Genomic DNA, 72,089 nt, shown 5'->3' with positions numbered 1-72,089 from the left:
TTGTCTTCAAAACCAAGTTTATTATTTCTGTAAAATGTATATTTTTGCAAGTTATATTATATTAAATTATTATACATAGAAAACGAGTTAATTAGAAACAAACAAAGTTTATAGACCGAATAGCCGACTATTTCAAACCCATGACGGTTTATCATCAGCGATGCACACATTGAAAATTGTGACGTTTAGCATATCAGGCCATCAATGCACCTTGCAAGTTTCTATTTATAACTCGCTTTCTACTGTTTGTTGTTTTTACTCTTTACCACAGTCGATTGAGTCCGCCAATCAGGAGCTATTATCTCATTAGACGAGGATTTTTTTTGGCCTTGAAGACAACAAATTAATATAATCATTAATTATTCACAGACCAGTAAACCAAACATAACATAAAATAGTTGTGGTTTGTCGTTAGTGAAGGTAGATGTTGAGGCGGTTTGCTTTACGCAGTCGACTGTATGCGGGTAGCGGCTTACAAATTCCAATGAATAAACAATGCTGGACACACTTGCTGTATATTTAATTGTACTCCTTAACATTTATTCAGTTTTTCGATTATTTAGTAGAGCACAGAATATTTGTGGCGGTAGTTGCACGGAAAAATTAATAAGCAACTAAAAAGTATAACAACGAACAAAGATATAAGCAACTGTCAAACATATGTTTCGTGCTTGCGCATTAACCCCTGTAGGAACTAACTTATAACATTATAGATATGCAATTATGAACTCAACATACTGCCGCCCTTGAACTATCTATGAAATATGATAAGTTCAAAATTAATCTTATCTTAGTTTACAAAAAGCATTAGAAATTCAGTTAAACTAATAAACAGCGAAATTGCAAATTCATCATCTCGGCTTCCCTTTAGCGTGTCATCGTGGGTATCCTATTTGCTTGGTTCTTCCTTGAAAGGTAAAGTTATTATTAGTTTAAAATTTTTTTTTTGGTAGCTTTCAAATGCCAAATACATATATATGTATACGTTTATGAAGAGATGTGAAAACCACTCTGTGAGCAGTTGTACTGTATAAAAACAAAATTTGTTGCAGAATTTGTATGTTATTGTTGATGTGTTGCAACAGGCTTGTCGCAAAATAGGTCTCCCTTGGCAGGTAGCAAGCATAGCTTAGCGATCGGCCGCACTATTTATCCATTTGCTGTCTTCAGAGTAACTACTCGAACTTGACTGTCAGCACCGGGATGGCACTGTGTTACTCGACCAAGTGTCCACTAACTAGGAGTGGTGGACTCGTTGCACACAGTTACGATGTCTCCTTGTTGTAGGTTAGGTGAAGACCGAAACCATTTCGTGCGCCGTTGCAAGCTGATAAGACATTCGTTGTGCCAGCGCCGCCAGAAGTGTTGCCTCATTGCAGAGATAACCTGCCATCTTTGGTGTACACTTCCAGAGAACCCTTGACCCTCCGGCTCTGCAAGTGATTTTAGTGGTTCCCCCACAAGGAAGTGTCCGGGCGTAAGGACTTCCAAGTCGCTAGAATGAGTAGAGATTTCGCAAAGAGGGCGAGAATTTACGCATGCCTCGACTTCTGTTAAAAGTGTACTGAATTCTTCAGACGATAATAAATTGTCACCCAAAACGCGCTTCAAGTGATATTTTATCCGTTTGATCCCAGTCTCCCAGTAGCCACCCATATATGGAGCAGTGGGTGGATTGAATCGCCATTCAATCGCTGAACTTGCAAAAAATGTTTATATCTTGTCGTCTTTCATGCACGACTCGTATTGTTTACGTAACTCCTTTTCGGCACCGACAAAATTCGTACCGTTGTCGGAGAGCATAACTTTACAAAGCCCTCGGCGGTTGACAAATCTCTTTAGAGCGTTGAGAAAAGAGGAACTGGAAAGATCCCCGACGAGCTCGAGGTGCATTGCGCCAGTTGCCATAGAAATAAATGAGGAGATATACCCCTTGGTGGAGTTTGCCCCTCTCCCATGCGTAAATTTGAGCAAATAAGGGCCTGCGTATCTACAGCGGTATGCGTAAAACAGCGGACATACGTCGTGCGCACCGAAGGAAGGTCGCCCATTGATTGGGTAGCGAGACTTCGGTTTAGGCGAGTGCATTTGACGCACTTGTGGTAAATATTGCGTATTAAGCTACGAGCACCGACAACCCTATATCGGCGTTGTAACACTGTTTGGATTATGCGAGGCCCCGCATGCAATGTAAAATGATGTATATCGGAGATAATTAATTTTGCCAACGGAGAATCTTTAGGTAGTATGCAAGGGTGTTTTGTGTCGTAAGTAACGTTTGCCGATTTAAGTCGACCCCCTACCCGAAGAATACCACGTTGATCGAGAAAAGGCTGCAACCGTACCAGGCTACTTCGCAGCGGGATAGGTTTATTTTTTGCACACAGGGCGATTTCATTCCCAAAATAGAGTTGTTGCGTATATTTGATTAAGCGATGTTCTGCCTCTGATACTTCGTGGCAAGTCAGGGGCCCACTCAGTTTCATGACGTGTAGCTTATTTGCATGTGAATTGCCAATAAATCTCAAAACATGAGCTATGATTCTGCGAAGCTTCGAAAACGATGAATATTTCGTGAGTATTGTCCATTGAGTACTGGGGTTTAAAACGTGAGAGTGCACCTTCTTTCGTTAACCTATGTCGGTCGTATGCAGCTTCGAAGAAGTTTGGGTTTGAAACGGTTCTGCCACCTTCAAAAAGTCTGGTCCGGACCACCAAAGCTCGTGGCCCAAGAGATCGACCGGTGAGATGCCTCTTGAAGCGCAATCCGCGGGATTTCGTTCCGAGCGCACATGATTCCAACAATCAGGTGCGAGAGTGTCTTGTATATCTGCGACGCGATTGGCAACAAACGTTTCCCACCGACTCGGATGAGATTGCAACCACGCTAGCGTTATCGTCGAATCGGTCCACGCAAAGAGGGGATATGATATGTTGTTCCAAATACTCAACACGCTTCTTACTAACTTCGCCGCGAGGTGAGCACCACTCAATTCCAATCGCGGTAACGTGGTCGTTTTGATAGGCGCCACCTTAGTCTTTGAGGATATTAGTGCCACAGTGACTCGACCATCGTTGTATACAGTTCGCGCGTTCAATACAGTGGCATATGCTCGTTCAGATGCATCAGAAAATACGTGCAGTTCGGTAAAGGATTCATTGACCCCAGAGTCGATCCAGCGGTCAACTATCACATCGGCTAGCGATTCTAATTGTGTACGATGTTCCGTCCAAGGTCTTGCTATTTCATATGGTACTAAGTCATCCCAACCAACTTCAGCGCGCCATATGTTTTGGAACCACATCTTCGATTTGACTATCACCGGAGCGAGTAACCCGAGAGGGTCGAATAATGTGCTAGCGTCAGCAAGGAATGCTCTCTTTGTTAAAGCGATAGGAGGGTTTTGTAAATTTACTGCGAACGTAATGTAGTCTTCCTCAGTATTCCAAATGATTCCCAATGCATTGACGTTTTTGTCATCGACGATATAATGCGAAATAGACTGAGATATGTTTAAAATATTCTCCCTAAGCACCGCGCTGTTCGTGGCACACTTCCGCAGCTCGAAACCACCCTCTTGAAGAATTGTAGATACGTTCTGATGTATGGCCTTTAAGTTATCTCTGTAGGATGCACCTGTCAGCAGATCATCCATGTAGAAATCCTGCGTAATTGCAGAAATGCCTGGGTTGCATGGGTTGGCGGAATCCTTAGCTGTCTGCTGTAACGATCTAGCGGCTAAGTGAGATGCAGCCGCAACACCATATGTTACACGCAGCATCCGATAATACCTTATGGGCGAGTTGGAATCGCCGCGCCACACAATGCGCTGAAGGTCTACGTGCTTCTTATCGACGCAAACTTGGCGGAACATTTTTGCTATGTCCGCAGTAATTGAATAACGGTGCGTTCTAAATCGCATCAATATCGAAACTAGATCTTGCTGAAGTTGTGGCCCGACATACAATTCATCATTCAAAGAATTGCCAGATGAAGTCTTGGCAGACGCGTTGAAAACAACCCTAAATTTCGTGGTGATGCTAGATTCCTTTAAGACGGGATGGTGCGGCATGTAGTACGCATCCTTGGCGGGTTCGGGCGCAACTTCCATATGATTCATTTCAAGCAACTCGGTCATAAATTCGTTGTAGCGCAGTCGTAAAAAGTTATCCTTGGAAAACCTAAGCTCGATTCGCAACAGATTGCGAATGGCGAATTCACGCGATTCGCCCAGTATAACGTTGGGTTTAAGCGGTAGTTCAACTACAAACCTCCCATCAGGTGTGCGGTGGTGCGTGGTTTCAAAATGCTCTTCACAGATGCGTTCTTTGTACGTGAAATACGATTTGCGTGGCGATTCTTCAAGCTCCCACAACCTAGTGAGCGCTCTTTCTATTTGCACGTCGTAGTGCAGCGACTGTAGATTTATCGCGCGTGTCCTTTCTAGGCTACCGAAAAACGCCCATCCAAAGACCGTTTTCTGTGCCATTGGTGTACCGCGTGAACCCTTGCGAAGCTCCTCGCAAATCAATTCATCCATAAAATCCATCCCAATTAACACGTCGATGCGGCCAGGCTTCATATATTGGGGATCAGCTAAGAATAGATCTTGAACGTGCGACCAATTGGTGATATTAATTGGATGTGTTGGCAGCTCAGATGTAATTTTGGGTAAAATTAAAGCGTTAATAACATAACATTCATTGGAATAATGAGGAGCAAGGGATAAAGCAGTTCCGCCTCTGCAGCGACCACTTTGAGCTGAACCGATACCAGTTACCGTTACGTTCGAAGATATGCGTGGTAACCCCAAGCGTTGTACGCATGACTCTGTAACAAAGGATGCGTGCGATCCGGTATCAAACAAAAGACGAGCGGTTTGCTAACGATCGGCGCTGTCCAGAACTCTAACTAGAGCGGTAGCTAAGTGGACTGTTTTTGGCGGAGCGGGTAGCGGGTGAGAACTCATGCAGGACGAGACACAAGGAGCAACAGTATTATTAGCTATTTCTGTGTCGAGAGATTCGCGTACAGGAGTGTTGACGAGAGCGGTATTTTCGGCGATACGGTTAGCTTCGGGCGAACCTAGAGCATTATGAAGCAAGGTGTGGTGACGTTGATGGCATACGCGATATGTGGACGAGCTATTACAATTGTTTTTGTAATGTCCCGTACTAAGGCAGTTTGTGCATGCTTTAGTGTCTTCGATAAACCTGGATTTAGCTGATGAGTCCAAATTCCGAAACGTTTCGCAAGCGTAAATTTTGTGTGAAGCGTTGCAATACGTACAACGCGCGTTATGTGGCTTTGATAGCGTGTGGAGCGACTTGGTCGCTTTGCAGACAGTTTTTGGCTTGGCTGCCGACGATTGAGTTGCTGGTGTGATGAGCATCGATAAAGAATAAAACCTCACTTCTAGAAATGTCGTAAGCTGCTCGAACGTAGGAAGCTCATCGCTGATGAGCGACAACTCCCATTGATTGCGCGTCTCAAACGCGAGTTTGCTTACAACTTCGTAAACTAACAAATCATCCCAAAAGTCTATAGGACGCCCTAATGCCTTGAGTCCTCGTATATGCTGCTGAAGTGCGTTGAGAACGCTCTTGATGGAGTCGGCGGTGTCGTTTGTAGCTTTGGGAATCTGTGATATTGCCCTGAGATGTGCGTCGACCATAACTCGCATTACTTTATAACGCGACTTAAGAAGTTCCCACGCCTCTGTGTAATTTGCATCGCTTATCTTAAACCCACTGACTACACTAAGAGCATCCCCCTTTAAGCAGGTACGTAGATAATGGAGTTTTTGAGCGCCCGACAAGGAAGCGTTGGCATCCACCAACGAGGTAAAGGCATCATAAAAACCGACCCATTCTGTGGAATCACCCGCGAAAGTTGGGAGATCCATTTTTGGCAAACGAATCGATGCTGATACATGAGCATTTTCTGGTGCATGTGTAGGTTGATTTGGTGAGCTAACGCGGAATTTCTGAACTCTCCTAAAGTTGCCAAGGCTGTAGCATAATAAGCCTCTGCCTATATGCGTAATTCTTCTTCTACCGCGATATTTTCAACTCCACAAGAGTTTTCAACTTCGTCTTGCTCTGAATTGAAGCGCACCCATTGTTGTTAAGGAGCACCAAATAGCTTTCGACATTATCAATGTCCATCAAAAATGCCTCGTCGTTGCTCTTTACAATGTACCATTTAAGTGCATTAAGTGCAGAGTCACGGGGTTTTACATGTGTCGACATGTTGCAGGTTATTTTTTCAAGGCTATGCAAGGTCGAGTTAGTTTAAAAATTGTAAGTATATATGTATGAAAATTACAGCGAAGAATTAAAATATGTAGCAATAGTTTTATTGGTTGCAATAAATTCGTAGTATTATAAGAAAATATGTTTTAATACATACGGTTTGTTGTTGTTGTAATATCAGGTACCAGCAGCGTAGCTAGTTTGCGAAATATTCTGGCAAAAATGCGGTGTCTCAAATTTGCAGGTTATGTTGCTATGATTTCTTCAGATAAATGCGGGCAATGCGGTGCTTCAAATTTGAAGGCTATGATGAGAAATAGTTTCTTCAGCTTTTGAAGCAAATGTAATATAATGTGGTGCGAGATATCCGGCGAGGAAGGATCAAAAAATGTTGAGGCGGTTTGCTTTACGCAGTGGACTATATGCGGGGAGCGGCTTACCAAATTCCAATGAATAAACAATGCTGGACACACTTGCTGTATATTTAATTGTACTACTTAACATTTATTCAGTTTTTCGATTATTTAGTAGAGCACAGAATATTTGTGGCGGTAGTTGCACGGAAAAATTAATAAGCAAGTAAAAAGTATAACAACGAACAAAGATATAAGCAACTGTCAAACATATGTTCCGTGCTTGCGCATTAACCCCTGTAGGAACTAACTTATAACATTATAGATATGCAATTATGAACTCAACAGTAGATAAATTAAATAAAAATAAAATAAAAAAATTTTAAGCACTTCCTTTATATAAATGGACAAAAATCAGCGAAAAATATCTCCTTACATAAAGACATATTCTCGCTAAACTTTGACTTTTAAATTTTGACATAGAAATTGCAAAAATATTTATGAGAAGTAAAAATATAAAAGAGGAGCGCACATTACTTGTATTGGAGAGTTGTTTCCTACCAATTATTTTTATTTGTCAATAAAATGAGCTCCACCTTTATATTTTTACTTCTCATAAATATTTTTGCAATGTTTATGTTCAAAAAAAATATTCAAAACACCACATTTCCAAATTCTTATCTAAATATTTCGATCCAAGCGCCACCGACGGAATTTTTTTCTCCTTTTCTTAAATTTTCCCGGATTCTTATCCCAACTGTGAAGTTTTACAGTTGTAGCTCAATGAGAACTTAAATAAAAATCAATCCCAAAATTCCCTCCGTTTCGTAGGATTTTTCTAAATATCTCATCCCGTGCACCCCTTAGCGAATCCTTTTGTATCGTGTCATCGGCTGTCATCGAACTCTGAATCAAATTTGAAATTTCAAGTCTCTAGTTCATCTAGAAGTTACTTAAAAGCTGGTTTGAAAATGTTCAAATTCTTATCTAATTATTTCGATCAAGGCGAAACCTAGCAGATTTTTTCCTTATGTTGCATTGTCACGGTGTTCTAACCTACGTGTGAAGTTTCATGTTTGTAGCTCAATGAGAAGTTACTTAAAAATCGATAAAAACGGACACACATTCAACCCACGTGATACAAAGGAAGTAAAAATGCGTATGATTTCTCCCGTACTAATAATTTTAAAGCATTCATACCAAAAACACCGGTGTCATGCTAATTCAAAAAGGCCTTATTAACATGCAGCGATATGAAGATGAAATGTTAAGGCCTTTGTGCATTTAGGTAATGGTATGTACCATCGTTCCATCTGCCTACGTGATTCCCCCCGCCTTGCTGCAAAGAAAGCTAGTAATTTATTTTTAAGGGTAACAGGTGTCAGTTGGAAGCACCGAAAGAAATTAAGCCATGCATAACTGCTCAGCTCCTCCAACATAATCGCCAGTATCACCACCGACGCCAACCGACTCCTCTTACAAACAATTCTTATTTCTATGGAAAAACTTCTTGCCCCGGGGCTTATTTATACGCCCAAAACGATCTGGCGCGCAATATTTTGTATCTGCGAAACATAGAAAAATTTGTATCGTTTCTTTACACAACTTGAATATTAAAATTTATCTTGACCAAAAAATGAAAAGTAATATCTTTTATTTACCAAGGATGTCTAAATTAACAACCTTTTATTCAGTTAACTGAGAAAAGTAATTTAAAACAAGTAAGGAAGGCTAAGTTCGAGTGTAACCGAACATTACATACTCAGTTGAGAGCTGTGGAGACAAAGTAAGGGAAAATCACCATGTTGTAAAAAAAACATAGGGTAACCCTGGAATGTGTTTGTATGACATGTGTATCAAATGGAAGGTATTAAAGAGTATTTTAAGAGGAAGAGGGCCACAGTTCTATAGATGGACGCCATTGAGGGATATCGCCATAAAGGTGGACCAGGCCTGACTCTAAAATTTATTTGTACGATATGGGAATCAAATGAAATGTGTTAATGATAATTTTAAAAGGGAGTGGGCCTAAGTTCTATAGGTGGACGCCTTTTCGAGATATCGCCATAAAGGTGGACTAGTGGTGAATCTAGAATTTATTTTGTACGATATGGGTATCAAAGGAAAGGTATTAATAAGTGTTTTAAAAAGGAGTGGGCTTTACTTGTATGGGTGGACGCCTTTTCGGGATATCGCCATAAACGTGGACCAGGGGTGACTCTAGAATGCGTTTGTACAATATGGGTATCAAATGAAAGGTGTTAATGAGTATTTTAAAAGGGCGTGGGCTTAAGTTCTATAGGTGGACGCCTTTTCGGAATATCGTTATAAAAGTGGACCAGAGGTAACTCTAGAATTTGTTTGTACGATATGTGTATCAAACGAAAGGTGTTAATAAGTATTTTAAGAGGACGTGGGCCTTAGTTCTATATATGGACGCCTTTTCGAGATATCGCCATAAAGGTGGACCAGGGGTGACTCTAGAATTTGTTTGTACTATAATGGTATCAAATTAAAGGTGCTAATGAGTATTTTAAAAGGGAGTGGGCCTTAGTTCTATAGGTGGACGCCTTTTCGGGATACCGCCATATACGTGGACCAGGGGTGACTCTAGAATGCGTTTGTACAATATGGGTATCAAATGAAAGGTGTTAATAAGTATTTTAAAAGGGCGTGGGCCTTAGTTCTATAGATGGACGCCTTTTCGAGATATCGCCATAAAGGTGGACCAGGGGTGACTCTAGAATTTGTTTGTACGGTATGGGTATCAAATGAAAGGTGTTAATGAGTGTTTTAAAAAGGAGTGGGCCTTAGTTCTATATGTGGACGCCTTTTTGAGATATCGCCATAAACGTTGACCAGGGGTGATTCTAGAATGTGTTTGTACGATATGGGTATCAAATTAAAGGTATTAATGAGGGTTTTAAAAGGGAGTGGCCCTTAGTTTTATAAGTGAAGGCGTTTTCGAGATATCGACCAAAATGTGGACCAGGGTGATCCAGAACATCATCTGTCGGGTGCCGCTAATTTATTTATATATGTAATACCAGGAAAAGTATTCCTTCCAATATTCCAAGGGCTTTTGATTTCGCCTTGCAAAACTTTTTCATTTTTTCTACTTAATATGGTAGGTGTCATACCCATTTTACCAAGTTTTTTTCTAAAGTTATATTTTGCGTCAATAAACCAATCCAATTACCATGTTTCATCCCTTTTTTCGTATTTGGTATATAATTATGGCATTTTTTTCATTTTTCGTAATTTTCGATATCGAAAAAGTGGTCGTGGTCATAGTCGGATTTCGGCCATTTTTTACACCAATACAAAGTGAGTTCAGATAAGTACGTGAACTGAGTTTAGTAAAGATATATCGATTTTTGGTCAAGTTATCGTGTTAACGTCCGAGCGGAAGGACAGACGGTCGACTGTGTATAAAGACTGGGCGTGGCTTCAACCAATTTCGCCCTTTTTAACAGAAAACAGTTACTCTACCAAATTTCACAAGGATTCGTAAATTTTTGTTCGACTTATGGCATTAAAAGTATCCTAGACAAATTAAATGAAAAAGGGCGGAGCCACGCCCATTTTGAAATTTTCTTTTATTTTTGTATTTTGTTGCAACATGTCATTACTGGAGTTGAATGTTGACATAATTTACTTATATACTGTAAAGATATTAACTTTTCTTTTAAAATTTGAATTAAAAAAAAAATTTTTTTAAAAAGTGGTCGTTCTCCGATTTTGCTAATTTTTATTAAGCAGACATATAGTAACAAGAGTAACGTTCCTGCCAAATTTCATCATGATATCTTCAACGGCTGCCAAATTACAGCTTGCAAAACTTCTAAATTACCTTCTTTTAAAAGTGGGCGGTGCCACGCCCATTGTCCAAAATTTTACTAGTTTTCTATTCTGCGTCATTAGTTCAACTCAGCTACCAAGTTTCATCGTTTAATCCGTATTTGGTAATGAATTATCGCACTTTTTCGATTTTTCGAAATTTTCGATATCGAAAAAGTGGGCGTGGTTATTGTCCGATATCGTTCATTTTAAAGAGCGATCTGAGATGAGTGCCCAGAAACCTACATACCAAATTTCATAAAGATACCTAAAAATTTACTCAAGTTATCGTGTTAAAGGACAGACGGACGGACGGACATGGCTCAATCGAATTTTTTTTTCGATACTGATGATTTTGATATATGGAAGTCTATATCTATCTCGATTCCTTTATACCTGTACAACCAACCATTATCCAATCAAGGTTAATATACTCTGTAAGCTCTGCTCAACTGAGTATAAAAAATTTTAAAAATATTAAAATGGTCAAACTTTGTATCCATTACAGTTTCTTTGTATCAAAGCGTTATAAACTAAATATACACAAAACATTGCATTTGAGAAATATGCAACAAAAAAGTTCCTCTCTATAAATTCACAAAGCAAGGAAATAAATATGATTTCATATCAAAAAGCACAAAATTAACAGCTGCGAACTCGAGCATACCATTTATGTCCACACACACATACATACATACAAACAGACAAAACAATGGCATACTCCCAGATGTCAACGCAGCGTGAATTACCGATACTGTCAGTTGCACGCTACCACAGTACCACCAACAACAACAAAACTACGTCTATAGCTATGGCCACAGTGAATAACCGAATAGCAACAGCTGCGACACTCGAAAGGATGAGCTGCATGAACTGCAAAATAGAGCAGCAGCAGTCAAGGCTTTAAGGATTTAGATTAACAAAACAAGAAAAATAAAAAAAAATATACATAAAAAATAACTCTTTTCCAAAAAAAAAAAAAAAAGAATTATAAAGAAACAAAAAATGCACAAACAGCGAAAGTGAGAAAGAAAGAAAGACGTGAAATATAAATTAATGTTAGAGCCATTTATATTTGTAAATAGTTCGTAGTATTAGACAACGTAACAGGAGCATTCCGACCCACCAGATGTTTAGGGTCCTTGGAATAAATCCGCTCTAAGTATGCCTGTCTTAATTGCGACTAAAATCCTAAATTATCTAGTGGCTTGTATGCGCAACCCTTCAAGGGGATGCCAGTGTAATTTATAGATTCTCTAAATCAACAGAACTATCACTCAAACCCCTAACTAGCGTAATGTCCAAAATACTGAAACACATAATCGACAAACAGATAGTAGTGATACCAGTGCGGCTTCAGACTTAATAAAGCTAGTATCGACAAGATCTTCATGATGCGCCAGATCCTGGAGGATATTCGCGATAAGAAGTGACGCGAAAAGAAGCTGCATGTATGCTGCTATGTCTGAACTTAAGTTCCCTACAAAGTTAGTAAGATTCTGCCAAACGACATTGACCAACACCACCAGCTTCGTAAGAACGGGGAATGACATCTCCGAGCAATTCGAAATCAAACGAGGCTTCATACGATTTCCTTAACATAATGCTGGAGAAAAAATTCAAGCAGCAAAACTAAACCATGTTTGTACAGTCTATTATAAGACCGTACAAACACTATTTCATACTGATGATATTGATATTATTGGACCAAAGAAACGCGCTGTGAGTTGTGCCTTCGCTGTGTGAAATAAAGAAGCAAAGAAAAGGGAGTGCTTCCATAAATGAGGACAAGATGAGGTAATTGCAGTTTTCCAAAAAAAAAGAATCGGTGCAATCGCGTCTTAGCAGCCACATTATAAACTCGAGCTGGTGAAAGATTTCTTCTTTTTGGGAACAAGTATTAACAGAAAAAATTGTCGGCTTGTAAACAAAAAGGAAAATAACTCTTGCCACTAAGTGCTACTTTGGACTGTGTAGGCCATTGGAAGGTTACATATTCTCTCTACGAACAAAAACCACGTTCTACAAATCATAACTCTCCAGTTGTATGGCTCGGAATAAGGGACGGTGTCGAAAGAAAACAAGAGTGGAGTGTTGAAGGGAAAAATTCACCGGGGCTTTACGGTCTTATCCGACGGTAGGTATCTTACGAGGTATATTGATGAACTGGTGAACGGAGAACGCTAACACATCGGCCGCAGTTACACATATTTTGCTCTAATTCTTCAGTCACGGTTTTATATTACCTTGAACCGATTTTTATTGAAAGTGTTAATTCTAATAACAAAACGAAAGTTCATGACAGTTTATTAACTATTGTAAAATTTTCAGTAAAACACCATATTCAAAATTTCTTTATATTTCGAGTGTGGTTCTGTAAGAGATACATTTAGGGTTTTCAAGCTTTTTAAGCTAAAGTATTTCATTTTTGTATAGAGAAAGCTATTTTCGTGTTCAGAACGTTTGTACAGCCATAGGCTTAGTTATAACTGTGAAAGGGTTAATTGGATAACGGTAGTACGTAATGGCCTGAATTGATCGAAATAGACATAGACTTCAAATTATCAAAATTATCACCATTGATAAAGATTTTGATGTCCTTCTTTTCTCTCTAATCGTCCCTTTTCATCTTACCCTTCTTAATTCCCTCTCCGATATCTTAGCTTCCTTTTTCAAAAGGCTGCTTAAAGTACACTAAAAATGCAATTTTATGAATAGGTAGGTGTCTACTTGGTCCACGTACCGAAATACATTTTTCCAAGTATACCGCTTTTAAAAGAGGAACTCCTGTCCTAAATGTTAAGCAAATACAGTATAGACGGAAACTATTAGAACAAGATGAAAAAAGTTGCTTTTGTCAGTTTATCGTATCATTTATTAAAATATTATTCACATATTCGCAGTAGTTTTGTACATTCAACGTAGTTCTATGATCCGAAGACATTTTTAATTAATTTTACTTAAATTTCCATAAACATTTATAAGAAAACAGTGAGTATGTTACTTTAAGCGATTTTCTTGAAAATGGCCACCTTAGGCTTTGATGACTACAGAGGACTATTTCGGCAGTCTTTCGATGAGTTTTTAACGTGTTTGATGTGGAATATTATTCCACGGTTCGTTCAAACAATCCCAGAGGTCAGGAGCGCTTGTTGGCTTTAGATCTCTCACACATCGATCCAATTCTTCGCACAATAGCTTGGTTCTAAATAAGAATTAATAGGTGTTGATGTATGTTTCGGATCGTTATCTTGTTGGTAAATGAATCCACGAGCAATCAAATTAATGCCAGATGGTATTGCATGGCGTTGGAGTATACTGCGATACGGCTCTTTTTTCATAATTCCTTCAATTAATTTTAGTTGACCAACGCTATCGTAGCTGAAGCAGCCCCAAACCATCACTGAGCCAGCGCCATGTTTCACAGGTGGCACAATGCAATCTGCTTTGAATCTTTCATTGACGTTTCTGGTAACATTTTGAGGCCTATGGCTACCGAAAAGTTCGCATTTTGATTCGTCTGACCATAGAACAGATTTCCACTTATCAATCGTCCAGTCAATCTGTTCTTGAGCGAGTTTCAGTATTTTGTGTTTATTTACTGACCGTAGAAGTGGCTTTCTGACAGCAATACGTCCAATCATAACTTTTTCTTTAAGCCGGCCTTTAAATGTCGTGAGCAATATTGGTGAGTCCAAGCCCTCATTGATTTCAGCACGAATTTATGATGCAGATTTACGTCGATTGGCCTTACTTATTGCATATATTTTGTTGTTGATTATTTGTTTTGTCTTTCTTGGTCGACCAGATCGTTTTCTGTTAGTATTTTGTCGAGTTTCCCGATATCTTCTAATGGCCGTATGAACTGAACACAGATATTTTTTCAAAAGTTTGGCTCTTTTTCGATAGCTTTTCCCTGTGTTTTGTAAAATAAGGATTTTGACTCGTATTTCGACGGATATTTCCTTTCGCTTGACTTTGGAAAACACAATTCTGAGGCTATTTAAACATCAACATCTTTTTTTATTGTAATATTATCCGACTGTACTTAGATTTTTTTTGTAATTTCAAACTCAAAACTTCATTTAATATCTCTCTCCGCCCTTTCACCTAAGCGAATTACCATTAATCAATTTTCGAAAAAAATTGGTTTTATATTTACAAGCAGCAAAATCTGTGACAATCTACATCCGCATGCTTGCCAGGTAAAATTACAAATTCTGCCACTCAACCCAAAGGCAACGATAGCATATCAGTAATCACTGTTGTGCATAAACACTTTTAGCGCTTATAAAAACACCAAAAAACGAATAGCAACAAAAACAAAAAAACAATATCAACAAGTAAAGGTGTCTAAGTTCGGGTGTTCGGAGCTTCACTTTCACATTTAATTTCAGATAAATTACTTTTCTACATAACAAGTGGCACCGCCCGTTTAAAAAAAAAATGTCTCCCCATTTCCTCTTACAATAAGACTTTATAAGTGAAATATCATTGATTCCAAACTATTTTTTACTAAGTTATAGCTTATTATTTTCGTCTACGACCCTTTTAAAAATCTTTTGTATAAAAGTGGGCGTGGTCTTTAACCAATCTCGTCCATTTTTTGTAGGAATATTCCTTGCTATAGGAAAAATTTTTGCATCCAATCTTATTAAGTTCGGTTAATTTTTCTTCAAGTTATGGCTCCCGAAACATAGATAATTGCTTAGTTATAAAAGGGGCCGTGCAACGCCCAGTTTTCCTATTTACTGTTATAAATCCATTTGGGAAATGAAATACCATTGTTATGAAGCTATTTTTTGCAAAGATATAGCTTATTATATCCGTCCACGACCATTTTAAAAATCCTTTATATAAAAGTGGGCGTGGTCCTTAATCGATTTCGTTAATTTTTCTTCAAAGCATTCCTCATAGTAAAGGCAACCTCTCTGCCGAATTTTGTTACGATAGGTTTAACGATTTTTGATTTATGATTAATAATATTTTTAAAATTGATTTTATCACAAGTGGGCGGTGCCACGCCCATTTAAATTTTTTTTTTTTCAAATTATGTATCAAAAGTCTAAATATCAGTCCACATGTCAAATTTCAGCATTCTGTGTGTATTGTTTACTAAATAATCAGGTTTTTTGTGTTTTCCAAAATGTTATATATATAAAAAGTGGGCGTGGTTATCATCCGATTTCGCTCATTTTCAATACCAATCTATCCTATGTCGAGATAAGCTCGTGTGCCAAATTTGGTGAAGATATCTCAATATTTACTCAAGTTATCGTGTTAACGGACAAACGGACGGGCGGACGGATGGACAGACAGACGGATGGACGGACGGACGGACGGACGGACATGGCTCAATCAAATTTTTTTTCGATACTGATGATTTTGATATATGGAAGTCTATATCTCTCTCGATTCTTTTATACCTGTACAACCAACCGTTATCAAATCAAAGTTAATATGCTCTGTGTGCAAAACACGCTGAGTATAAAAGTAAACGCAAACAAAATACTACACTGCAACTGTGTCTCGGGAGCCGTTAAATGGGTGAATAGCTCTCTTCTGACTGCTCACACTTAGCCCAAATCCACGCAGTCGCTTTCTGTTCACATTCGCAGGTGTTTTTGCACACACACACACACACACACACACACACACACACACACACACACATGCATACATCTGTATGTACCGCTTCGGTGTAGCCGCAATCAATTTAGTTGCAAATTGTGTTTTAGTCATTTTTTGGCACTTACAAATCGTTTCTCAGTCTTTTTATTTTGTGGATTTCTGGATTTTACATTAAATATTTTCATCCTCTTATTCATTCTTTGGCTATGCTTCGGTATTGAGCTGCATTGCTTGAGGTTTACCTCGCACTATCCTGCGGTTACTGCTATGGTGCCGTTTTCTTATGGGATCCAGATTTTTTCGTTCAATCTTTCTCTTACCAAGCTTTTCTGCTCATTTGTCCTTTTCTTTGGCTTTTTTTTTCTCTCCTTTTTTTATTTTACTCCTTGTTTTGTTACGTGTTTTACAACTGTTATTCGTTATCAAATGCATTTCATCGTACAGCTTCGCATATTTCGTGGTACCTACAGCCATTGTGGTACTTCATACGCTTGTACATAACCCTGCAAAAAATGAGACTAGTATATGATGAATCCGGGATGATTATCAAAGGAATATAGCCAGCTCTGAACTCTTTATATGGGTTGCAGTGGTCCCTTTTGTTTGAGTATGTCCAATGGAGAGAACAATTGTACCTGTTTATGCCTGAACGGATAGTGTCGGAAAATCATTAGTATCGAAAAAAAAAAATTGATTGAGACATGCCCGTTCGTCCGTCCATCCGTCCGTCCGTATGTCCGTTAACACGATAACTAAGTAAATTTTGAGGTATCTTGCTGAAATTTGGAATGTGGGTTCCTGCGCACCCATCTCAGATCGTTAGTTAAAATGAACAAAATCGTACCTTAACCACGCCCACTTTTTCGATATCGAAAATTTCGAAAAACGGAAAAAATGCGATAATTCAATTCCAAAGACGGATAAAGCGATGTACTTGGTAGGTGGGTTGACGTTATGACGCAGAATAGAAAATTAGTAAGATTTTGGACAATGCGTGTGGCACAGCCCACTTTTAAAAGAAGGTAAATTAAAAGTTTTGCAAGCTATAATTTGGCAGCCGTTGAAGATATCATGATGAAATTTGGCAGAAGCGTTACTCCTATTACTATCTGTATGCTTAATGAAAATTAGCAAAATCGGAGAACGACCACGGCCACTTTAAAAAAAATTTTTTTTAAAGTCAAATTTGAACTAAAAATTTAATATCTTTACAATATATAAGTAAATTATGTCAACATTCAACTCCAGTAATGATATGGTGCAACAAAATACAAAAATAAAAGAAAATTTCAAAATGGGCGTGACTCCGCCCTTTTTCATTTAGTTTGTCTAGAATACTTTTAATGCCATAAGCCGAACAAAAATCTACCAATCCTTCTGAAATTTGGTAGGGCTTTGATGCTATGACGGTAATTGCTTTCTGTGAAAATGGGCGAAATCGGTTGAACCCGCGCCCAGTTTTTATACACAGTCGACCGTCTGTCCTTCCGCTCGGCCGTTAACACGATAACTTGAGCAAAAACCGATATATCTTTACTAAACTTAGTCCACGTACTTATATGAACTCAGTTTATCTTGGTACAAAAAATGGCCGAAATCCGACTATAACCGCGCCCACTTTTTCGAAATCGAAAATTACGAAAAATGAAAAAATGCTATAATTCTATACCAAATACGAAAAAAGGGATGATACATGGTAATTTGATTGGTTTTTTGACGCAAAAAATAACTGTAGAAAAGCTTTCTAAAATATAAATTACCGGTACCCGACAGATGATGTTCTGGGTCACCCTCGTCCACATTTTGGTCGATATCTCGAAAACGCCTTCACATATACTACTAAGGGCAACTCCCTTTTAAAACCCTGAATAATACCTTTAATTTAATATTCATATCGTATAAACACATTCTATAGTCACCCCTGGTCCACCTTTATGGCGATGTCTCGAACCGGCGTCCACCTATGGAACTAAGGATCACTCTCTTTTAAAATACTCATTAACACCTTTCATTTGATACAAAACAAACATATTATAGATTCACCTCTGGGCCACCTTTATGGCGATATCTCGAAAAGGCGTCCACTTATAGACCTAAGGCTCCATTTTAAAATGCTCACTAACACCTTTTATTTGATACCCATGTGACACAAACACATTCCAGGGTTACCCTAGGTTCATTTTTCTATTTTGTATCCAAAACTCTCAGCTGAGTGTCTAATGTTCGGTTACACCCGAACTTAGCCTTCCTTACTTGTTTAAACTCTTTACAATATTCTTAATTTTTTTTATGTTGGAGTTGTAGAATAATAAAAACAAAACAAATATTACAAAAATGGAACATATGATCCTAGTATTTTAGATTCGGTATAGAGCTCCGCATTTTCTTAAATAATGCTATTCAATCACATTTAATATTTTTATTTTATTCATTTCGTTGCTTTTTGTTTTTACACTCAGTTGAGCAGAGCCCACAGAGTATATTAACTTTGATTGGATAACGGTTGGTTGTACAGGTATAAAGGAATCGAGATAGATATAGACTTCCATATATCAAAATTATCAGTATCGAAAAAAAATTCGATTGAACCATGTCCGTCCGTCCGTCTGTCCGTCCGTCTGTAAACACGATAACTTGAGTAAATTTTAAGGTATCTTGATGAAATTTGGTATGTAGTTTCCTGGGCACACATCTCAGGTCGCTATTTAAAATGAACGATATCGGACTATAACCACGCCCACTATTTCGATATCGAAAATTTCGAAAAATCGAAAAAGTGCGATAATTTATTACAAAATACGGATTAAGCGATGAAACTTGGTAGCTGAGTTGAACTTATGACGCAGAATAGAAAGCTAGTAAAATTCTGAACAATGGGCGTGGCATTGCCCACTTTTAAAAGAAGGTAATTTAGAAGTTTTGCAAGCTGTAATTTGGCAGCCGTTGAAGATATCATGATGAAATTGCCAGGAACGTTACTCCTATTACTATATGTATCCTTAATAAAAATTAGTAAAATCGGAGAACGACCATGCCCACTTTTAAAAAAAATTTTTTTTTATAGTCAAATTTTAAAAGAAAAGTTAATATCTTTACAGTATATAAGTAAATTATGTCAACAAACTCCAGTAATGATATCGTGCAACAAAATACAAAAATAAAAGAAAATTTCAAAATGGGCGTGGCTCCGCCCTTTTTCATTTAGTTTGTTTAGGATACTTTTAATGCCATAAGTCGAACAAAAATTTACCAATCCTTGTGAAATTTGGTAGTGGCTTAGATTCTAGGACGATAACTGTTTTCTGTGAAAAAGGACGAAATCTATTGAAGCCACTACCAGTTTTTATACACAGTCGACCGTCTGTCCTTCCGCTCGGCCGTTAAGACGATAACTTGAGCAAAATTCGATATATCTTTACTAAACTCAGTTCACGTACTTATCCGAACTTACTTTGTATTGGTGTAAAAAATGGCCGAAATCCGACTATGACCACGCCCACTTTTTCGATATCGAATATTACGAAAAATGAAAAAAATGCCATAATTATATACCAAATACGAAAAAAGGGATGAAACATGGTAATTGGATTGGTTTATTGACGCAAAATATAACTTTAGAAAAAAAAAAAATAAAATGAAAAAGTTCCGCAGCGCGAGATCAAAAGCCCTTGGAATCTTGGAAGGAATACCGTTCGTGGTATTACATATATAAATAAATTAGCGGTACCCGACAGATGATGTGCTGGGTCACCCTGGTCCACATTTTGGTCGATATCTGGAAAACGCCTTCACATATACAACTACCACCACTCCCTTTTAAAACCCTCATTGATACCTTTCATTTGATACCCATATCGTACAAACACATTCTAGAGTCACCCCTGGTCCACGTATGTGGCGATATCTCGAAAAGGCGTCCACATATAGAACTAAGGCCCACTCACTTTTAAAATACTCATTAACACCTTTCATTTGATACCCGTATCGTACAAACAAATTCTAGAGTCACCCCTGGTCCACCTTTATGGATATATCTCGAAAAGGCATCCACCTATAGAACAAAGGCCCACGCCCTTTTAAAATACTCATTAACACCTTTCATTTGATACCCATATTGTACAAACAAATTCTAGAGTCACCCCTGGTCCACCTTTATGGCGATATTCCGAAAAGACTTCCACCTATAGAACTAAGGCCCACTCCTTCTTAAAATACTCATTAACAGCTTTCATTTGATACCCATATAGTACAAACAAATTCTAGAGTCACCCCTGGTTCACTTTTATGGCGATATCTCGAAAAGGCGTCCACCTATAGAACTAAGAGGTGTCCACCCATAGAACTAAGGCCCACTCCCTTTTAAAATACTTATTAACACCTTTCATTTGATACCCGTATCGTACAAACAAATTCTAGAGTCACCCCTGGTCCACCTTTATGGCGATATCTCGAAAAGGCGTCCACCTATAGAACTAAGAGGTGTCCACCCATAGAACTAAGGCCCACTCCCTTTTAAAATACTTATTAACACCTTTCATTTGATACCCGTATCGTACAAACAAATTCTAGAGTCACCCCTGTTCCACCTTTATGGATATATCTCGAAAAGGCATCCACCTATAGAACAAAGGCCTACGCCCTTTTAAAATACTCATTAACACCTTTCATTTGATACCCATATTGTACAAACAAATTCTAGAGTCACCCCTGGTCCACCTTTATAACGATATTCCGAAAAGACTTCCACCTATAGAACTAAGGCCCACTCCTTCTTAAAATACTCATTAACAGCTTTCATTTGATACCCATATAGTACAAACAAATTCTAGAGTCACCCCTGGTTCACTTTTATGGCGATATCTCGAAAAGGCGTCCACCTATAGAACTAAGACCCACGCCCTTTTAAAATACTCATTAACACCTTTCATTTGATACCCATATCGTACAAACAAATTCTAGAGTCACCCCTGGTCCATCTTTATGGCGATATCTCGAAAAGGCGTCCACCTATAGAACTTAGGCCCACTCCCTTTTAAAATACTTATTAACACCTTTCATTTGATACCCGTATCGTACAAACAAATTCTAGAGTCACCCCTGGTCCACCTTTATGGCGATATCTCGAAAAGGCGTCCACCTATAGAACTTAGGCCCACTCCCTCTTAAAAACTCTTTAATACCTTCCATTTGATACACATGTGATACAAACACATTCCAGGGTTACCCTAGATTCTTTTTACTACATGGTGATTTTCCCTTATTTTGTCTCCACAGCTCTCAACTAAGTATGTAATGTTCGGTTACAGCCGAACTTAGCCTTCCTTACTTGTTTATTTTAATTTTTTATTTTCAATTGGCTACAAAAACTTCAAACTGACTAATGCCCAATATATCTAAAAGGGACTATAGGGGATGAATTATACCCTGATGTGGACAAAAGGGATCAATCACAGACCGCTCTCTTTAGGGATATATCGCACGATTTGTTTGCAGGGAAGTAATGCCACTACGTGAATGTATGTATATGTGTGTGTGTTATTGTTAATTGTTTTCTGCGCTTTGTTGCACATGCAAACGAGTTTTCAATAAAGATTTATTGTACGTCATAGTTGCGCTCATAAAAATGTATTTTTTTGCTTCCGTAGCGAAATGTTATTATTGACTGAGCTTCATGCAAAGTGCATTTGCCAAAGTGATAGCGCTAGTAATAAAATAAGACTATGTGAGAGCGTATGTATGTATGTATTTATATAGCGAAGTACGTGAGTTCACAATTTTGTGTATTTCATGCATAAATATTCGAAAAGAGAAAATACATGGAGGTTGACTGCAGTTAAATAGGTACCTTTGTATTATCTGTACATCCATTTGTAAATTGGGCCAGATATTTTGTTTAAGAATGTACATCCATTTGTCCAATAACCTCTTTTCCGTTGAATAGAGTACCAAATGCAGCCTAAGCATAATAATAGCCGCGTTTTTTTACACGCGTATACGTTTCCTTTGCGCGTGAAAAAAACGGCGAAATTCGCTTAGATAATGCTTAGGAGACCCATCTAGCGGCAGTGGTTAAACAACTAGCTACAGCTACAGGGTGTACCGAAAAGCGGAGACACAATCCTCTGTTGTATTTCTGTGTATAACATATAGGTGAATCAGTTGTGATAGATAGTGGACGCGCATAGAATACATGGAATTAGTACAGAGGGTGAAACATGGACACATATTTCAGTTACATCTGAGTATAATGCGTCTTGAAATTTAGTAGTATTTAGCAGCTTAGCAGTCCATATAAAGTTTAAGCGTAAACGTATATAGACTTGAAAAAAACACAGCTAATAACTTGCCAATTTAAAAAAAAAAAGTATTATAGTAAAATAGCTATGTACTTTGCGTCAGTTTGGAAGGGCAGGTCTTAAAAAAATATAGAAGACATTCCAGAATTCGATAGCAAGGGGCTTGCGATATGGCCTTTTATTATTTTATTTCCTTTATATTAGGTCGGTTGAATTTTTGTCCGCATTTTTAATACAAATTTTACACTCGATTTTAGAGTAACTTCTCAATGAGCTACAAACGTGAAACTTCACAGATAAGTTAAGACACCGTGAAAATCTTTTAGATAGCGCTCTTAGGTAATTTCTCGATGAGACTTTAAATTTCAAACTGAATTCAGAGGCCGATGATAGATAATATAAAACGGAACGGAGGGAATCTTGCGATCGATTTTTGAGTAACTTCTCATTGAGCTACAAACGTCAAACTTGAAACATCGGCTATGACACCGTGGCAAAGAAACAAAAAGAAAAAATAAAAAGAAAATAAAACATGTAAGGAGGTCTAAGTTCGGGCGAAACCGAACATTACATAACCAGCTGTACACTTGAAATGCTGTTTTTGTTTGTTTTGTGTGCTTAGTAGTGTTACAATAATACATATACCTATGGTTCTATTCTGAACTAATTTTTCTTCAAGTTATGGCTCACGAAACATAGAAAATTGCTAAGTCATTAAAGGGGCGGTACCACGCCAATTTGTTAAAATTTGAAGTTTTTGCTATTTACTGTTATAAATCCACTTGGAAAATTAAATGCCATTGATATAAAGCTCTTTTTTGCAAAGATATAGCTTACTTTATTCGCCAACGACCCTTTTAAGAATCTTTTTTATAAAAGTGGGAGTAGCCCTTAACCGATGCCGTTAATTTTTCTTCAAAGCATTCTTTTAGCAAAGCAAACTCTTTGCCGAATTTTGTTACGATATGTTTAATGATGGTGATTACGTGGCGTTTTTCGGAATGGTACCATCGCCATATGCCTGTAAATGTTTCTTTCTTTCTTTTCAGTTTCTCTTAGAAAAACATAATAATTGAATATTCAATTATTATAAGCTCATGAATTCTTAGATATTACGAAAATAAAAAAAAAAATTTTGGCATTTCCTTTATATAAATGGTTAAAAATTTGTGAAGAATATGTCCTTATATGAAGATATATTCCTGCTGAACTTTTGTTTTAAAATTTTGTAAAATTATATATTAAGAATAAAAATATAAAAATATGTCAAAATATTAAAAATTTTAAAATCAAAGTTCAGCAAGAATATATCTCTATATAAGGACACAAATTTTGCTGATTGTTGTCTATTTTTATAAAGGAAATGCTTAAAATTTGTTTATTTTCTTTTTATTTAAAAATGTGATACTAGTAAAAAAGCAAGTTGAACAAATTGGTCAATCAGTAACGTCTACACACACAATGACCACAAAGCTATTACATTAAAACTAGTAGAAAGTTCATCAAGGATAGCTTTCAACCAACTACAAAAAAGGAGATGAAAATATCACCTTTTTGTCACATAAGGAAGACCTGCCGGTTGAAATATCTAAGTCATCACATATTGCTTGTGATGCTGCCATGCCCAGAATTCACGCAAAATGAACTCACACACCTGTATTTTGCTGGTATGACGACATACTGCAAACAGGGCACGAGCATGCTCATCACCACGATATGACATAGTACATACATAGCTCAGAGAAGAGCATTAAATATAGTGTAAAAAGAGCAAGATATCATGCTTCAAGGAACTAATAAATAATGCCGGCTTTTATTCTTGTGGATTGGCTCACAGAACGGTAAGGGCAAAAATTATAAGGCAGAAAGCAGAACAATCGACATGTCCGATACTCATAAGAATAATCGTGCAAATTCTTTTTCCGACACAACATTACTAGACCTATCAAAGCGGTGACCTCGAGGGTATATAAGTACCACGAGCAATACAGCAGGAGGTACTGAATGCAACAAATAGGGTTGCTGATAATAAGTTCGCAGATCCCGATGGAATGCATATTCAAAAGCCATTTTAAATACATAATCTACAAATAGAAACGAGTTAGAATTTTGTGGCATCCTAAGGGAATAAGTTTTCTACAAAATCGAGAGAACATTTTTTTAAATATACTTTCATAAAGATGGTTTTTTAATAAATTAGTTTGTATTACTAAAATTAGTTTTTTGGTACTAGTTCTCAGGTCTGGGATACCCAGGTTCCACTAGTAGTTCACACGTATGAACTGCCTTGTGGTAACCGTGTACCCAGCCATGCGAACTAAGAAGAAAAATTATTCATGAACAGGACGGTTAAAGCAGAGATAAGGTATGAACACACAGCACATATACATACATATACACAAACATACATTTTGAAAAGACAAGAGACCGAAAATTAACACTGATGATGGAAAGCGCCGAAATTACAAGGTGGCAATAACGGTGGAAAAAATAGAGACCAGGCCGGTGAACCTTCACGCTAGTTCGAAATATGATGGACAAATACAAGTAGAAGCACGGTAGTTCATACAACCAGCACACATAGATATTAAGAAGCCAAGGCGGTATTAAACGTAATGTTCTATTGTCCTCGTTTTCTCGGTGAAGGAAAAACCTTCCATTACTAATTCAGTTTCCCTAATGTATAGACACATGGGTTGTTGGACTGCTGTAAGCAAAATGGGTTTCCAAGTTATTTCACGATTTATGCATATGAAGAGGATGCTGCGAGCATGCGAAACAGCGGCCATTTAATTGCCTTTACCCCGTGACGTTGTGGCTAACGGCGGTCCCGCTGGATGTGGACAGATGAACCGGATTGATTACACTGATTAGGCCAGTGTAGAGGGCAGTGCCATAACGTCCAGCAAAAAAAAAAAACAATCAGCACATACGATTGTTTTTTAGAAGCACAGGAGAAAGGGGAATAATGTGATCCCTTTTATCATAAAGGTACTAAAATTTTATAAAAAGTGTGGATAGTAACAAATATATCTATATTATCTATTCAGAAGGCAGTGATTATTCAGAAAGCCTTAGCCGTGGACCAAAGAGGAGTTAATGTTACTTCCTAAAAGAACGTATATTAGTACAAAGGAATGTTTTATTTCCACAAACCCAACAGAACTCAGAATCTAATTAATTCGTCAAAAAAATTAAGACTAGTGCTCCCCAAACAGTCTATTCCATGAAGTGGCAATAAAAGCATAGAGAAGTGAGCGAGCAAGAATACTTGATTAATTGGTATTTAAAAAAATTACTTTACCACATTTAGGAAAGGATTTCTATGTCAAGTTTAGGTTACCAAAACAATGTTAGACTACAAAACTGAAAAACCATATTAAAAACCAGGACCTCGACTATAAAATAACTCCATCCTCTTCGCAATTACTAGAAGTTTTCTAGGACCTATGCCATTTGCTGGTTCTAGATTTGGCAGCTGTGATGTGAAGTGATTCTTACAACTGCAGTTTTAGCCTGGCTAGTACAGGGCACGAGCACAAAACCTTTTCGATCTTTTCCTCCTTTAAACCTTACTTCCCACATTTGCTATCACTGTGATGTCAGAGTGTATTTTTGTACGTGAACGCTAGATTATAGCTATCCTTGTCGTATAGATTGGAGCTCTTTATCCTCTCCGATAATCCTGGAATATATTCCATTGTCAAATACTTTTTGTTGGCCGCGTCCGTTCTTTTTTCTTCATTATTTTTCATGGTATGAAAATTGTGAATAAGTCTATTTGTTAACTCTTTGGGAAAGTCGTTCTGCTCCAGGGTTACTTTAATTATTTTAATATTTTTCTCGTGGAAAACCTCATCACTGATTGTCCTTCTTTCATGCTTGGAGTTGTAGCTTATCAGCCTTCCAGAAGACGTTGGTTTCTGATACCAGTCAATAAGTAACTTGTTATTCTTTCTGACTATTAACATATCGAGGTAGAGGAGTTGAGGGAGAGTTTTATACCCCTAGTTCCGAAGATGGCTTTAGAATAAAGCCGAAATATCGACAAGAATACATTATACAACTATAATACAAAAAGTTGTGTTTTTATTTAAATTGGCCATCAGCTCAAAAATTTAAAAATATTTTAGTTAATTACTTTCTTTTCAGTTTCAAATGTTACTGATACGCGCTGTCAAACCAAGTACTTATTTATTTTTTTTTTTTATTTATTTATTTATTTATTATTTAAAATCGACGACAAACTATGGTCGCCTTCATTATATAAAAGATATAAAAATATACAACTCAAAAGTTAAAATTTAAGATATATCGAGATATCAACAATATTATATTACAAAAAAAGATATATTATTAAACAATACACTTTAGTTTCAGAATACAATAATAATAAGGTATATGAGCAGAAATAAGATCTTATGCCGAGATCTTATACCAGCGGAATGCATCAGATTCCGCTCAGCATGATTTCGGAAAGCAGCGGATTCCAATCTTGCTGTTGGAATGCAACAATATTCCAATCAGCATGTAATGGGAATCTGGCAGTGCTAAGAGTATTGTAATGAGGATACGCCATCACAAGGCATAAAAAAGAAACATGACCTGAGTTGTTGGAATGCACCGGATTCCAATCAGCTCTATGCCTATCCCATAAGATTATACTGCCAGAATGCATACGATTCCGGTCAGTGACTCAGAAAAAGCATGTTTTTAAAGTTGTGGGAAATGCACCAGATTCCAATCAACAGAGTACGGTCTTGTTTCTTCTTAATGATACATGTTGATAACTGTTCCTCCATCTTTAAACGAGATAGAGCCTCTTTTGTACGGAAGAAATAAATGCCGGAAAATTAAATTAAATTACCTTGTATCTCCTTAATTAGATAGGCAAGTATTGCCATACGTGTAGTGGCAAAAGTACATTCAAGACTGATACATCTATACAAGTCATTGTATGCACACACCAGATAAGAAGGGGATTATTTTTAGCAAAGTTTCGTCGACAAAGGGGTAAATAAAAAGGAACGTAGTGTCAGAATACTCTAGGGGGAACCGCAAGAAACAAGTGGCTGAGAAGGTCCGTTGATTCAATTTCTCCAATAAAGAGCTTATGGATGAACAATACCCACAGTAATATTCTCCGATTTTCCAGAGTGGGTAAGTTAATAAGAAGAAGTCTACTTCTATATGGAGGAAGGTGGAGACTTGAGTCCCAATTAAGGCCGCGCAATGCGAATATCAAAAATTGCTTTTGACTTGACTCATGACGCTTTAAATGCTCTTGAGAACCAGGGGACCAAGCGCATGAGCAATACTCGAGTATTGGACGAACCAGCGATGTGCAAAGAACCTTAGTGGGGTACAGATCATCGAACTCTTTAGCCCATCTTTTAACAAATCCAAGTAAACCCAACAATTTTTTGGCAATAGATGAAATATGCATGTTAAAATTCAATTTCTGATCAAAAAGGACACCCAAATCAAATGCAATAGATATACGATACAAAGGCGTACCACCTATTACATAAGGTTTCAGTGCTGGCTTCACTCTGTGAAATGTCATAAGCTTACATTTAGAGCAATTTAAGGGTAGTAAATTTGTCGTTCACTAACATTGGACGAGTCCAACTCGGCCTGAAGAAGATCCAAGGAACTCAAATCGGTAGGACAGTAAGTGTAGCAAAGTTTTACAACATCCGCATACATTATAGTATGGGAATATAATATTCTCTGTGGCAAGTCATTAATGAAAAGGGTAAAGAACAAAGGGCCTAGGTGACTTCACTGGGGAAAACCGGAGGAAACTCCGAACGATTCCGAGAGATTGCACTTGAACAGAACTTTTTGGGTCCGGTTAGAAAGATAGCTTTTCAGCCACATTTATAGGTGAAACGGAAAGCCCAGTAAATCAAGCTTATGAATAAGTAACTAATGGTTGACGGTATCAAATACTTTGCTGAAGTCCGTGTAGATGACATCCGTTTGCATGGAGATAAAAGACTAGAACACTGACATTGGAGTTGACTGGTAACAATCCGTTCAAAGACTTTAGGAATGGCTGGAAATTTAGCAATACCCCTGTAGCTATCAACTTTTGACCTACTACCTTTTTTATGCAGGGGTACAATAAAAGACTGTTTTCAAAGTGGCGGGAATGACGCAGATCCCAGAGAGAGCTCAAATAATTTTAAAATAGGCTCATACATATTTTCGGCGCAGTACCTAAGCACGCAACTAGGAACACCGTCCGGTCCCAGAGAAAAGGTGGGCTTCAAAGACTGAAGACTCCGTCCGGTCCCAGAGAAAAGGTGTTCTTCAAAGACTGAAGAAATATTACCATCAATAGCAGGATTACTAATGGAATTCGAGCTATCTAAGCGTAAGGGGTATTGGCTGGATGAATACGTGGCCTTAAAGAACTCAGAAAATAGTTCAGCAACGTCGTCATCAGTGCAAGCTTTTTACATCCAAAGGTTAATGAGGAAGAATACCCAGAAGTTTTCCGCTTTGAATTTAAACTGTAGAACATTTTGGATTTTTAAAAAATAATTATAATTATAATATATATATTTGTATGACATGGTGAATAGTTGAACCACATACTTTCAAACCTACATTAAGTGAACATTAGTATGGCATATTCTGGTGGCCGCCGTGTATTATGGTAGCGTGTTCCTGGATTCACACCCGGGCAAAGCAACATCAAAATTTTAGAAACAAGTTTTTCAATTTGAAAAAAATTTTCCAAGCTGGGTCGCCCCTCGGCAGTGTTTGACAAGCGCTCCGGGTGTATTTCTGCCATGAAAAGCTCTCAGTGAAAACTCATCTGCTGTTTTTTTTTTTTTTTTTTTTTAATTTTATATATTCACCTTTTTAAACTGATCACTTTGGCACTTAAACTTGGAGCTTAAATAACGAAAGCACTCAAAAATTTATTTTTAGAATCACTTAATATAATAATCAATTTTGCAATGAATGCTGAATCAAAACAAAACACAATAAATGCAAAATAAATTTAATGACCTGAAATAAAAAAAAATTAATCAAATTATCGAATTGAATTTTTGGTTTTTGAAAATGAGATAAATTTCATTTTAAGCATTAAATAATTCACGATAAATTTAAAGCACTTAAAAGCTCACATTTCAATTGCATTTAGGTTCTATTTAATTTTGTTGTTGTTACATATTTTACCCTTTTATTTTGTTGTTGCCGTTTTTTCGTTAATCGCCAAAAACAAGACCACCGCAGTTAATGCAATTTACTTACCTGCTTACCAAATTGAGCGCCAATCCGTTTCCGTTTTGCCATATCTACAATGTCAGACCAATAAACTGCATGTCTAGCTAGTTGCCAACTACAGCAGCAATAACAACAAAAACACAGCAAATTGCTAAGGTAAAATCAGCAATAGCAGGCAAAACCACCGCCAAATCGTTTGCGTAATCACCATTATTTGCACATTTTTGTCAACACCTTTTTTTGTTGAAGAAACATATTTATATATAATGCATACACACACATACACAGGACATATGTGTATACGATTGGCTTTATACTGAATTTGTCTGCTTTTTCCCAAACCCTTTTATGTATATCACCGATAATTATATTTGCATTATCGTTTTACAAATGAAAATTTTTGCCAGTTTATTTTCCCACACAAAATGTAAACAAACGCACACAAACTCGATAATTTTTAACGCAAATCCAGTAAACCAAAATTTTGGAAAACTTTGAAAGCATAGTAAATTGGCTGCATATATTTTCTTTCTACGAGCTCATGTCTCAACGACATCATCAATAAAGTCATATCTCCAAAGACCGGCGAAAAATGTTTTGAAAGAAAAAAATTAGTTTTTGACCGGACAGATATGGATCATTAATTCCTTTTCACAACTTCTTAAGGACTTATAGCAGTGAATTAATTGAACAAGAGTTAGCAAGTTTTAGTATAAGCCTTTCCCGCTTCGCCGATTATGTGTAGCTCTCACTTGCTCTTAATCTCGCCCTATGTGATAAGAACCTCTACAGAGAAAGTTGCGAGTGATTCACCTTTTTAGCTGGCTCATTCCCTTTTTCTTTTCCATCATATGCCCTGAGACCCAACACAGATGTATGCCTCTCCCTATAACGATTGTTTCCAGAGATTTTTAACACTCTAATACACCTTTAAATGTTGTGATACCATAATTGTTGTTTGGCTAGCAGTATAAAAGTTTACGTGGCAGCAGTTCTAACTATTTTTCCGGTGTTTCTACTACTTTGGTTACGGCTATTGCTTCCGCCTGAACAGTCCTACAAAGGTATGGTAGCTAGTAGCACCTCTTTATTTCCGTATCAATGCAGTATACCGTAGATCCTACTACGTATATTTCTTTGTTTTTCTTTTATTGGGCCTTGGGGTAGCGCACTATCCTCAATGAAACCATGCTAATCCTGTTTATGTATCCGCACCCCGTGGGACCGCAGTTAGGCATAACTTTAGCCACCATTACTTAGCATGCGCAATCTCTGCGATCCCTTTCAGCATGCATGTAACTATAAAGGCCACCTTGCTCACAGCAGTCCAACAATCTATTTGTCTACAATTTCGGGGAACTAAATTCTTAATGGACGGCTCCTATCCCAAAACTCTTTGTACAGGGAATCTTTCGCCGTGATAATGTGGGCATTGAAATATTACGTGTTCTATGCTTTCCATTTCGGCGGTACAGTGTGAACAGAATATATTCTCCTCTATTCCACGCTTATGTGGATATTGAAACCGCAAGCCGGCTTAATATCTGTGTGAGGTGGTAGTTTAGTTCGCCGTGTTTTCGCTCGTACCATTCCGCTTTATTCAACTAGCATGAAGGTCGAGCGCCCTTTTCTCGATTCCTCCCAATATTATTGTAACCTAACTTTTGTACGTGACCTTGCGTTTTCTTAGCATCTTCAGATGGTTGGTTGATTCCAATGCCATACAGATCGGCCGTTTCACCTGAGAGTAGACCTACTGGTATTTTCTCGGAAATCATCCGATAAGCATATGCTATCCGTATAGCATATCTTCGGAACCGTACACGTATATCACCTAGTTTGTCATCTGGGTACCCTTGCGCCAACTATCCTAGAACGATATACATTGTAACCACCACGGTTACTTTCAGGACCCCCGTAATGCTAAGCATTGATATCCTGTATAACCTCTCCAATTTTCTTAGGTACGGATGGATGTATTCAGAATGTTAACATTTGCTATCGGTATATATATAAGCATCTTGTCGACGAGGTATAGGCCAGTTTTCGAAGTGTCATTTATGTGTTATCGACAACAACGATTCTCTGTTGATGAGTTGTCCATTTGTTATGAAAAAATTATTTGTTATTGAAAGGCTATTGACACGTTTCTTGAAAAATTTTAGTGAATTATCGGAAAGCTATCAACATTTTATGGCAAAAATATCGATTTCTTATCGGATTATTACCCCTGTATTAGCAACGAAATGTCGACATAACTTTTTAAGAAGTTAAGACTTTGGTTTTTTTCTGTTATTTTCAATTTATTTTTGCCTTGATCTTTGATTTAATCGTCTATTCATTTATTACGTTCGTAAATTTTAGCAAATTTGAGACATATTCACAATAATTTCTCTCATTAAATTATGAAATTATTGTTTTTTTTTTGTTCATTATGATGGGAAAATGTAAGGCGCGATAACCTCCGAAGCGATGTAAGGCCGAGCTTCTCTTACAATTTGTGTCGTGCTTTCGTTTTTCGTTCGTTTGTTTCATTAGTCTTTGAGTGTGCTTGTAATTCTCAACTTGTTAGTGAAATATTCTAAAGACATAGTTTAAGTTTTTTATCCCAAAGCGGGGTTTTTCAAAGCAAAACATGGTGGCTCAACCCGCAGCCAATACCTTGGAGCCCCCCGTGCTCGCCCCCAATGAATAAATACAAGGTGTAACAGGTGCATAGCAACCTCCCTCTCTAAAATAACACACAGTCCACTTAAATAATATAATAGCAAAAAAACTATTCGCCCGCCGAATCACCAAAGCTTAGACATCTTGATTTTCGATACAAATCGACCGGACGGGACCTACATGTTTTATGCCGACTCCGAACGACATCTGCAAGGCAGATGAGTTTTCACTGAAAGCTTTTCATTGCAGAAATACACTCGGAGCGCATGCCAAACACTTCCGAGGGGCTACCCCGCTTAGAAAAATTTTCTTCTAATTGAAAAACCTTATTTCTAAAATTTTGATGTTGCTTTGCCCGGGGTGTGAACCCAGGGCATACGCTGTGGTAGGCGGAGCGTGCTACCATCACACCACGGTGCCGCATGATTGGAAAACTGAATGAATTAAACATATTGGCTGATATTATAGTTTTTTCGACCCTACGCTCTTTCACCAGACGAAAGTATTTTCAAATTCATGACATTGATTTGGAAACCAAATACAAGGTTCTTTGTGATGGGTTCAGGGTTCTCATGGACATAAAGGTAATGAATAGGCAGACTTCCTTGCCAAACGGGGTGCTCAAGCAGCATACTATGGTTCAACGCCCTTCTGTTGACTTACAAAAGCACAGACTAGGGAAACCGTAAGTAACTGGGAAACAAAGCAGTTCAGACAACAGTTCAGATTGAATGCCGCGGGCAAATGCAGGCCAAATCGTTTATGTTCCTAGCAACGAGAGTATCGGCCAAACTCATTAATCTAGACAGAGAGAACCCACCAACCCTCACTGGGCATTATGCGGAACACTGTTGTCTTCGATATCACCTAAATAAGTTAAATATATTTGGTACAACAATCTGTCGGTTTTTTGAACTGAAGGATGAAACGGTGGTTCATATCTTCTGCAATTAGATCGCTTTGGCAAGGTGGCGTGACACTTAATCTCTTTGTGATATGGAGTTAAGAGTTTGGAGAGGTAACTTAATGCATTAAAAGCTTTCAGGTAGAGTAAACTTTGCAGTGCATTGAGGTGTAATAATAATGGTAAGGAGAATTTTAGAACAATTTTTTGCCTATACTGAATTCTACATCCAAATCAGTCAAATAAGTACTTATTTGCAAGACTCCCGTGATAGCACAAAAACATATAACTATTTTTTTGAACATTATGGGAAATTAACGATTCTTGTAGAGGTCCATATCTCTCTCAAATATCAATATATTTCAAAGACGTTTATCTTTTTAGATAGCCTAAACTCTCAAGATTTTTATGTATAAGAGACTAACATTTTTGATACCTAGCTTTGGATTAATTTATTAGAATGTAAACTTACGCGCCTAGAAAATGACATGTTTTTAGCATTTCATATAAAATAGTTTTTCGTGTCACAACAAAACCACATGACTGGGACTTAAGTTCTCTGAAATTATAACACAACAATTTTTTTTTCATACTGTGGCGAATATTAGCATCTCTATAAGATAAAATAAATAAATAAAAATAAATGTAAGGCGCGATAATTCCGAAGAGATTTTAGGCCGAGCTTCTCTTCCAATTTACGTCTGCTCCTCTTATTTTAAATTTCTCCTACAAATTGGCGGGACGGGACCTACTTGTTTTATGCCGAAACCGAACGGCATCTGCGAGGCAGATGAGTTTTCACCTAGAGCTTTTCATGGCAGAAATACGCTCGGAGTGCTTGCCAAACACTGCAGAGGTGCGACCCCGCTAAGAAAAACCTTCTTCTAATTGAAAAACCTTATTTCTAAAATTTTGGTGTTGCTTTGCCCGGGGTGTGAACCCAGGGCATTCGGTGTGGTAGAGGGAGCACGACCATCACACCACGGTGGCAGTATCACTATGCTGTTAGTTAATAATCACAATAACAAAACGGCCCAATTGTAAACATGAACACATCAATCATCATTTACACACATGTATAGAAGGCAACGAAGAGATATCTCACAAACTCACATGAAGTCATCAGCTATAAGAAAAGCATAAACTACAAACATACATGTATATAACTGGTAACCAAGCATGAGATACAATTGTTTTCGAACAGCTTTTCGCGAAATGACTAGAACTTAGGAGAAACGGGTGAATGAGAAAACCGAGAGTATAAATGCAGCGAAAGCTGAGGAATCAGCAATCAGCTCGATTTAAACACGCTTTTGTGAAGTACGTTATAATGAAATATAATTAAATAAATACCATATTGCAATACTGAATATTTGAGTCATTTATTCGACAGTTCAGCAATATGAATGTTAGAAAAACGTGCATAACCATAACCAGGATTTCCGTAAATTCGTTACAATACATTTAATTTTTTTCTGCTTCAACAAAAGCATGAAACTTGAGATATTTTTAAAATGACGGAATTTCAGAGTCCATCACCGATTGGACAATGAAACTTTTGGTGGAGCTTCTAAGGATATTGGAGAACTGGCCTGTGGTAATTTTTTGACCAAAACTGCAACGGGGATTCTTTAGAAGTTGCTTGCTTGCAATTTCAAGGTTTTAATACATTTTAAGGTACGTTATTTTATTATAACTTTAACGAAAATAAAATGGTATATTAACTTCGTCACGAATCTCAAACTTGAAAGTCCCTAAAAGAAAAAAAAAAATAGACCCATCTATAACTATACCGAAATGATCAGGATGAAGAGCTGAGTTAGCCATATCCGTCTGTCACTCTGACTGTTTGTATGCAAACTAGTACCTCAATTTTTGAGATATCTTGAAAAAATTTGGTGAGCGGGTATATTTAGGTGTCCGATTAGACATTTGTCGGAGCCGGACGATCGGACTGCTATGGCATATATCCTCCACACAACTGATTTTTCAGAAAAAGAGGATTTTTGTCATATCTTCCTCAATTTATCAGATTGATGCTTCAAACTTCACCATATGCTTTCGTATATTGCACATATTGTTGTCTGGAAAAATGGATGAGATCGGTCGTATATATAATATATATCCCCCAAAACCGATTGTTCAGATAAGAAACTTTTCGTAATTACTGTCCAATTTTAAGAGCTAGAGGCTTCAAATTTCAACGAATATTTTACTAAAATAATATTGAAAACTCAAAAATATTGTAAATTGGGCATGGCTCTATATATAAGATAAAATATGTTCAAATTGTATCCATTAAGTGTACGTACGTACATATATACCTATATGCACTTCGTACCTCTTTCCTCTGTGCTTGTGGGTATTAATATAGGTAAAACGTGCTCTTAATTGCACCTGCTGTAGTTATTTCGAATTCTCGAAATTGTTCAGAATTTTGTGGCACTGCACAATCGTCACATTGACAAATCTCTGCGTCATTGTGCAGCTGCAACGGCACAACGGCTTCTCCGTGCACAAACACAACCAAACGTTAGATGACGCATTGGGATTTCATACGGCACTTAAGCCAGCGGTCGTAACAAATGTGTGGAGGCCACTACAATATTTACCATAGAATTTGGTTATAGGAAAAATGCGATTTGCTGGTAACCGCACACAAAAAAAGAAAATAACATACAATCATACCCTCAGCTGCAGGCGTTAAGCAGCTTGATGGCATATTTGAGAATCTGCAATATAAATATGTATGAATGTAAATGATAGCGAGCGGAACAAGTTATGTAAGCAAGCTATAGCGATGGTGGTGCCTATAAAATTAGTGATTTACCGCCGAAATGCAGTGAAAGCGTAAGCCCGAATTTAAAATAAAACGCCTGCTGTGTTTTTTCACTTTGACGCTTTGACAGCGTAATAAGTTTACAATATTTAAACTGTTTTATTCGCTTTACATTCCACAAAATGTAGGAAGCAACATGCAGATGATATAATCAGCGAGAAATACAAACGAATAGACTCTGTTGCTGGCTGGAAGAACGCACTTGAACCGCTACACTTTGGTTTCCGCCTGAAAGCGCAGCTTTTCAAACAAGGAAAGGAGCGGAGCCGGCTACGTCTGGGCCTAACAGCAGCGCGCTGAAGTAATCAGCTGCTACCAGCAATAGCATTCTAAAATTCCAACAAAAGCTTGATGATTTCCAGCACATTGAAGGAGAGATGGACGGAGCGTTTATCATAGCAGGTGGCTTTAACTCAATGGTTGGTAAAAATTTAAATGTGTATTAGTGAGAGCGAAAGCATGAGCAACCCAGCAGGAAACTAAAGTTAAAATTACAACATGCAGAGGATGCAAAATTTCATTTCTGATTCAGAAATAGTTTGAAATATTTTCAAGTCCCTCAAACATCGCAAAAATATAGGCGATCACTCGCTTAAAAAATCATGTTTCCGAGACCAATACATATAAAAAATATGTAGCTGATTTAAAAAAAAACATACATAAAGATACATTCATATCAATTTCTTTACTATTTCGTTATTTAAATTTTTTTTTTTTTGCAAACAAAAAATAAAAGGAGTCCAGAATGAAGTTGTTACAACTTTTGTTAAAATAATTTAAAAAACTCAATGAAAAGTTATTTAATATAACATAACAAAAAGATAAAAACAGAAACCTAAACATGTTTGGAAAATGAGCTACATATGGAAAGGACGTCATAATATTTGCGTTATTCCAGCGTAATATTTCTCGCAGGGAACTTTATCACTTTTCCGACAGCCGCGGCGTGGAAAGTGCTTGAAGATTTTACTGAGAGCAATCACCAATATATTTCTTTCCAAGTTGCGTAAAAGAAAGCGCCTAGGGTGAACATAATTGAAAGCACACGTGGATGAAACTTGGCAAATCTAAACACTGAACCCCTAATTCCAGCCATCGACACATACCCGCTAAAAACTCTCGTCTCATTAAATGCTGAAGAGCCTGTTGAAGCTAAAATGGTTGGCGTGCAACAGGCATTCAGCAAATCTATGCCAATGCAACCAAATAAACAGCGCAAAAATCCATTTACTGGTAGATAGAAGCAACAGCAGAGATAAGACGAAACTGTTATTGCATGACTATAAAGAGTGGATTGGAAGGAGTTTTGAGAAAATATCAACAGATACACTTGGGGCATGAGCTAAACAATACTTCTAAGAAAGGCCAGTGTGACGACACTGGAGCCGGTTATAGCTGAAGTGGGTAAAATTACAATCACTTTTATCTACCCACGAAATAGAGAAAGATATTGATTTTTACATGAGGACACTTCAAGGGCATTCGCCATTTACCCCAGAGAAGCTACAACTGGCAGCAGATTGAAAAATAATAATTCCCCAGGGCTAGATGGAATTCCAGCAGAAGAAATTGAAAAAAAAAAACCCCAAAAATGCGCCCAGAGGTTATGCTGGCTTTGTTTTATGTATGTTTAAAGGACGGATTGTGCCCAAAGCATTTGAAAAGCAGTAGTTTGTGTTAATTTATAAAGGCAAAGGGAGCTCGAATTCTCCATTAGCATACCGGCCGTTATGCATGCTGGAAAACTATTTGAAAAGCTCCACGTTTCGTTCACGCAGTAGAACAATCCGCACAGGCAGCATTGATTAACGCCCAGAAACTGAACTTTAAGCGCAATTGAAGACGTCCTTACAAGCGTTGAAATAACATCGAGATTGTGCTTAATCCAAGCAAGTTGTCCTCCTTGCATGTTAAGGCATAAAAAATTCTTTAAACTTCGCTCCATGGATAGATATGTTGGCGGCTATTCCAAATACCACACCACCTACAGCGAGTCATCAAAAACTACGCCAGTAGTCGCATACTTATTTAACAAACTTCAGAGGGTCCGCGTACCATGAAAGTCACATGCGGAGCAACACAGCGATCAATTCCGCGCCCTGACCTGCGGAGCGCTTTTCTATCTTGAAATGATGTCGTTGGATATTTTTTCTCTTTTTATTATATTTATTATTATTATTTTATATTAAAGAAAAACTCTTAAAAATTAAGTAAGCAAATATTTTCAAAAATCTTGTTAGCAATTTTGTTTCATGCCATAAGTTATAAGCCTATTTGCATAGCAATTTGCTCTGACATTAATTTGATTGCGGAAATTGCTTTTACTACTCATCTGGTGGTGCTCTGAAAATTAATAACTCTATTTATTTGAAATTATATCAATCAATCAGCGATACAAAAAAGCACTGAAAATTTAGTAATGACATACAACATCATCTCCGCCTGCACCTCCTTCACCAAAACCAAAACCGACCCACTCCATCATGAATTCATTATCGTATGAGTAAATGTGCTTGTATGACTGTGTGTGTGTGTTTAGTTGTGACTCAAGAAAAATCATTTACCCTAATCAGTTTAAGTGGATCCATGAGTTTCGCTCTTCATCCCGTTTTTCATTATTTGGCGGATTTTGCGGTAATTTGCAAGAATCTCTGCAAAGACCGCTGTTGGATGGATGCGTGTTGCTTACGCGTATTATTTATCTTATTATAATGTTTTTCGGGTGAAAGTCAATCAATCTTTCAAGTCATGCATCGAGCTTTTTATCTCATACATCACATTTCAGTTGTGAGCACGTGCGTTTGAATTGTTTGCATTCATGATGTAACATCTAAACAAATATTTAATACTCACACACATTACACATTCTTTTCAGATACATGTATGTATGTATGTGTGTATGTGTTCAATTGAAATCATTTCATTCGCGTTTGTTCTATTCACTATTTGCATGAACTTTTAGCGAATTAATTAATTTGCAAAATAAGTGTTTAGAAGATTAATGGAAGCAATATTTGTATGTATACTAAGGTGAACTAACATGGCCTTAATTCAAAATAGATTTCTCAGTTTTTTAAACGGATTTATTTAGCTTGACTTGACAGGCTGGTTGGTTAGATGGCTGGTTGGCACGAATTTTTTAATTGAAATTTATGTAACTTGCCGATAAGCTACAAGCTTGAAACTTGGAATATAGTTCAGAACCCGATGACAATTCAATTATAAAGAAAAAGTCGCCGCTAGGTGGCGCAAGGATCGATATATTCACAAAGGGAATGGTATCAAAAAGTTTCCTAAATTTTGTTTTATTTTTATAAAAGCGGTATTCATGTATAAATTGCCATGCATCGAGAAATGCCAAAATCTTGTGCATACTGCTATTTTCATGCTCAAGCAAAATGCAAAATTTTTCTAGAATGTTTGCTTTTGATCTGCGGACAGCGCTTAGTAATACCAAAATGTAAGCTTTCGGTTGCAAAGTATTTTCCAAAGTATGTATGTATTGTGTTTTTAAATACTTTTTGTATTTTTTATTTGGTTCTTTTTTCATCACTGCGTCTGTACATTTCATACTTATATAATCTTAATAAAACAATGTAATAATAACAATGTAAATAAATGTTATGTTTAAAGACACATAGTAAAAATTACTGAAAGTGATCACCGAAAAACGTCATAATTTATTTTTGAGCAACAAAGATATTATTTGATAGCTATCGATAATACAAACAAATGCTCGTCTTCGATTTTTCCAAGAAATACAGTATCCCTAATTATCAACATTTGAATTTTCTTTGTCCTTTTTCTTAAGATTTTATAAGAATTAATGAGCTTAGCACCGATAAATGATAATTGTTATTCAATTATTATTTTGGTTTTGTTGGGAAAACTTGGGAAAAACTCAACGTGACCTGCCAGGAAATTTGCTAACTCTCGGTACGATCAGACCACATTTCACATCCTATTATTTACTTGCGATCAGAAAGATCTCCTTACCCCGCAGGGGGTCATATATTCAAAGCGTATGTGTTTAAGGAAACTCACCCTAGCCTAACAGCGTCAGAAAACAGTTTGGCTTTTGATCTGCAAATGCAAAATTGTCGCCTATGCATAGATTTGAATCTTTATAGGTTAAATGATCTGCGCTGCAGAAGGCTGGGAAATAACTTTGATCCGAACTAGAGGTTTAAGCCGATAACTATATCGGCGGCGGCGCGCCAGCTAACGTCGGTGTTCTTACTTTAAAAAGCTCGATTTTTCTATTTAAAAAATAATATTTAGGAAAGGTTTTGTTTGCATGTATTTAAGGAAATCAACGTTTTGGCCTTTTCGGAAAGGTGCGGGGGTTTGCCTCAAAGTCTCGCGGATCACTCAGCTCCTTGCGGAGGGACTGTCCTGCATTCACTTACTCCAGGGAGGCTTCGAACCCAACCCTGGTCTAAGGGACTGGTACTGCTGCGTAGGCCGAAAAAAATTTAAATATTTAAATTATCACACTTTTGTTTGTATGTCTCGTACAAGGCGTAGTTTCTCCGAAGGAGATGTTCTGGTCTAACTCCTAATACACGATGTAGACATGATTTCTTTAAATTATGTGTGGTCCCTTCCTGGTCACGCACAAAGGCGACTTACCGTTGCTATTAATGGCCTTCTAATACTCATGGCTCTCGTGGTACAGTTTTAATGATTAACACCAACGTTGGCCTATTGTTGATCGCGGCAAAGTGCGCCTCTAGCTTTTTCGGTTGTTTTAAGAGCTATAATTACCGATGTGCGAACAGTAGTAATCCTGTCCACCACCAGTCACTACCACGCCTCTTGGCCCCCACACCACATGCCAGCACAGAAGTTATAGGACGGCGACTTCTAACTCATACCTTCGTCGAGGTCACTTTCCTAGAAGCTCTAGGTGTAACACAGAAGACTTTCCAGCTGACTTTTTTTTTTTGTCCCGCTATGCTGCCGAGGTGGTCTGATGGTAGCGTGCTCCTCCTACCACACCGAAAATCGTGTGTTCACGAGCAGGGCAAATCAGATGCCGTTCGGAGGCGGCATAAAACAATTTGTAAGAAAAATTTAAAGGAGCACGATGCAAATTGGCCTAAAATCTCTTCGGAGGTTGTCACGCCTTACATTTATTTATTTATGCTGCCGAACACTAACAGAGAAACACCTTAAAATATTAGGGAGTAACTATTCGGCCAAGGATGCCGCCTTCGAAATCATAAGCAGTCCAAGTGGATATTATTGCGTAACTTATAGGTGTAAATAGAATAATCCTACATAATAAATTTTACAAAGGCCCTGGATAAATTTTTTTTTAAATGTGGACCAAAATTTGTTAAATCAAAACGATATTTATGAATGAAAGTCGACCGATTTTAAGTTGAACGATGTTAATGTTAGGCTCAGTCCAAACTGTTGTTTTCATGCCTTTTTACATAAGAATTCATTGTAAATAACCGCGTAGCTTCAGTTTTCTGCCCAGTTCGACTGCCCACTACGTTAGGGTAGTAGAACAACAGGCCATTTGTTCGACTGTCTTGGGAAAGCTTTTGCTTCACCAATTTCAGTGTTCTTGCGAAGGGCCTGGTTAATATGTATAAGTGCCTATGTATTCACATTTGCGACAGAAGCCGTAACGTGTAGGTGATATTTAAACTTGGTTGATAAGCTATAATCAACATGATTCACTCCAAGGGACCAGTTGGTGATAGGGCCGCTAACTTTAGGAAATGTTAAACCGGGAATTGGGTGTTGGATAATAAAGCGTGAAAATCAAAATTAACATTTCAGACGCTGTTTTGTAGTTAAGCAAATAAAGTGATTTTTCAAACTCTTCTCATACGTGCATATATCATCAACTTAAGTATGAGCTGAGAATCATTTCAAAGGAGTATTTAAACCCCTTGAACCAACTAAAATATTTTGAATCCTTGATTTCGCTTATTCTTTCATCCAATCTGGGTATAGAATTTTTTTTAAAACCGGCAACTTTTTCGGGCAACTTTTTTTTTTAACAACTTGAGGACAGTTTGAAAACATGTTCGACTAGGACATTTTATTTGAATTAATCGCGCTTTACTAATTTTTTGAAAAAATTAAGCAAAGTGAGCATTTAAATTTTTTATATAACGTGTCTTTTAGTGCTATGTTTTAATAACTTGGTGAATTGGGTGCTGCAAAATCCGTGTTAAGCTGGCATTGAAAGCGAGTGTTTTTTTAAATAACTTTTGAATGAGTGCAAAGAGTTAAATTTCTCAATTTTATTCTTATAACCGTGGCGAATCCTGTTTCACTAACAGACAAGGCTGTGGCGACCCCAAGCTCCTCATGTAACTTGGGGTGAAGCTCCTCATGGTTCATGGGGTGGGGAGGGAGAGATGGCCTTAAGGTTTAATGTGACCAAATAAATCGTTCCCGAGATGGTCGGGCTAGCACCTTAATGACGCTGCGTTACCGGAGCGTACCGGATCTGTATCCGGCAAAGGACCATCACATCGACAACACTGTCCAAATCCTTCGGAGCGCAACCTTACAACAGCAACATGCGCATCCGTTGATACCCCTTTCGACCATATCGGACCATCGACATGAAAAATAAATGGCCAGTCTTAATAGACAGTCTTAAACGAGTAGAAAACATAGTAACGCGCCGAACGCCGCCACGGCCGCGCTGATATTTTCGACAATCCGGCGTGCGAAAAACGACGAAAATCGGCAGCGGCGGCGTTTATCGGCGGCGTATATTTCTAACCATAACCCAGATAATCTTATTCTATAAACTCTTCTAGCATACCTAAAGCGAGAGAATGCCCGAACCATCTGTGGTATAATTAATTTTAGAGTTTTAAGAAAAGCTCGATTTTTCGCATAAATGTTAAAGAATCAACCATTTGGGTAGCACTGACAATTTGGATTTGCGGCTTACATCGAAATTAAAATACAAGCACGCATATTCGAGCTGCCAGGTTTTCGAAAAACTAGTTTTCTGACCCAAATGAGTCCTTAAATCTTACTTCTCTCACGAAAATATTAGTATTGAAGCTTGCACACTCTTACCAGGAATAAAGTCGAATTGGTATGTAATTTTCGAAGTCAGAGAGTTCACAACTTATATCAGCGAGCTGGCCGCAGCCGCTTTGCCTGACTTTTATTCGAATAGGACCGAGATGCTCATGCACTTAATATTACAAAGCGCGAGTATCCTTCAAAAAAGGAAGAAAAAGAATACTCTATTAGTTAACCTTTTTCTACGAATTTTATTTTTAATCCGAAAAAAACAGGTACATACGAAATGACCAATCCCAATGTTCGCAATTACATTTGTACTTATATTTGGCCCTTAACATATGTATATTGATATGTGTTTCTATATAACGTCAAACTTAATGTCTAGCTGATATTAAAAAACCAGCAATCAAATCAATTACGTTTTGATTGACATAAAACATACTTGTTCAGACAGCTAATAGTCAGTTACATCTATGTCCAACATGAAAAAAGGCACAACCAAAATGGTTTGTGTTGAAAAGTTGCCTTAGCAACGAATCGTTGACATATTATCACTTTCGATCCTGACACTGACCTTTGCTGCAGCAAATCGCACCAATTTGGAATAAGCACAGAACTATTGCATCAAAGGCCAGTACTAGTTTTAGTTTTGTGCGCCCGTAATACTTTTTTACAAGTTTTTAACATTACGATGTCCTAGAAAATGCCAATTCTTAGAATGTAATCTTGAATGTGTTCTTAAATGGTTCAGTCGGAAGTGGCTCTGATTTAGTTGCTGCTTTTGATATATTGATTCAAGTACAAATATCCTAGACGTAATAGCCACTATTGGTATAAGGATTCTTGCTTATTGTCCGATTGTGCATTGCCCACTGTACCTTTTTCACAATTCAGAGCTGGTCATTTTAACAGTAGTGGGAAATTTTCGATTTTCTTGACTGTCCCCAATTTTTGATGTTTGCTCAAGGCACGAGGAGTCCTGAACGTAGGCGCAAGCTAAGCGTAAGCATAATTGTAGTGTTCGGTACTGTTATGCTATATGAGGGAGTACAGAAAGTAGTCACTACACTGTAGCGGTACCTAAGAACAATGTACGTGGTAGAGCTAATATGAGCCTTCGATTTATTTTAGGTATATTATCCACGCAGTATAGTTGAGTTTTTGTTATATTATCGAAAAATTATCAATTAGTTAATAATCTAGTTTAGCTTACTGTCCAAGATGACGGCGTAGTGTTTAACCTCCGTTGAAATTTGAGGCTCACTTTATTTAACAAAAGCGGTCTAAAAGGTGGGGAATATCAGAATATACTGCTGACGGCAATGAGATGATAGAAAATCTGGAACAATAGCATGAAGTTGAGAATGAGTATCTGGGAAGCTTGAAATACGAAAACTCGGAATTGACAGTATACGGTCCCAAGGCTTATCATTTATCTAGCTTTGTAGGATAGTTGAGCAGAAAGGGATGGCTGGTGTAAAAATATATAGCAGCAGAGTTTTTACAACAATTCAGAACTTTTAGACTTACATAATAGCAACACAAATTTGGTTTATCATAATTTTACTCTAAACAGCTCTGGCTAGCACTGGAAACGTTTTGAAAAACATGAAATGCTCCCAGCCATATAATCAAGGCCGACAGATGTTGTTCTGACATTCTCTATCCATCTAGCTGTTCCTCCTCTGTCTTACACTCTCTATATTCTTTTCCTTCTCCATGTTTTAGTTGACCTTAATCGGCTCATTCGATTTCCCTATTGTAAACCTTCTCGCTTTCCTTCATACCCTTTTCGTTCTTGCTCTTATCGAAATCTCACTCTCGCTATTACTCTTAATCTTAACCTTATTCAAAATCTTCCCGATAACCCTTTTTTACTACTTTGTCTCAAGCCATCACCGTTTTTCTTACTATTACTCTCACTCACCATCTTCCTCTTGTTCTCTTTATTTTTTATTCTCGCTCGAACTTTCTCTACTTTTTCTTCTCATTTCCTCTCTTTTATCTTCACATTTCTTACATGAGCCCGTTTCAATGTGTAGTTATATCGAGTTTGTCCTTTTTTCCGCACATAATTACAAGAGTAGTAAAAAAGGAACAAAATAGTACCAATAGTTTTCCCTCCCTACTACTCGTAAACTCATGACCGGATTATAAGGGCCGTTAAATTTTGTTGTTGTCCTACTGGCTTCACCTGTCTGGTTTTATTGCGTCATGCCAAACGCTGATACAAATTCGGATCAACAACGATATCTTCGGCGATACTTTCTTGAGAAATGTCATATCTTATAAGTCATTTGTGCTATAAGAAAGGTCTGGCAGGGAGTATTTGTGCAATGCATTTTTTTCTTTTTTTTTTTTTTCTTTACCCAATAACGAAACATTTTTGAACTCGAGTGAAAAAATTTAATTTTTTTGGTATGTTTTTAAGGATTCGAAATGTAATAAATTCCTTTGATGTGGAGAAAAGGATCTGATTACTTTCGCCAAGTATTTGTTTTAGGTAGTGTTGAAGACATGAGCGATAACCTTATAGAGTTTGAGGATTAAAATAAATTTATATATATAATACATACATATTATCTGAAAAGAAAAATTATAATTATATTGAAATGAATTAATTTCTAATACTTATATTATAAATACTTACCTTTTACTTACCTTTGAAATATTTACCTATATTAAATATTTGCTTAAAATTACTTACCTTTATTCTATACTCACCCTTTTTGGAATACCATGTATATTTACCTGTTTGAAGAACCCTGTAAATAGGAAACATTATTACTGGTTAGCGTACACATATCTATGTATACCCACATACATATGTATGCTCTCAGTAAAAGAAGTAAACGATTTAGAAACGAAATTAGTTATTCGCCATCAGCCTAACTATAATCGCGCAAATATAAATATTCAAAATAAACAAAAGTGATAAATTTGAAATTATTAAAACAAATAGTTACTCTTAATAAATAAAGTTTATATTTGAAATCGAAAGTTATCGCGCGTTTATTTTATTTAGTAAAGTGAAGTGCTACCTCCAATTAATATCTCAGTGCACCACCTTCATAGTGCAAATTTATACAGGTAGTAATTTAATTCCAAAAGTACTCATCACTACCCAGCGCTGATTCAAGGAACCTGAAAAGCTGAAAATAAAAGTTTTTTGTAACTATTTTCAAAAATTCCATCTAGCCAGTCTCATATGCGCGTGTATATGTGAGTGATACTTGCACAAATAATTTCCTACCTCTCAGATATATGCATGTGTTTGTGCGTTGCTCTCCGCTGCTTGTATGGACATATGTGTAGACGTAATGATTAATTTGTTTATTTGCATACAATTCACTGCTCAGTATCGGCTTAAAAATCATAGTATCCTTTAGTGTTGCTAATATTCGTCACAGTATGATGTTTGCACATACATACATACACATTCATACATACATTTTATATATTTCATTGCAATTTTAATATGGTGGCGAAAATTAAAATGTGCAATCATGTGCATTTCAGTACATTTGGGAAAAGAAACAAATTCAAGCATTTATATAAGAATGAAATATTTACTACTTGTTTACGTAACTAACTACATACATACATACATACATATGTACGTTCGTAAAACTGTATTGTGATTTATCACTGTTCATGTTTGGAAGTTACAACACAAGGGTAATGAATATTTCTGTGCCATATATTTATTTTAACATAAGAAAATTAATATTGTAACAAAAGTGGCACAAAGAAATTTATAATATTTTATTATTGCACACGCAACAAATTGTTCGCATATTAAAAATTACTGACTTGGAATAAATGAGTATTTGATTACAGTATGTACACAAAATTTTATTGTTTTTGGATATTTGTATAACCAAACCAAAATAACGAATAAGAGGATTCTTCAAATACCCCACTTGAGGTAAGCAAAACTGACTTTCGGGTACCCTTAACTTCAATTTTAAGTTGCCCTTAAATACAGAACCATAATTCAATTTTTATGTAAAAGTTTTTTTTATAATAACTGATGTTGTGAATTTCCTTATACAAGCATGACTTAGTCTGTGAATGCTCGCGAACCCCTTGCAAAGGTCGTAAGTCGCGTCCACCTTACAAACTTATATTAAAAATCGTTTAATCGTTAATCGTTTAAAAATTGTTTAATTTCCATGGTTACAAATGAATTCGAATTTTGAGTGAGTGGATTTATTGATGTGCTTACATCTTCACTCACAGCATGGGGAAATTCTGTGGTGCGAATAAAAAACCAAAGGTTTTGCAAGCTAAGTCATACGATTGGATGAATGCGCTCCGGCTAAGAGCAGTCGACAGCGCAGTTTGAAAGCAGGGACTGATGGGAGACCTCTACTTATTTGGAAGAGGAAAGTGGTGGAAAACTGGAACTTCGTTAAAAATAAAAAAATGAAAGGCGCGATAACCTCCGAAGAGATTTAAGGCCGAGCTTCTCCTCCAATTTGCGTCGTGCTCCTTTTAATTTTTCCTACAAATTGGCGGGACGAGACCTACTTGTTTTATGCCGACTCCAAACAGTATCTGTACGGCAAATGAGTTTTCACCGCGAGTTCTTCATGGCAGAAATACACACGGAGTGCTTGCCAGACAATGCCGAGGAGCGACCCCGCTTAGAAAAATTTTCTTCTAATTGAAAAAAATTGTTTCTAAAATTTTGATGTTGCCTTGTCCGGGGCGTGAACCCAGGATCTTCGATGTGGTAGGCGAAGCATGCTACCATCACACTGCGGCGGACGCTGAACCTTCATTGGTTTTAGGTAAAAGCAATCGTAATCGTGGTATTTGAAATTGGTATGTCAATTGGGGGAGAACGGACAGCGTGTTATCAATGTGTTATCAAAGTGCTAACGGTTTCAATGTGAGTTACCGCTTTGTTGTTATGCGCATGTTATCCACCTTATTGACGAGTTATCGATTTGTTCTTCATGTGCTATCGACGAGGTATACACGATTTATCGAAGTGTTGTAAATATGGTTTAGATAACAAAGGAAACCGATGAGTTATCGAATTTCTATAATTTTTTAATAGAAATGTAATATATAAATGATGTAAATATAATAATAATAAACTTAAATCGATCAGAATTTTCCTGGCAAGATTAAGGTTAAGCTTCTCGCTCAAGTTGTGGCGTAAAATTTTAACTAAATTATATATTTAGGAACGTAAACCTTTCACCCTCGGTGTGGTAGACGAGCACACTACATATCTACTAAGGTAACAATGCATTTATTTATTTTTAATTGCAATTAATGGCTCTCATAGTAGCTTTTCCTTATTTTTCATATCGGTAAACTTTAATAATTTCGTAAAAACTTCCATAATGTCATTTATCCCTGATATGTATTTCGACAATTATTGAATAATTAAATCCATACGTATTTCAGCAATAAAATAAATATGAATTTTCGTAAATAATAAGATTCCATTAATCCGCCATATTTACAAAAACAACGACAAAAATGACTTTAATTATTTGTCTTTATGTAATGGTGAAATAATTAATATGTAATAATAATAATGAAAAAACAACTAAGAAAGGGCTAAGTTCGGGTGTAACCGAACATTACATACCCTGCTGAGAGCTATGGAGACAAAATAAGGAAAATCACCATTTAGGAAAATGGACCTAGGGTAACCCTGGGATCCGTTTGTATGACATGGGTATCAAATGGAAGGTATTAAAGAGTATTTTAAAAGGGAGTGGGCCATAGTTCTATAGGTGGACGCCATTTCGGGATATCGCCATAAAGGTGGACGAAGGGTGATTCTAGAATGAGTTTGTACGATATGGGTATGCAATGAAAGGTGCTAATGAATATTTTAAAAAGGAGTGGGCCATAGTCCTATAGGTGGGCGCCATTTCGGGATATCGCCATAAAGGTGGACCAGGAGTGACTCTAGAATGAGTTTGTACTATATGGTTATCAAATTAAAGGTATTAATGAAGGTATTAAAAGGGAGTGGCCCTTAGTTGTATATGTGAAGGCGTTTTCGAGATATCGACCAAAATGCGGACCAGGGTGATCCAGAACATCAAATGTTGGGTACCGCTAATACCACGAACAGTATTCCTGCCCAGATTCCAATGGCTTTTGATTTCGCCCGGCATAACTTTTACACACACCTATTTTACAAAGCTTTTTCTAAAGTTATATTTGCGTCAATATACCAATCCAATTACCGTGTTTCATCCCTTTTTTCATATTTGATATAGAATTATGGCATTTTTTTCATTTCTCGTAATTTTCGATATCGAAAAAGTGATAGTGGTCATAGTCCGATTTGGGCCATTTTTTATACCAAGATAAAGTGAGTTCAGATAAGTACGTGAACTAAGTTTAGTAAAGATATATCGATTTTTGCTCAAGGTATCATGTTAGCGGCTAAGCGGAAGGACAGGTGTAGGAAGGACTGTGTATAAAAACTGGGCGTGGTTCCAACCGATTTCGCCCATTTTCTCAGAAAATAGTTATCGTCATAGAATCTATGCCCCTATCACAAGTATTGGTAAATTTTTGTCCAACTTATGGCATTAAAAGTATACTAAACGAATTAAATTAAAAAGGGCGTAGCCACGCCCATTTTGACATTTTCTTTTATTTTTGTATTTTGTTGCACCGTATCATTACTGGAGTTGAATGTTGACATAATTTACTTAGATACTGTAAAAATACAAAAATTTTTGTTAATTTTTATTTAGCACACATATAGTGATAGGTGTAACGTGCCTGCCAAATGTCATCATGATATCTTCAACGACTGCCAAAGTACAGCTTGCAAAACTTTTAAATTACCTTCTTTTAAAATTGAGCGGTGCCACGCCCATCGTCCAAAATTTTACTAATTTTCTATTTTGCGTCATAAGGTCAACGTACCTACAAAGTTTCAGCGCATTATCCGTCTTTGGTAATGAATTATCGCATTTTTTTGGTTTTTCGAAATTTTCGATATCGAAAAAGTGGGCGCGGTTGTAGTCCGATTTCGTTCATTTTCAATAGCGATCTGAGATGAGTGCCCGGTAACCTACGCACCAAATTTCATCAAGATACTTAAAAATTTACTCAAGTTATCGTGTTTACGGACGGCTGGACAGACGGACGGACGTACATGGCTAAATGAATTTCTTTTCTCGCCCAGATCATTTTGATATATAGAAGGTATATCTATCTCGATTATTTTATGCCGTTACGGATTGCCGTTATGCGAACAAAGTTAATATACTCTTTGAATCTGCTCAGCTGAGTATAATAAATTTTGACCTTTATTGCAAAACACTATGCAAATTAACAATGATTGCAAATACATTGCGTCATACAACTGGTCTCTGAAAACAATAGCTTTAAATCCGTCGCCGATGTTGATGACTGCATTGTTCTACAATATGCGGTTAAATGCGCATCAAAGTGGTGTTAAACCGGAGTCCCGCTGACCTGTGTCGAAATCGTGACGTGAAAACGGATTTTAAAATGATATGCCTGTCCCATATGCGCACTGGATGTATTAGGAGACTCTTTGGTAAAAAAAATTTTACAAAGCAATATTATTGGTGCTCACAAAGACGTGCTTTGTCAAGTTTTGCGAGCGAAAGAGGGTGAATCGAAGCGCCACTTCATACTAATATTTACGTTTTAACAGACTTTACGAGTGCATTAAACTGCGTTATCTCCCCTTCGGGTAAGGGGTTAGCATTTGCCCTCAGTAGGTTATGCCGGTGGAAAAAGAAGAATATAATACAATGGCTCATTAAACCCATGAGTGCTGTATTTCTCCAAAGGAAGCAATGCGAAAGCGGTGTATCACTCCTAACATCCTATCACGGTCGTTATTAAAAACTGTATCCAACGGGGGAAGGAAAGCAGTTGTAATCTGTATATGTGATCCGGCATATGAACAGGTGGCTTATGACTCAAAAAAAGAAATTGCGAGAAACAGCTGTTAAAGTTAAACAATGTATTTCTTCAGTTTCTTAGTAGTTTTTCTTTTGCATTATGAACAGTCATGCCCAAAAGGCAACCAAAAAAGGCAAAAGAGCATAAATGAGATAAGTTCGTGTGTGAATATAAACAGCGATTTTTTTTTTTCAATGCAAATCACAAACCAGTTTCTGACCGAAAAAAAAATCCTGTGAGTGCTCAGATTTAAAAGCAATGCAGAACGAGTGGGACGTGTGTCGCTTGTGAATAATGTCTGTCGAAGAAGAAATTAGCGAGGTTTTTCAAACATATATCTGTGAAATCGACGAGAATGATGATGGCTCTTTCGCCGATGTTGGTATCAATTACGAGGACGAACTATAAGTATTGTTTCAAGTTGCAGGTCAAATGGAAGTGGATGAAAATATTTTTACAGTGGACTTGTGTATTACAGATAACTAAGAAAAGGAATTGGTAAATATTTTTATTTGGCAAGATTGCTGTAATAATAAATGAGAAGAAATTATACCGCTAAAGATGATAGAAACTGCAAGAAATAACTATCTAGAATTATCAAAACATGAACTTGATTTGGTTATACTGAGCCATATCGAATCAGCATTGATGTGCACGGACATTAGGGCTGCTTACACAGAAATGACGAAATAGAGGAAATATGGAAGGCAAAAAGGCAAAGATGTTGAAAGGCATAAATTGATGTACACTTTTTATCACTTACCTATTTGCCGTTCGTTTTTCCTTTTTGTGCATGCGTATGGAAGAAACGTTTTGAAAATTTACTTCGATATTTTCATACACATGGTGCCATAACATGAGTACATGGGTTAGCAAATAAACCATCTATACATGCGAGAGCGTTTTAACCATCTGACATCAAAAAAGCTGTTAAATTTATTGAGTATATAGCCGATCTTTGGCTCTTCCACTGCCAGAACGTTTACCCATATTCAAAGATTATCACGTCATGAAGCTGTCATCTAATGAAACAAAGGCTTCAGTATATCGTAAATATATTTCTTCACTCGGTAGTGATGAACTTAAAATGAGTATTCATTCCTTCCGACGCATATGGAACAAATACTTACCTTATGTGACAGTTATGAAACCAGCAGATGATCTCTGTGATTAATGTCATAGTAAGTACGCCATTGTTTACTTTATTCAAAGTTGTGTCTATTTCAATTAAAATTGTCGTTTTCTTCAACAGTGAACTCAATATCAATTACGCAAGCAAAAAACGTTCCTGAACTTGAACGTAAAGAAAAACTTTATCTTTTTTTTTTCCGTCATGCTCCTTTCGCTTTTTCCTACAAACTGGCCGGACAGGACCTACTTGTTTTATGCCGGCTTCAAACAGCACCTGCAAGACAGTCAGTTTTCACTGGGATGATAAATACACTCGCTGTGCTTACCAAACACTGCCGAGGGGCGACCCTTACTGTGATAAGGCCATCAATATTTCCCGAGGTGGCCCGGTATCGATTTGAAATCACATTATGGTTCAGTGACATTCGTGAAAGGTATAAGGCCTACCACATAGCTTTAGATAGCCTCGTTCGTTGCTATTTTTAATAAATTACCTCAATTTTGATTACTCAAATAAATTATATTTGATTTGCTATAATAAAAAAAGTAATTTAAAATGCCAATTTAATTGCAAATAGCCAAAATATTTATGTATAATACCACAAAAAAAACAAAAAAGCTGCAGAAAAAAGAGAAATGTTAAGCTTTGAAGCATTGATCAAAATACAAAATTATAAATTAATAAACGTACACACATACAAACGTTCATGTAAAAAAAATGACCATTCAACCAAAGCGACATTTCGTTGTCCTTCGTTGCACTTCAATTCGCCCCAAATCAATTTTGTTCTCGATTCGTTTGTTTTTATACTCAGCGTGCTTTGCACACAGAGTATATTAACTTCGATTGGGTAACGGTTGGTTTTACAGGCAGGGCCGTAAAGAGAAAATCCCGGCCCGGAACTAAACAATTTACGGGCCCCCTATATAAAATCCACTAATACATTTGATTAATTTGAAATAATTACGTCTCATTCATTAATCGTTATTGATGGATTACATTTAAAAAAAATTTTCCACATCAACTAAATAATTTTTTGACTAAGAGCTGAAAATAAAATTAACACAGAATATTTACTATTTATACTATTTTATTGTAACGTAGAAATCATCAGCCATATATTGTTTCAAGTAATCTTCTCTAGTTATTTGGTAACATTTTCATACATTTATGATCAATTTAATGATGATTATAAATTTTAATTATTCAATATAGAAGGTTCGGATATCAAAGAGTGGCTGCTTTTTTCGCTGCAAAATTTTTTATAGTGATATCAAAACTGTCTTGCCAAACCGGATTCAACACAAAGCGTGGCAAGTCCTGAAACTCATTCTTGAGATGAACACGATCTATGAAAGTTTTTGATTCTTGAAAGGACGCTGAAGGAACATTCTGCACTAGCTACAGTAACAGGTATAGTGCACAAGATACGTAAAGCAACACAAATGCTGGGGAAAATCGTATATAGATTTTGAACATATGTAGATGGCATTTAGAAATTCCAATAGTGACAGACCTTTATCAAAATTTGCTTCGTAAATGTGTTTCAAGTGAATTATTTCGCATTCTAAGCTTTAAGAAATGTCCGACAAAAAGGAAAGCGTCTCGTCCAAATTTCTCATAGCTGCAAATCGTTCAGTAATGCCAGTGATTACCGAATCAGCGATCATCACAAATGTATTGTTTTTAAAATTAAACTCTGAATCATCCGTAATAATCTCATTTAAATTATTTTCAGAACGTCTTTTGGATTTTCTCTTTATAATGTCCGGAAACTTTGGCGAGATGTTCAATTGAATAGCAACTGTTTTGCATTCGTTTAAAATTGTTTCCCATTGGTTCCTGAACAACTTCAAATCAGCTAATAAGGCACCTAGATGTCGGACCTCAACACCTATGTTGGCGCCTCTAGTTCGGAGGACCACGTTTCTTTCATTAATGGTAGTCAGTATTTTGAACCAAATTGAGGACAGCAAGATACTTTCGAACTTGTTGATGTACTTGAGAATTCCGGTAACATCTCCGTATGCTTGCGCAGTCAAATTTGGATTTTGTCTGAAAGATTATGAAGAGAGCTCGGTATATTTTTTTTGAGGATTTCCCATCGTTGTGGACTGCTGCTGAATATAATAAAACCGTACAACATTCTGCAGCATCAACAAAACATAAATTGAGACTGTGGGTTGCACAAGGCAAGTAATCAGCATTCGAGTTTTTGTGGAGAACGTGACGGTGTGCTCCGTTGTAAGCTCCTTTCATATTGGCGCTGTTATCGTACACTTGTGCACGACAATTTTTAATGGGATTTCATGTTTACCTAGAGCAAATTAAATCAGCTATTTCCTCACCAGTCTTTTTGTTACAATCCACGAAAGCCAAACCCGTTCTTGAATTGCAAAATATGTTGCTTTCGTCTGTTCAACGTGACCAGCATCAGACATAGCATCAACGATAATAGCAAAATACTTGACTTTCTTGACCTGATCTAATATGTTTTCCCTCACGTGCTTTCCACAAATTTCTATAAACTCGCTCTGAATGTCTGGGGAAAGATTGTGAACTTGTAAACGTTTGTACATCTGTTGTGAAATCCTAACGTACTCCAAATGATCTCTAAGTATCGGGTCATAATGGCTTATGAGATCTTAGGTACCCAAAAAATGTCCATTGTTTCGTTCACAAAGATATATATCTTCGCCTTTGAGAGCTAGGCCTCTTTCACGCAAAAATTAAATAGTGTCCAAAATCTATATATTTAAAATTCAAATTATGTATGTATGTAGGTATCGATTAAGTTGCGCCCTAAACGGATCCACCAATCACAACCAAATTTGCACAACCCACTAAAACCTTCCATGGATGGTCATTGGCTAAAAATAATATCGATATATAAAAGGGGCGTGGTACCTCCCATGCAAAATGAATATTTGGTTCTACATAACCCTGAAAATGTAAATGCTAGAACTTTTAAATTCAGTAAGGAGTTATATGAGGTCAATCCCTTACATAACCAAGAAAATGTGGAGTGGGGGAAAAGGGGGCGTTGCACCTCCCATTCAAATGGAAGGTATCGTACTGCATATCTCTGGATGTAGTAATGGTGGGATAGTGAAAATTGGTAAGGAGCTATGTGACTTTAAGTCCTAACATCTCCGGTAAATTGTGGAATTGGGGAAAAGGGGGCGTGGCACCTTCCCTACAAATGGGATTTTTCAGAACTATGGCTGTCGTACAAACTTCGGTTATTTAAACAGCTAAAGGTTGACTACAGAAATGAGATGGGCTGTTATTCCTTTTAGACGTTTAGTAATCTTCCGCCGTTAAAATTTTTTGTCAACTCCAGCCTATCTACATCTTCTATATCTATATAAAATTCAAAATATCGAAAACAAAAGATTCCATTAATACAAACAGATATACCTTTCAATTTTAATCCCCTCCAATTTCCTATTAGGTTGGCTTTCGCAATGTCTATCAATAAAGCTCAAGGACAGTCATTAGCTATAGTAGGAGTCAATCTTACCAACTCATGTTTCAACCGAAAAATCTTTTTATTTATACGCCAAATAATATTACAAAAAATATTGCATATCCTATGGTTTTCAGCAATACCTGAATTGGCAAATACACAACTTTAAAATAAGTTTAAAATTTTTGTTATTTATTTTGCATATTTTTATAGAAACATGGGGTGAAGCCCACGGGCACAAGCTAGTTCTATATAAAATTTCTTTCCACTTTTGCGTTTCAGTGATTAGCTGTTCATTGATAAGTGTATCAATTGTAGCCTCATTTTGAGTTAGATGTAAAGATCGCCATTGAATATAACATTTAATGTGATCTTGAGTATTTTCGTATGATGGTAGTTTATCGCATAGCTTCTTCCATACCTGGAATTTCGAATATCCGCACAACAAATTTTAGGTCGATTTAAAGTATTGGTGCTTAATAGACGACATGGTAGGCATTGCTACTGGCGCCCCACACTAACCAGTCACGCTCCACTTTCTCTCCATTTGACAAGATTCTGTTTAACAACGAGGTAGGAAATGCTTCGCCATGACAACCACGTGGAAAAATAACAGGACACTTTTGATGACCTCGACAAATTATTTTGTTGACTTCTTCAGATCACAAAAACGCATTATTCATGGTACCGATATCGAAGTCGTTTAAATAATCTGGACTTTGATACAGAGTGGGTGGTATTGTTGGAAGACTTTTTGAAGATGAACCTTCATCAGTGTAACCACGAAAAGTTTACGATTTCGGATTCATGTAAACATATATTTTTTTTGACGTTTTTATTGTCTCCTCACTCTTCGAAGGCCCAGGCAAAAAATTATGATCAATATACGTTGCTTTTGAAATTCTGCTTAAAATTTGAACATGGAACAACTCTTGAATGTCTTAGTATCTCAAAATCGCAGACCCCTGAGAAGACCGGGCCCAGGGGGAATCCCCCCATTCCCCCTCCTCTCTCGTCAGGCCTGTATACGGGTATAAAAGAATCGAGATAGATGTAGACTTCCATATATCAAAATCATCAGTATCGATAACTTGAGTAAATATTGAGATATCTTCACCAAATTTGGTACACGAGCTTACCTGGACCCATAATACATTGGTATTGAAAATGAGCGAAATCAGATGATAACCACGCCCACTTTTTATATATACAACATTTTGGAAAACACAAAAAACCTGATAATTTAGTAAATAATAAACCTAGAATGTTAAAATTGGACATGTGGTCTGACATTGAGACTCTTGATAAAAATTTGAAAAAATTGTTTAAAATGGGCGTGGTACCGCCCACTTGTTATAAAATAAATTTTACAAAATAATATTAATCAAAATCAAAAATCCTTTAAACTATCGTAACAAAATTTGGCAGCGAGGTTACCTTTACTACAAGGAATGCTTTTACGAAAACTTAACGAAATGGGTTAGATATCACGACCACTTTTATATAAAAGATTTTAAAAGGGTCGTGGAGGAATAAAATAAGCTACATCTTTGCCAAAAAGGGCTTTATATCAATGGCATTTCATTTCCCAAGTGGATTTAAAACAGTAAATAGGAAAAATTTAAAATTTAAAAAACTGGGCGTGGTACCGCCCTTTTATGAAAAGAGCTTTGAATCAATGATATTTTACTTATCAAGTTTTATTGTAAGGGGAAATGGGGAGACATTTTTTTAAACGGGCGGTGCCACGCGTTATGTAGAAAAGTAATTTATCTGACATGAAATGTTCAAATGAAGCTCACGCTGAGTATATAATGTTCGGTTACACCAGAACTTAGACACTTTTACTTGTTTTTTGTTTTTTTTTTTTAAGCTTAGCAGGATATATTCGATTTTCATTTTCAGTTAGAGCATTTACTTCATTTCGAATTCACATTCTTGCTAAATTATTTCATTGCCTCCATTGATTTTAATGCCATTTTATTGAACAAATTCTTAACATTAACGTAATAAATGCAAATGAGTTTTTTTCATTTTAGTTCGTGAATTGTAAATGCAAATTTGTTATTATGTCATGCAATGGCAAATCTTTTCTTTTTTGTGCAGCTAATACACCTCTTGAATATAGCTTATATAAAAGTTAACTATGTAGACTAAATATATGTGTGTATGTATATTTTGCTTTTTGCTGCCATTGAATTTCCTTTTTGGCTACACGCGTACATCGTCCATATAGAAATGTGCATTAAGGTGGGTCAACTTGCTTGGGGCCAAAAATTAAAATTCCCAAATTTTACTTAAATTTTGAAACTTTTTTTGCAGAAAATTATGTGTTAACATACATACGTACGTCAGTGTTAGGCTACATTTAACTGGCCGGTCTGTGTGGACCCTTAGGTATGGTTAGGTTGAATTGGCTGGTCAGTGAGGGGCTCACATAGACTGAATGAGTCCATAGTGCTGGAAGAAGTTTGCTCAACGATCAAAATGAATTCCCGTATCAGATACCGGGACCTATATTATTAAATAACTCATTCCTAATGGAAAATACCAGAAGCGTAAAAGCACCCGTGACGTTTCCCACATCTAGATCGGACAGATGTATCACTCCTAATAGCTGGAGTTTTAGCCTGGCAGTCGCAGGTCACACACGCAAAACGTGCTCGATCATTTCCTCCTCCGACCCATACTTCCTACATCTGCTTCTACTGACCGAGCTCAAATTAAGGGCTTGTGATACCAGCGTACTCCTTATGAGTCTACAGTCCTCTCTTTTTAATGATAGGAGTAACCTTTTTAGTCTTATGTTGTAATACCTGTTGTAGCGCAGTGCTTGGGTCAATTCATTTCCTGCTTGGTCGATCATGTACAGTTCTCGCTTTCTTTTAATATCAAAAATTCTAATGGGAACGTTTACGACACAAGCTGCGAGCGACGCGGCCTCTTTAGCTAGCCCATCCGCTCATTCATTTCTATTAATTCCCATATGCCCATAGATACAATCTTAATATATAAAAAACATGTGTCACACAATTTAGGCCAATGGACTCCTAAACTACTGAACCGATTTTGAATTTGTTTTGCACTCCGTGTGTAGTTTGATCTAGCTTGAAATATAGGATAGGTTATATGTTAGTTTATAGTCGCAATATTATTTTATTGCAATTTTTTTATTTGTTTATACGTAATATTAAAATGTTACGTATACGCAGTGGTCCTCATGTTTTCAGGTGGTGCGGATGTACTTCCGTGTAATTGCTTGCTGTTTAATTAAACAGCCTGCTTATCAATAAAAAATATTATAGCGAATGATATCAAGTATAGCACATCACCGGGCCCGGCTAGAGGGGGGGAGGTTTCTGAGGGGGCCCGCGATTTAGAGGTACTATGACATTTTTTTTAATACAGGAGAGTCTTTAGTTGTTCCATGTGCAATTTTTAAGCCGAATTTTAAAATCAACGAAAATCTGCATTTCGTTTTAATATTATAGTGAAGTGTGAAAAATAAAAATCTATATATATATAAAGAAAGGCTAAAATGTGTGTTAGTTGGTCGCCGGTGTTTGAAGAGATGCGTCGGTCGATTTTGTTCAATCTTTCACACAAGTTGCGTAAACCTCACGCGGTGGTTACTACAGGTACAGGGTCTCAAGATATAGGCCAAAACGTGGGCCAGTGAATGCCTAGACAGTGTTTATACAAAATGGATATCAAATGAAAGCTTTTGATGAGTGCTTTGGTACAGAGTAATATATTATCCAGAGACGGACTGGGACTGGGATTAGGACTAGGACTGGGACTGAGACTCGGAGTGGGACTGGCACTGAAACTCGGAGTGGGCCTGGGACCGGAATAAAATACATACCACCCTCTGGGAGAGGCAATAAGGGATGCAGAAGAATGAGAAGAAATTGTGCGAAGAGAAAAGAGAGAAGGAGAAGAAGATTGAGAAAGAGATAGAATGAGACGAAAATGGAGATAGATGAAGCGAAAAAGACGGAGGGAGGGATGAATAAAAGGATTATGAAAAAGTGAAGAGGGGGAGGGCAGAGTCAGGCGGAAAAAGCTTATTAAAATGTATGCAGATAGGCCAAATTTAGGGCAGGACAACGTCTGCCGGTTCTTCTAGTCTGTGTATATATAAATGATTTGGTGTTTAATTGTAACGGCGGAACCAAATCAAATACTTCCTTAGGGGAATTTTTTTGTTGTTACCTCGCGAAGGTTTAGTCGAAGAAAAAATTAAAAAATATTAGGGGGGCGTGGCAACTCCCATACAATCTTAATTTTTAAAGCTGAATATCTCTAAAAGATTTTAAGGTAGGGAGCTGAAAATTGGTATAGTGGTAGGTGATATCAAAGCCCTCCTCACGCAGCAAAGTTGGGGTTATCAGAAAAGAGGGCGTGGCACCTCCCATACAAACTTAATTTTTCATGCTGAATATCACTAAAATTGTTTAAGGTAGGGACTTGGAAATTGGTGTGGAGATAAACGATAACAATTACATATTAACGCAAAATGATAGGAGTTATACGAAAAGGGGGCGCGGCACCTCCCATACGTACCTAGCGTTGGAAGCTGAATATATCACAAAGAATAAATGGCAGGATCCTGAATATTGCTATAGAGCTAAATGACATTAAAACCACACTCACGCATAAAAGTGGGGGTTATCGAAAAAGGGGGCATGGCACCTCCCATACACAATTAATTTTTTAAGCTGAATATATCTAAAAGGATTTAAGGCAGGGACCTGGAAATAGGTACAGAGCTATATGATATCAAAACAATTTTTGCGCATAAAAGTGGGGGTTATTGGAAAAGGGGGCGTGGCACCTGCCATATAATCTTAATTTTTCAAGCTGATTATCTCTAAAGGAGTTCAAGGTAGGGAGCTAAAAATTGGTATAGAGTTAAATGATATCAAAACCATTCCCACGTATAAAAGTGGGAGTTATCGGAAAAGGGGCGTAGCACCACCCATACACACTTAATTTTTCAAGCTGAATATCTATAAAAGCGTTTAAGGTTGGGACATGAAAATTGATCAGGAAATTAACGATATCAATAGCATGCTTATGAAAAAAACAGTAGTTTTGGGAAAAGGAGGCGTGGCACCTCCCATGCGTTCTTAATTTTTAAGGCTAAATATCCCTAATGGCATGTACATAGAAATCAATATGCAGATGTACGATATCAGTACCATGTTCACCCAAAAAAAAAAAAAAGATTTATCGAAAAACGGGGCATGACACCCCCCATACGTACTAAACTTTTGAGGCTGAATATATCTGAAAGGGTTGGAGAAGGGGCCTGAAAACCATTATGGAGGTATACTATATCAATACTCTTACTTACTTACTTAAAATAGCCAATACTCAGTGGAAATAAATTGGAGCGTAGTAGGCGGTCATTCCATTTGACAGCTTATAATATTATTTCTAATGTAATAATTGCAGCGGTAGCTTTTCGTGTTAAATAGTTTACATTTACGAAATAAACGAAACGAAATAAAATCTGAGTGGTTTTGTTGATATTTTGTTTAAAAAAGTGATTTGGTGTGTCGGCGAATACCAATTTACATTGGAATAGATACATAGTTTATCGAACAATTGATAATTTTCGTGTCAAATTGTTTACATTTACGAAATAAAAAATAGCGAATGTGTGGATTATAATTTTCTGACTGGTTTCATTCATATTTCGTTTAAAAAAGTAAGAGAATTGGTAAAAGTGATTTAGTGTGTCGGGGAATATCTATTTACATTGGACTATTTATAGTTTATCGTTAAATTCCATTTTTTCCTTGTTGGGTTAGCTCATTTTTGGATTTTTCAAAGGTAAGTTAAAACCTTATGTGGAGTTCTAATGGGGTAGTGATTTGCGAATACATAGCCTTTCCTACTCAACTGTCAACCTGACCTTCCCGCGCTGAACTCTGTTTTCGCTGACGAGGCTCTGACGACCGAGCTTGGACGGTTATAACCCTTACATCAAGCACGGAGGAAATGCCGCTGCCATGCCATGTCCTTCTCATTCTAGAAGGTTGCGTTGGGTTAGTACCCCGGCCGTAAAAAAACCTCACTCAAGAAACGGAAACAAAAAAACTCCGCCCTATGCTCCGACTAGGAGCGATAAGTTGTGCTTCTGGATGGCTATGGTATTAGTTTTAACTTTTGCGATTGTCAAATAGATGTTCAATTCTATCTAGGAATACAACTAAAACCTTATGTGTGCTGTATGCAAATGTATGATCATTTCCAATTAGATTTTTGTTAAGATGCCAAGAATCAAAGTGCATGGTAACATTGGTCGGAATTCTCACAGCAGAAGGAGAATACGAAATTTCAGAGCACATCAAACAGAAAGGGAAAATGTTATTGAGAGCGTATCAGCTCGAAATATACTGCTGGAGAATCGTGCGCATCAGTGAGAAGATGTAAACCAAATTTTCAATCAGGAAGAACGATTGAGAAGAAGGGAATTTCGTGCTCGCGAAAGTGATGAAGTAAGATCACAACATGTGATTATTCGACGACAACAGCGGCAACAACAAGTTTCTTTGGTGAACACTGAATGGGCAAGCTTTCGATATGAGCTAAACATTCAATATAGCGCATATGTTCAAATCGGTTAAATGTCAGTAGTTTGTCAACATTGCAATGCAGTCAAATGTCAAAAAGAACCGCCAGGATTATGTTGCGCGGGGGGAAAAGTTTAGTTGCCAGAATTGTTTCCACCACCAGAGACATTGTTCCAGCTGCTTTACGATGAATATCCACACTCGGGGCATTTCTTACAGCACACCAAAATGTACAACGATTATTTTCAAATGACGTCGTTTGGCGGTGAAATTGTAAATGAACAAAACTACAAACCAACGTTTTAGGTAATTTTACTAAGCGCAATACTTGACAGAAACTGCAGAACTTTCCTTCAATTACATAGGTTCATGGGCAAATTTTTCTTCTCGCTGGATCGCTGTTGCCACATCAAGATCAAGAACACAAATATCTCCAAATTTACTTTATAGGAGATTCACATGAGGAACTAAATCGAGCTTGTACTATCTTCAATGCAACGAACAGAGAAATAATAGAACAGTTGCAGCAAATTTTAAATGAACACAATGACCTCATCAAACTGTTTACGATTTCGTTGGAACGTATGCCAACATTTGATCATAGCATAATCATACATGCGGACAAGGGACCAACAGGAACTCATGAAAGACAATATTAATACATCCACAGTTAGCGAAATATCAGTTATTGTTGTTGGAGAAAATTTGGAGTTGCGTGATATTGTTATAAAACGTAGAACTGAAAACGCTAAAGGGGATAAGTGAGACACATTGGTCTTACGACGCAATGCAATATCCGCTCATGTTCTGCCGTGGGGAAGACGGATATCACTTAGGATATAAGACGATAAATCCAACGAATGATTAGTACAAAAAAAATTGTGTTGAACTTTTACGTATATCAAATGATGATTCAACAAAACTATGACAACCACTTACTGAGATATCGACGGTTATTTCTACAGTATGCAGTTGATATTTACGTTAAAGTTAAGACAGAACGACTTAATTAAACTCGATAAAATCAGTCGAAGTTGCGATCTGAAGAGTATGTTCACTTACGAGGTGCGATGAATAGTGATGCGGATATTACAGATATTGGTCGACACACTATTTTGCCATCGACATACATTGGCAGTCCTAGACAACTGCACGAATACTCCCAGGACGCGATGACTTATGTGCGCAATTATGGACGACCGAATTTGTTTGTAACATTTACTTGCAATCCAAAATGGCCAGATATTACGAATCTGTTGCATCCCGGCCAGTCATCAAACGATCGCCACGACTTCACAGCACGAGTTTTTAAACAAAAACTCAGATGTTTGATGGACTTCATTACGAAACAACGTGTATATGGTACTGTTCGATGCTGGATTTACTAAGAGGAGTGGCAGAAGGGAGGTTTACTCCACGCACAAATTCTGCTTTGGATGGTGGAGAAAGTTACACCTGACCAAATTGATGACATAATTTCCGCTGAAATTCCCGATATTGATATAGATCCAGAGCTGCACGAAATGGTGATGGCAAATATGGTTCATGGGCCATGCGGATCCACCTTCGGTTTGTATGTTGTACAATAAATGCAAAAAATGCTATCCACGTGCTTTTATTTCGGAAACTCAAACTGGAAATGATGGATACCCTCTCTATCGGCGTCGCTCATCCGCTAACAAAGGCAGAACAGCCATCACTCAATTGAAAGGAAAGAATTTCTTGGTTGGTAACACATGGATCGTTCCATATTTGCCTATTTTATCTAAGTCATTCAAAACACATATAAATGTTGAGTAATGCAGTTCAATAAAGTGAATTAAGTATGCTTGCAATACATGAACGCCATCTGACTATTGTGCATCTGGTATCTCATTTGGAGAATGGCCAACGAGTTTATTTCAACGCAGAGAGCATAGTACAGCGATCCGAAAGATCACCAGCAACCACTTTAACAAGTTTATTTGCAACTTGCGCCAGTGATCCGTTCGCGAGAACATTGCATTACTCTGAGAGCCCTCGGTATTATACATGGAAACCATCATCGAAGAAATGGTTACGCAGGAAATAGTTTCTGCCAGTAGATATTTATCCAGTCCAGAACGACGATTGCTTTTACCTACGTTTTCTTCGGGTCAATGTACGCGGTTCAACTTCATTTCAATCTTTGTGGACTGTAGATGGTACCATTTGCGCAACATTTCGAGAAGCATATCAACAATTGCAATTTCTTGAACATGACAATCACTGGAATCAAACGGTAGCGGATGCAATAGCTTCCTCACCAGCCACTGCAGTTCGTGCACTTTTCGATATAATAATTTCGATATGTCAGCCTTCAAACCCGCAACTGTTATGGGATACGTACAAAGGTGACATGGCAGAAGATATTTTGCACCGCTTGCGACTCGCGACAAGAAATTTCGAGTTGCAAATGAACACTTACATCAACAGTGAAGCATTAGCCTTTATTGAAGATTTATGTTTACTCATGAGTGGAAAATTATTGGTTGAAGTTCATATGCCAGCGCCAAGTCGTCAAGCAAGGGATGTACTAAATCGCGAATTGGAACGCGAGCGTGCTTACGATATAACTCACTTGCATTTAACACCTTTCATTTGATACCCATATCGTACAAACAAAGTCTAGAGTCACCCCTGGTTCAGAAAGGCCCACTCCGTCTTAAAATACTCATTAACCCCTTTCGTTTGATACCCATATTGCAAAAACAAATTCTAGAGTCACCCCTGGCTCACCCTTATGGCGATATCTCGAAACGGCTTCCACCTATGGAACTAAGGATTACTCCCTTTTAAAATACTCATTAACACCTTTCATTTGATACCCATATCGTACAAACGCATTCTAGAGTCACACCTGGTCCATCTTTATGGCGATATCTCGAAAAGGCGTCCACCTATAGAGCTAAGGCCCACTCCCTCTTAAAATATTCATTACCTCCTTTCGTTTGATACCCATATTGCACAAACGAATTCTAGAGTCATCCCTGGGCCAACTTTATGGTGATATCATGAAAAGGGGTCCACCTATAGAACTAAGCCCCACGCCCTTTTAAAATAATTATTAACATCTTTCATTTGATACCCATATCACACACACAAATTCTAAAGTCACCCCTGGTCCACCTTTATGGCGATATCTCGAAAAGGCGAACACCTATAACACGAAGGCCCACTCCTTTTTAAAAATACTCATTAACACCTTTAATTTGATACCCATATCGTACAAACAAAGTCTAGAGTCACCCCTGGTCCACCTTTATTGCGATACCTCGAAAATGAGTCCACCTATAGAACTAAGGCCCACTCCCTCTTAAAATACTCATTAACTCCTTTCGTTTTATACCCATATTGCACAAACGAATTCTAGAGTCACCCCTGGCCCACCTGTATGGCGATATCTCGAAACGGCGTCCACCTATAGAACTAAGGCTCACTCCCTTTTAAAATACTCATTAGCACCTTTCGTTTGATGCCCATATTGTGCAAACAAATTCTAGGGTCACCCCTGGTCCACCTTTATGGCGAAATCTCGAAACGGCGTCCACCTATGGAACTAAGGATTACTCCCTTTTAAATTCTCATTAACACCTTTCATTTGATACCCATATCGTACAAACGCATTCTAGAGTCAACCCTGATCCACCTTTTTATCTATATCCCTAAATGGCGTCCACCTATAGAACTATGGCCCACTCCCTCATAAAATACTCTTTAATTCCTTTCATTTGATACACATGTCATAAAAACACATTCCAGGGTTTCCCTCGGTTCATTTTCCTACATGGTTATTTTCCCTTATGTTGTCACCATAGCTCTCAACTGAGTATGTAATGTTCGGTTACACCCGAACTTAACCTTCCTTACTTGTTTTCTGTTAAAAATAAAACCGGTGTAATAACAGTTTTTGAAATGAAATTAATAAAAAAACCTATCTTGGGCAGAACGAAGTTTGCCGGGTCAGCTAGTATCTTATATATTATATCTAATTGCTATTTTTATGTGCAGGTCCCTTTTTCGCTCTTATTTGGAATCCAAATCTATAAATAAAGTTTTGGTTGTAAAGATAGAGGTTCATGCTATTAGCGGTTTTTGGGCATTATTGGTCGTAGTGCTTTTGTTAACTATATTTTATTAAAATAATTTGTTAAAAATAAACGATTGTGAGCACACAAAGAAATCTATTTTATACAATTTTGTATTATATTGGCACTGCATTACCGGCAGTTGCTAACATTCGCCAGATGGCAGCGCAAGCGCATGTAAGTTTTTATTGATAGATGATTGATTCATAGAACAGCTGACTTCTGTTGATATTTGTTATGAAACTTTTTTATTTGTCGCGCAAAGTTCGCATCCCGATTCTTTTGAGGGATTACTTGCACCGTAACAAACTTTTGGATATTTTGTAATGCGAGATTGTCGCCTTAATTGCAGCTGTTAGCATATGGGTTGACGCGGCTGCAGTTTAAGATTTTTTTCTACAGTGTTTCTTTATCTTAGTCATGGCGCTCAGCTTTTTTTTCTTATGACCATGGTGCCGCAGAGATTTCTGTCATATCAATATCCTTCATGGTCTTCCTTATGTTGAACGAAAGTCTGTTTTTTCAACAGTTTGAGTCGGTATTCTTACCCTGACTTTAATAATTTTTAAGTTGACAGAGATATGGGATGGTGAAATTTTTTTGTTGGTTGCAGAATGAACAATTTTTCAAAATATTGGTGCGATAGATAAAACTTCAAAGATTTGGGTTGATATGATCCGTAAAGTTGCATGTTTCTATTAATATTTCTCTTCGTTGGTGTAAGTGATCAATGTACCGTGATTGCCTCTGTGATGTCAGACCAGATACCCAAGTGAATAAGATGGCCGCAATGTTTACTGCAGTCTGATCATAGACACTACATACAGCTGCTTTCATAAATCTCGAACAGGAAGTTAGATGGACTCTCTATTCCTAGTATCACTGTTTGTATTGTATATTATGAATGTGTTTAGAAGATAGAAGAAGATTGCGATTTTTGTCTGTTCTGAAAAAATATCTGCCCGATTATGCAGTCCCATTTGGAGCATGAAGTGACTGTTTCTTGTAAACTATGCCTATGGCTGGGCAACCTATTTTCCTGGATATCCTAACCTTAAATTGCTTTACTAAGTTAAATGTTAGCGAAGAGTATCCTTTCGTTGAATCTAAATCGGGTATCTGTCTTGGGATGCAGTTTTGGTCACATTGGTTTATTGTTTCAAGATCTATACTTTCTAAGTCAAATGACTGAGGCAATAGCTGTACGGCATATGTGGGCGTCTGATGGTAGCTGGTTAAGGATAACACTAACGTGCGCGTTAGTTGCGGTCTAAGTGCTTTCGTTACTCCTGCACACACTACAGGTTGTATTTTGTTTAGATTGTTATTGTCTTATCTCTTCTTATTTTCTTCCAACCATGAAATCTTGGAGAGCGTTTTCTGTTTACCCGCCCTAAATTAATATGTGCTACGCCTTTGAGAATAATGATTACAATGCCTAAGAAAAAATTAAGTTATCAGGAAGAAATGGCAAAAGTAAGGTAAATAACCCGTTTTAGTTCATTTGAGTACGGAATATAATAAAATAGTAAAAAATAGTTTTTTTGTTAAGTTAAACGGTTTTATTGAAAACAATACTTACATTAAGTAATAATAATACTAGAAGCTAGAAAATAATTAGGTAGGTCCTAAGTTCTAGTCATCACCCTCCCCATCAATCTAGGCATTGATCAGATAATTAAATAAAAGCGTTGCACGTGTCAAATTTCTATTCATAGTAATAAGTAAGACCAATTGAACCTTAATCAGATTATGTTTCGCCCCACATTTTTAGGAACTTCAAGCGCCCAACGCTTTTATTTAATTGTCTGATCAACGTCCTAGATAAATGAGGAGCGTGATAACTAGTACCTAGCACCTGCCTAGTTATTTTATAGCTTTTAGTATTATTATTACTTAATGTAATATATTGTTTTCTATAAAACCGGTTAACTAAACAATTTTTTTTTTTGATATATTATATTCAAGTTTTTAGTATTTTTTTATATGCCTATTATTTCTCATTCCATTTTGTTCATTTACATTGTTATAATATAAGTCCTCAATACATAATCCTTCCAAATCGGACCACAAATACGATTTTTTTTTTAATATGTCGATCCTTGCGCCACCCTGCGGGCATTTTTTTTCATAGGTCTTTTTCTATTCACGTATGTATTATGTGTTCAAAATTTGAGCCAAATCGGACTACAAATACGATTTTTTGAAATATTTCGATCCACGCATTTTCATCGGGTTCTGAGGTATATTCCAAGTTTCGAGCTTGTAGCTTTTAGGGAAGTTACTTAAATTTTAATTACAAAATTCGTAAACAACGGCCGGCGGCTACACAGAGTCAAGCTAAATAAAACCGTTTAAAAACAGTCATTAACCTGACTGAGAGAGCGAAAAAGGAACACATTCGTTCTGGTAGTAGGGCTAGTTTTGAGGACTTTTATTTGTATTTTTTGGCACTTTGTCACCAACCCGATTTTGGGTTTCTCGTTAGATATGACGCGTTTGATTTCTGATGATAAATACCCGACTCGAAAAAATGTTCTCACAAAATTGGTTACTCGTTACAGCCTGTATAAAATACTTTATATTATGGTGGCAGTCGTTTTGTGCTTACAGCCGAAAGTTAAGAAAATTAAGAAAATTATAAAAAAAATTGTATAGGCAGTAGGGCGGGTCGATTTGTGGGGAGGCAAAAAAATCGCCCATTGCTCTATGAAAATCATATTCTATGGATCAAAATAAGAAACTTTGCCGAAGGAACCATACCTCTAAAAGGAATTCTGATACTGATAACTTATATATATTTTTTCTCAAAGTAGGGCGGTTCTCCCTCTTATGTGGGGCATAAAACTTCCAACCGACTGAAGGGAAAACAATCGACCCAGCTTAGCGCGCATATTTTAGTTTTTATTCAGTTGGTGATCCTTATCTTATGCCTGAGCATTCACTTTCAAAATAAGATGGAAATATTTTTTTCTTATTTCAAAGTTGGCCACTTTTTCATGTTATGTTATGTTCATCTATTTGGTGTCATCTGTTTTGTATACGATAACAAATAAATTGATATAAAAATGTGCCTTTTAAGCAAATCTTCAATTTTATTTAAATGTAAAATATTGTAGATTTCAGCATGTTTTCTAGGCAACATTTCAATTCATTACAGCTGCACGAAAAGTCCTCTCTCTCTTCCATTAATAATTTGTAATTTTTGTCCACGAGTTGCAAAATGCTAAGTAAACCCGCATATCTTCAAGAAAAAATCTGATTTTCAAAAGACTAACATATCCTTGGTTAGTTGAGGAAGAATCCCTAAAAATTTGATACATATATTTTAAAGGTATCTTGCTAAGAAAAAATGGACTACAGGTTAAATAAGAAATAAACACATTGTTTAATTAAAATTAACCAGTTACACATAAACATACTTGGAACTCTGAGCCGGTTTCACAAAATATACAAGAAAAACTTTTTGGAACAAATTTGCTTTTATTATGAAATTTGTATTTTGGACCTGTAAAGATGGGCGCTGGACGTATACGCTATATATTTCTCATCTTCTTTCGACACCATCCATGAGGTAGGTCAGGTATAATGAGCGAGTTGTATAGCGAGATTTTTGTTCGTCGTGAGCGGACTTAAATTTTTAATTGCCTACACAGTCCAAAGTAGCACTTTTTGGAAAGTTGACTTTGTTTTTGGTATTAAATCTGGTTCCAAAAAGACCTCCTCAGTCTCGAATTTATATCCGTCAAGAGTGATGGAGTGAGTGAGGATATCTCAGACCCTACTCCTTCCATTACTTTGAAACCACCGATGTACACGTATATAGTGTCGTCTGCAACTTAAGTTGCTTTTCGCCAATCATCAACCTCTATTATGGTTCTAAGGCGCCTTCGAAGAGCAGGTACGGAAACAGGTACTGATTCAACGGATTGTGTAGCACAACCCTCTCAATGGGTTTCCAACGTAATATATAGCTTCCCCAACCCAATTGTAAACCTCACCTATCCGTGGCGAAATGTTTCATTAACAGCCTAGGCTCTGGCGACCTCGAACTACTAATGGCTATAGGGGATGGCAGAGCGGGATGGCCTGGAAAGTTTCATTTAGTTATACCAAATTGTTCACGAGATGGTCGGGCTAGTAACTTTATGGTGCTCACGTACCGGACCTCCATCCGGCAAAGGACCATCAACATCGATAACAATACCCACGGCCTTCGGGTAGTGTCCTTATCGCTACAACAACAGAAAGAGATTTTAGGCCGGGCTTCTCTTACAATTTGCGCCGTTCTCCTTTTAATTTTTCCTACAAATTTTAGGGACGGAACCTACTTGCTTTATGCCGACTCAGAACGGCTGTCCAGTAAACGAAGAATCTTTAGCATAGGATAGGCATTAAAATGACTGCTAATACCCAATGCGTTAGAGAAGGAGATAGATCCCACCTCCAACCCAGCATTTTTTACGTGCATAAAGCGCCATGAAGGATTTTTTTGCCTGCTCCTCCTTCTACGACAAAATAAGGTATAGAACTATTCCTTGATATTTTGTACAAAATTTCTCCTACAGGGTAACCCCTCCAAGCTAAGTGCTAGTCCAAGTTCAATATCAAACGAGGGAAACGAATCAATCGAATGAAATATTTCTCATTTGCCGTTGAAATATTTAATATGGTTTGCATAAAAGAAAATTACATTAAAAAAAGCGGGTCTGTGTGTTTGTTCGCTATAAGCCAAATATGCGTTCATCCCTTTATAAAGCAATATTTTAAATTTTCTGCAATAATAAAATGGAAAAAGGGAAGGAGAAAGGATGGGGGGTGAGAAAAAGAGCAAGATAAAGAAATAGAGAGAGGGGCAAGAAAAAATACAGTGAGAGGAAAAGACACACGGATACAAAGTTAGGACAGAGATAGAGGCAGACGCAGAAAAGTGGAAATCGAAGGAAGAACGGAAGTTAGTATTTTTTATTCTTCTTTATTAATCTTTTATAAGCTACTATCGCTGAGTAAAATGATTAATTTAAAATCGTAAAACATTATACACACCACATCACAGCCAACCACCTTATTTTTAGACTAAATATAGTAAAGAATTTAGGGAAATCCTGGTTATTATGCACCTTCTGCTAACGTTCGTATCGCTGAACTGTCGAGTAAATAACTCAATTATTCGGTATTGCAATATGGTCTTTATTTAGTCTACTTTTGAAGTAGAACAATCATACTTGAATATCACGTACTTCACAAAAGCGTGTTTAAATTGGATTGACTAACTAATTCCTCAGCTTGCCCTGCTTTTATAATCTCGGTTTTCTCATTCACCTATTTCTCCTGAGGTCTAGTAATTTCGCGAATAGTTGTATCTCATACTTGGTTACCAGCTTTATACATGTATATTTGAATTTCATGCTTTTCTACTAGGCATATGCGTGTGTATGTGGAGTAGATACTTCGGCTGATGACTATATGTGTATGTGTGAGATATCTATTCGTTTCCTTGTACATAAGTGTCGTTTCTTTCTGTGTTTTGTTGTTGCGATTATTTACTAACAGCATAGTGATGTCAACATTCGCCACAATATGATGTTAAAACTTAGTGAGTGAACACAGATGGCCATTGCGAACGTAGTTCCGTTGCTTAAAATCTCGAAAAATCGTACAGCTAAAGCATACTTCAAAACAACGTAAATCTACCATATTTGGCAATATTGTTTTCAACTTAGAAGAAATAATTCTAAAGCAATTTATCAGTACAAGTAGGTCAGACAGAAACGCTTGGATATTCGGAGTAATTTTACTTTAGACACAAATAATTTTAATAAAAA

The 72,089-nt window shown here is 37.1% G+C and overlaps 1 pseudogene; it reads left to right on the top strand.

Annotated features, from left to right (window-relative positions):
• Nucleotides 1–37,187: 37,187 nt before the first annotated feature.
• LOC137236179 (uncharacterized) lies at nucleotides 37,188–62,767 on the top strand (annotated as a pseudogene).
• Nucleotides 62,768–72,089: the final 9,322 nt, after the last annotated feature.

Source organism: Eurosta solidaginis, unplaced genomic scaffold, assembly GCF_040869045.1.
Source record: "Eurosta solidaginis isolate ZX-2024a unplaced genomic scaffold, ASM4086904v1 ctg00000514.1, whole genome shotgun sequence".
NCBI classification, from domain to species: domain Eukaryota; kingdom Metazoa; phylum Arthropoda; class Insecta; order Diptera; family Tephritidae; genus Eurosta; species Eurosta solidaginis.
Note: the sequence above shows the minus strand (reverse complement) of the source record. Positions and strands in the feature narration are given on the sequence as shown.